This window comes from Tetranychus urticae, chromosome 2, assembly GCF_039701765.1.
Source record: "Tetranychus urticae isolate SD_2017Ah chromosome 2, NJAU_TeUrti_SD_1.0, whole genome shotgun sequence".
NCBI classification, from domain to species: Eukaryota; Metazoa; Arthropoda; class Arachnida; order Trombidiformes; family Tetranychidae; genus Tetranychus; species Tetranychus urticae.
This window is the reverse complement of record NC_142959.1, coordinates 678222-738189: the sequence shown is the minus strand read 5'-3', so window position 1 is coordinate 738189 and position 59968 is coordinate 678222. Positions and strand designations below refer to the sequence as shown.

General features: G+C 32.0%; 5 protein-coding genes across 6 annotated transcripts; 4 read left to right on the top strand and 1 right to left on the bottom strand.

Moving 5' to 3' along the window:
• Positions 1 to 5039: 5039 nt before the first annotated feature.
• Positions 5040 to 12222, bottom strand: l(2)k09022 (HEAT repeat containing 1 homolog l(2)k09022). Its single transcript, XM_015936712.3, has 9 exons — positions 7757 to 12222; positions 7555 to 7692; positions 7126 to 7463; positions 6753 to 6864; positions 6553 to 6690; positions 6232 to 6474; positions 5798 to 6145; positions 5464 to 5622; positions 5040 to 5379 (listed from the first exon to the last, which is right to left on the bottom strand). The coding sequence occupies exons 1-9, from the start codon at positions 12086 to 12088 to the stop codon at positions 5182 to 5184; spliced, it is 6006 nt and encodes a 2001-aa protein (XP_015792198.2). The 5' UTR covers positions 12089 to 12222; the 3' UTR covers positions 5040 to 5181.
• Positions 12223 to 12823: 601 nt separating this feature from the next.
• On the top strand, positions 12824 to 34693 carry kat80 (katanin p80). 2 transcript variants are annotated; one of them, XM_015936659.2, is made up of 10 exons: positions 12824 to 13149; positions 18067 to 18099; positions 18575 to 19551; positions 20033 to 20092; positions 22899 to 23023; positions 23240 to 23293; positions 23440 to 24694; positions 25055 to 25129; positions 30887 to 31003; positions 34108 to 34693. In XM_015936659.2, the coding sequence occupies exons 3-10, from the start codon at positions 18587 to 18589 to the stop codon at positions 34238 to 34240; spliced, it is 2784 nt and encodes a 927-aa protein (XP_015792145.2). In that variant the 5' UTR covers positions 12824 to 13149; positions 18067 to 18099; positions 18575 to 18586; the 3' UTR covers positions 34241 to 34693. The 2 variants fall into 2 exon arrangements, with proteins under 2 accessions (XP_015792145.2, XP_089124542.1); XM_089268416.1 differs by lacking the exon at positions 12824 to 13149 and having other exon boundaries at positions 17881 to 18099.
• Positions 34694 to 35285: 592 nt separating this feature from the next.
• LOC107368653 (protein big brother-like) lies at positions 35286 to 36538 on the top strand. The gene is made up of 2 exons (XM_089268417.1): positions 35286 to 35627; positions 35699 to 36538. Exons 1-2 carry the CDS (start codon positions 35400 to 35402, stop codon positions 36026 to 36028), a joined length of 558 nt encoding a protein of 185 aa, XP_089124543.1. The 5' UTR covers positions 35286 to 35399; the 3' UTR covers positions 36029 to 36538.
• LOC149093668 (beta-1,3-galactosyltransferase 6-like) lies at positions 36232 to 36788 on the top strand (the record flags this gene model as incomplete). Its single annotated transcript, XM_089268367.1, has 1 exon — positions 36232 to 36788. A coding segment is annotated over one exon (531 nt), but the record flags the coding sequence as incomplete, so codon positions are not given.
• A 1736-nt stretch (positions 36789 to 38524) lies between these two features.
• LOC107368857 (protein big brother) lies at positions 38525 to 52789 on the top strand. The gene is made up of 3 exons (XM_015936747.3): positions 38525 to 38841; positions 38964 to 39224; positions 52112 to 52789. Exons 1-3 carry the CDS (start codon positions 38614 to 38616, stop codon positions 52172 to 52174), a joined length of 552 nt encoding a protein of 183 aa, XP_015792233.1. The 5' UTR covers positions 38525 to 38613; the 3' UTR covers positions 52175 to 52789.
• Positions 52790 to 59968: the final 7179 nt, after the last annotated feature.

Here is a 59968-nt window from a genome sequence, read left to right as displayed (position 1 = left end):
CATCTTTTGTCTAACAATCATCGAAAAGTCAAATTAAATGTTTTCCCGTTTAGCTGTTTACTAAACTTCAATTGAAACAATGCAAGATTAAGGTTGAGCAGGTGTATGAGTACTATATTATTAAACTGAAATTGTTCATTAAGTACTGATTGGTATCTTTTGTAACGTTCAAGACAATCTAAACAATTCGGTACAGGTTTACGTCCAACAATACACGAAGATATATTTTTGTAACATATTGTATAAATTCAATTGTCAATACTGTAGTTTTCCTGGTCCTTTTCTTTGTCTTTATATTGGAATGAAATAGTTTTAAATATTTCTCTTGCGTTGATCTTCACATATTATTATGTGTTATAGCTGGTCGATTCGATTAACTAGTGAACGAGTATTTAAATTTTTCGAACCTTGATAGCAAAATGAATTAAAATATTGTCTGATATTGAAAACATCATGTTCTTGGTGTTTATTTTTCCTCTACTGATCAAACATCAACTTACGATAAGATGTTTTGTTTTTGTCACTGGTTACCTTCGGTTTAAATTGATTAATCAGGCTTCCACTTTGTTTGCTTAAAAAATATATTCTGAATAGATTTTTTTCTTTAAATGAATTTTTCAAAAATGATAATATTGAGATACGATAAATAGAGGGCCAGATCGGGTAAAATGTGTTAATGATCGAGCAGTTAGACTCCAAAGTAGAAAATTTAGTTCAGAGTTGTTCTTGAAATGTAAGAAAAGCTGGTTAGCTTAGGTTAGGTAAAATTTTTGGCGATTTTTCTGCCTTTTTCAGATCAATGAAAAGGCCGTAACTTTGTGAATATTTGACCAAATTTAAATTTTTATTATTATGAAAGCTAGTTAAGGCAAAACAATGTCTAATCGAAAGCGATCACAATTAATTCTCTTAGCAAACTGCAAAATATGCATGATACCCTAATATGATATTGAATAAATTTATTTACGAGTAACATTTAAATAAGATGAAAATTTTGTCGAATAACAATTCTTTAATAATGAAACAAATAATAATCCTTGAGAAAAGGTAAAACATGTTTATATTAGTTATTATTAATAACTTATTAATATTTGGTAGCTTAATCGTTACACTGACGATACCCGAATACACACTTGTACACAAATACGAACAAAATCACAATATCAGATAGAATAAAATAGAGAATAAAATCAACGCAAGATTAGCAAAAAGTGAATGAGATGCACCATTCAGAGCAACAGTTGATTCACTGTAAGTCGGCTTATTATCCGATGAAATTTCCAGGTTATATTTAGCATCGCGTGTATCCAATGATCCACTCGACTCTGCGAGAACCACGGGTTGAGACCAAAAACAACGGAAATCAGGAAAAGGTGCGTCTCTCTTAACAATCTCATAATAACGGAGGTCTCTTATAGGTTCCCATTGCGAGTCAACCTTAACCGAAGCATTAAATGTATTGGACGAATTACAAGTGACACTGAATTCGCCTCCATTCGGATTAGTAAGAGTAACTGTCATCGATTTTGGAACAGGAGGAAAAGCTTGAAGATAGAAATTGGTATTTTGAGATGTTTGGTTGGATAAAAACAGATAATCTGAGCCACCATGAGGTTTGTAGCAACAACGGAGGAAATTCATTCGATAGATGGGTAGTTTGGACAGATCCCAGGCCACAGTTTTGGTAACATCATCCGATACGAGTGAAATCTGGTAATCAAGGTTATTCAACAGATTGATCTTCGAATAATTGGCGTGTGTTGGCCATATGTAGTCATCTTTACCAAAAGTCCAATGGCAAACCAAAGCATTGCTTATGTTTTGTGCATTACCTTCTAGGAAGGTGGAGTTGGATCCTTGGACAACTTTGGCTTGAGGCTTTCCATTTCTGGGCGATTGGCACCAATACTCGATTCGCTCATTTGAATTGTGAAGAGCAAATGCTACTGAACGATCAGTATCGGTATTTATTCCATAGGCAATCACTGTTAGATTAATAGCTTCATCGAAAGCACCACGTTGAATGACACGAAATGTTGCCTTGACCAAACAGTCAGCCCTTGAAGTACATTCACTTTTGGCTGCATTATTTGATAAACTGTAGACAGAGGCAAAACAATTGGGCGAACATGATTTACTTGATGTACAAACATCCAAATTAACAATTAAAAGAAGTATCACTGAAATAAAATACAAAATCATGGTTAATTTACAAAGAAACAACAATAAACTAAAACAACGCAGTAAAAACCAGACAGAAAAATGGCAACAAGAAAAGTTGAACTATGTTGTCACAATGTAAGCTTTTGTTCCACTTGAACTGTGAATGTGTAATAATGAAAACTGAGAACAGTTCTGAGTTTGCAAAACCAATGATCAAAATTTTCTTTGTTAGTTGCAAGTAAATGATTTGACTAGTTTCATGTAAATGCTCAATAAAAGTAAAAATTATCCCCTTCAAGTAAAACCAAATATCGGATTGCCAAAGGTTTAACATTTGGTGTTACAAGCATACATGATGGTGTTGATTTAGTGAATAACTTTGACGTTTAAAATCCTTGAAGTAACTGAATCAATAAGTAACTCATAATATAATAGATGTTTTCACTGTATAATAAGGTAAATCAAAATAATATCGAGTAATTTTTAAACTATAAAATTCAGCCAACTCTATTGATGAAATATTGAAGCATTTCGAACACTAATTGACAAGTAAATCATATTTTAAAACTGTAAAGCCAATTATAATTATATTAACTGATATAGCGATCGGAAATATGGTAATTTTGATTCAAAGATTGTGCTTTTATGTAAAATTGATGCATTTAAAAAGGAACATGTAAATTATATTTGATCATCAACTGGTTACCATCTTTTTAGCATCTGACAATCAGTTATTTCATAGTCTCAATCGATGATGAATCAAGGAAACATTAAACTGATCAAATAGCCTCAGTTGGACAAAAAATTAACCAACTGGGTTAAGAGCTGATTCTGGAGGTTTCAATGGCAATATTTCGTGATACAAAAAGCTATCAAGTAGACAACTTTGCGAAATCAAAAGTAATCATGACTTGTCAACATTTGATTTATGCAATTATTCTAATTATTGAGTTCAATTAAATACAATTCATACATTTATGCAGTTCATAATATAACTTCAGATTAGTTGTTTGCTAGTTTCTTAGTAAAGTCAAACTTATCAAATGGTTTGAACGTTTTCTTTCAATCACTATCTGCGAAAAAAGAGTCAAAGCACGAATTGTTTAATAGTATGATTGTGATCTTGTAGTTTATGCCAAAAGCAACTTAATACACTGCAACTAAAACCTGGTTGTTGCTTAAAAGACTTATTTTAACACAATTGTTTCATTTAAGCACAAATTGAAACAAAGTTGACAAAAATGGACTAAAACGAGCGAGAATTGTTTGCATTCACATTTAGACGATGTAAGTATGTTTGCACATAAAAACTGAATCAATTAATGCAATTTAAAAGTTTCTCTGATCGATAGTTATCACAAAAATCGAGTCCAAAGTTGGAACTTCGATCGCTTGTTGTACGTTTATGGAGACAGAGTTTTTCGTGAAACTCATTTTGCCGAGGTAACTTTTGATGCTGATCCAGAAAATGGACTTACTTTGAGAAATAAAATCTTCTTTTTTTCGTAAAACAATTAAGTTCGATTTTCATTCAAATCGACTTTTCTGGAGAACCAAATAAGTTAGAAAGCTGAAACTTCGTATTCGTCGATAAAAATGATTTGTTCATATCATACTTTGAATAATTTTTTCCCTTCATCAATAGTTCGCTTAATTTTGGTCATTGACCTAAAAACTTTGAAACTCAATAGTTCGAGAATGGTAGAACTTGAAACTATCATTATTTGACCAAACAACAGATTTCATTATGGTCTATAATATATTCAAATTTTAAATCATTGAAGAAACTATAAAAAAAGTTATAACATTGCATTATTTATGCTACCAGATTTTACCAGATTTATAAAGTTGAATGTTTACTCAAACTTAAATCATTGATAAATGAATTAGCTGGAATTTCCTCCGGTATTCAGTTATATAATGTTATAGTCCATGATAAAATCTATGGTTGCGCTTAAGAATGATAATTCCAGGTGATGTCATTCTCGGACTATTGAGGTTCAAAGTTTTCAGGTCAATGACCAAAATTAAGCGAACTATTGATGAAGGGAAAAAATTATTCAAAGTATGATATGAACAAATCATTTTTATCGACGAATACGAAGTTTCAGCTTTCTAACTGATTTGGTTCTCCAGAAAAGTCGATTTAAATGAAAATCGAACTTAGTTGTTTTACGAAAAAAAGAAGATTCTATTTCTCAAAATAAGTCCATTTTCTGGTTCAGCATCAAAAGTTACTTTAGTAAAATGAGTTTGCACGAAAAACTCTGCTACCATAAACGTACAACAAGCGATCGAAGTTTCAACTTTGGACTCGATTCTTGTGATAACTATCGATCCGAGAAACTTTTAAATCATACAAATGGATGCAATTTATAGTAAAATTTATGCTTATTATGCATCAAAATATCAAGAAGATAGCAATAAAGTATAAAATATTTATTATTAATGAAAATGAAGGCGTCAAGTGAAATTGTAATAGAAAGGTGATTGATCGGTTCAACGGTTGTTCTGATTCACAATAGAATGATATTTCATCTAAAGATGTTAGTCATTCGTCAACAACAATGTTTTGATCCAGCTGCAATTTAGGATCATTTATTAATTGAGTCCAATTAAATTTTAATTGTAAACTCCAGATTGTAAAGTACAAATTTTAGGCTGATTAAAATAGCCAATGATAACTTTTACTTTCACCCGTGAATATGCTATTGACAGGCTAATCAAGATGATTTAAATCGACATTTTGGTTCGTAATTTAACTCAACTCATTTATATTTATTCAAACATGTATTTACTATCACTTCCATGAAAGCGTGAAAATAGAGACGAGATACAATTAAAGATACAAAAATTACAAAAATGGGAAATCCAGGTTCAAGCTTCATGAAATAGTTTAATATTTTTTGGTTTACCCTGGTCATTTTATTATACAAATTTTACAAAAGGACGTAAAACTTAAATTATATGCAATATATGTCCATCATTATTGCAGCATTTATAAAATTCTGATTTTTCTCAGAAATATGAACTAATTGGTTCTCCGAAAATTTTCTCAATATCACTGAACACAGTGAGTAATAATTTTTGTATAATCTCAGAATCGTCTTCATGGAGTTCAGCCAAGAAAGGAATAGCTTCTGGAATATATGGTGTGTACTCTTCGGTCATTGACAATATGAGTTGATGGAGCACATGTAGAGATTGATAACGAACCTAGAAGAAGATGATAAAAAAATTAATTAGAAAAATATAAGCTTGAAGGATTGATATCGAAATATTTCAAATAAAAAAACTAACCTTGACTGAGTTTTCTCTAGTCTTTAATAATATTTGATAGTTAACATCTTTGACGATATTGTGATCATTAACAGCCCTAACCAGATGTTGAACACACGGAATTAAACCATTGTCAATTCGTTCGATAAATTTATCTTCTGGTCCGAAATCATTTGTTATCTGTGAAACATAAAAAAGAGGATAGATCAGTAACTTTGCTTGAAATAGTGAGTAAGATTTTGTTGTAATGAAGCAATCAGTTAATGAAGTCCACATGATAAATATTTTCAGGTGACGAAAAATAAGTCTACATCATTTTAAATTGAAAAATTACAAAAAAAATAAAGTAACTTACTTGATCCAATATTAAAGGATACAATTTTTTAGTTCTATCGGTGGTGGCAAACGTAGAGTTATTATCATGTTGAAAGCTTTTAGATAATGTAGTCAAAATATTGATGATAATAAGATGTCCAATTTCTTCCAAAAATGCTTTTTGATTTTTGGAATTCTTGGATTTAAAAACACTATCTTCAGAATCGATATGGAATGCTTTCAGTTGCTTAACACAATCGATAACAATGTAAGGGGCTGCAAATGCACTGAATAACTCTTTCAATTTATCTGATAACTTGTTAGTCAACCGATAGAAAGTGATTACTCGATTGAAATCTTCCCTGGTAACTTTGAGCCAATCGTAAACCTGATTGCAAGAAAAAGAAATAAATTATAAATAAATATTAGCGAAAATAATGAGAAGAATATAAAGATTGGAAAAAATTTATTTACCTTATAGAAAAATGCACGGAAACTAGCCTCTGAGAGTTTAAGAACAAAAGTCGAAATAGCTGCGATACTTGTATCCTCGATTTTGACTATAGCTTCAGCTTCCAATTTGCCATCATGAATTGAGCGATGATCTAATAATTTCAGAGCAAACTTTTGAATGTTTGGCAAGTTTAGCTCAACTTCAGTTTTATCACAATTCACTAATCCACCTTTCAAGATGGCTAAACACACATAAAGAGGCTCCTGTAATAAAAGAATTTGTAATTGAAATTAATTGTCGTATTACCAAACAAAATTCAAATAAAGGTAACAAATTCATACCGATTCTTCAAGTTGATCGTATACTTGTTCCAAGCTTTCCATGAGAATTCTGAATGGAACCAAAGTAGCCAAACTTGTCACAACCTTATCGAATTTTTGTGCCATACCAGTAATATGCTTTGATTTGAGGGAACAAATCTGAAAAATAGATTGTAAATTAATTTAGTAAACTGTTTTTGTAATGCAACGTTTAAACTTACCGTTAACAATAGCTCGACAAGATTTGAACTTAAAAATTTACCAAAACATTTAATAATTTTATTGAGACCAGTTAGAGAGCTGAGTAGTAAAGTGTGTTGTGTATCATCCGATCTGAAAGGAAAAAGAGAGTTTAGTTAGAAAATAGTTGAACGTTAACAAACACACAGAATTATGATTAATGAGGATGACACCATTGATCAGTTGAATTAATTCCACATATATAATGTTTCAGGTGACGAAAAATATTCATCGGTCATCATTTCAATGGTATGAAATGTTTTCAAGAGGCATAATTAATTAGCAAACACGAACAGAGAAGATGTAAAATAATAGAGAGGAAACAAATTCACTAATGAATTGAGTATAACTTACTTTTCTTTTAAAGCTGCCAAAGTGATTGACATAACAGATGGGAACAAAGGCAAACAATTATCTTGTAAACAGGTAACTAACTGAGAAATGCAGAGAATAATTGATGCCAGTAAATTAGGTTTCTCAATATCTGAAATTTCTTCAGAAACTGAAAGTATTGATTTTAAAGCTGCATTAAGCAATTGGGTGCTATCCTGATCACCGTCCAATAATTTAGAAATGAGGATTATGCTCTCTAAACCAGTTTGTGATGTGACAATTTGATAATCGGTTTTATTTTCCTTGATATCAGCTATGATATTCACAATAGGCTGAATAAAGTCACGAAGCATTGAAATCTGTAAAGGAAAATTGAAAAGAAAATACATGAAATTAAGAAATTGAAAAAAGACAGTTAACATCACGAAAAAATAGCAAAACAAAACTCACCTCTGATTTTTTAAGATTGTTTGTCATCAATCGAGCATTGAGCAGGCTAAGTGCTTTTCGTCTGACAGTTAGAGTAGATGAATCGAGTAGACGATGCATAACAGAAATAAATTCTGGCCCAGGCAACAAAGAGTTGATCTAATTCAATAATAATTAAAAATAAAATTAGTAAAGAATAAAAGCAATAATAAACAAATTTTACCTTTTCCAAGACTCTTAGAAGCTGTTTAGTAAGTCGATTGCTATAACGGCCAGGTTTGCTAATAGTCTTGTTACTTTGATCGATCAATAATAAATTAGTTTCAAATAGTTCATTAAACAGGTGAACAACATCAGACCATTTGGATTTGGCAATGGCTGAAACATAATTGTCCGAGGAAACCACTAGATAAATGGTTTCGATTACTTCACGAACAAACTCGCTTTTGCTGATGTCATTTAGTCGGAAATTTTCCCATAGTGCTGGAATGAACTTGGAAGTCAGGATTTTTAAGCTGATTTCCATAAGTTGCTTAATCGTATTCATTTGAATAGATGCATCAAAGCTACAAACAAGAGCAGAAGCAAACTCTTGTATTTCCTTCTTTGTATCTTCAATATCTTGAGACCGGCGAACTAATTTAGCAACAATAATCCAGAGATAGTTTTCCTCTCCTAAAAGGTTAGCGAGTTTCTGGAATAGATATAGTCTACGATGAACAGGTATACCATCGAATGCGTCGATAAATGTCTCAATAATTTTTTTAGGAGACTCGTTATTGCAATGAGCCAAACTTGGAATTAATGTTTCCATTGTATCATCTAGAATTTTGAGAGTGTATTGATCATCATACTTGATCAAGTCATCACCCATGAAGCCGAAAATTCCAAAGATATCTTCCAAAATACCGTCTTTTCTTTGACTTGAGATTCGATTGATGATGGATAGAGCTTGCATTCGAGTTTCTCTAAGCCTTGCAAGTCGTAAGCTTTCAACAATATGACTTAAATTACAACTACTCATGTCGATGTCATTTTGGTCAAGACAACTCGAAAGAATGACTAAGAGAAGAGATCGGAAATATTCTGACTGAGAAGATTGTTCGTCTGGTATTAGATTATCTTTAAGAAGCTTGAAGACTATTTCTATCAACTTATCAGCTCCATCAAATTTCTCCTTAGAAGCGAATATTTCAAGTAAAATAACGATTTTCTTCCATTCGTTTGTTCCAGGTTCAACAATTTTCTTGTCTTTCTTTGATGCTTGCTCAGCAGAGGCTTTGTCAACTTTCCTTTTTTTGGCTTGTACCGAAGTATCTGGATCTTCTTTATCAGAATCAAGAATTTCTTCAATAATTTTAGCAACCAATTCACCATCAGTTAAAAACTTTTTCAATTTTCTTCTGGTAGCGCTTTCATTTTTAAAATCGATCAAATTCAGTAAAGATTTGATGACAAAAATTTTAGCACCTTCCGATAATTCTCGAACATAAGTTTTGTCGAATAATTCTAGAAGTAGAAGGCGATAATCATCATGGGTCAGGATTTTTTTGAATAGATCGAACATCTTTCGTTGAGTAGATTCCGCCATTTCTTCCAGATCTGGTAGTTTTTCAATTATTTTGCGACCACCAAAGAAACACATTTGCTTTTCGATTAAACTTGGACTAGATGTGCAAAGAGATGTATTGCAAAGCTCCAAGAATAACTCAACACATTCATTTGTCTGATAGTCTCTCAACATGCTTGAAATTTCTACTCGAATAGAAGAAGGAGTAGAACGGTTTTTAAGATGTTTTTCAAGACATTTAAAAGTCAAAGAACTGCCTTTGAAAGGATTTTCGGATAAGAATTTGCTCATGGCTATGCTCATTTCTCGGTTGTCACCCACAATTAATTCTTTAAATGATTTAAAGAAGTTAAAGAAAGCACGAGGTTTGCATTCAAGATCCAAGACCTTAACGGCTTCACTTCGAACATGTGCATATGGCGATTGTAAGGCAATACAAAGTGATAGCAAGTCAATCTCGTCGAAAGTGATCTTTTTGAGAGCAAAAGATGCAATTTGAAGGGCTCTGGCTTGTAACAGGGGATCGTTCGATTTAACCCATAAACCAATCAGAAACTTTGGACAGAAAGTTATCATCTCTTCAACGAAATGTTTAAGCATCCTTTGAAAGATATTTAAAGATTGTACCTTTCCATGATGACTGTGATGACAAAGAAAATTGAAGAGACCATGGATGTAATTGTTTTCAATAGTTTGAGAATGCCAAAACCATGTATTCGTATCAGGCAACTGCTTGGTAGAAATTATCCTGAAAACAAAAAGCTCAATCATTTCAGGAGTTACCACCATACTCTTGACAAGCCATTTTTTAGAATAATTGATAAAGTCTTTGATATTTTCAAAACTTCCAGACTCGGTTTCAAATGTTTTTTGCCTGAATTTGACATGCTTGGAATCAACGAGTTTAGATAATATCGAGATACAAGTCAAGGAAAGCTTGTTATACACCTCGAAATTGTTAGCTTGTAGTGGTAAAAGATGATAAAGAACACAAAGTCCAAGTATATGTTTCCGATAATTGTCTTTACCAGGTTGATTGAGCACATCGAGTAACGGAGAGTTTGGTTGTTTGTTCAGGTATTGAGCAATATGTAAAGTCACCATATCTATAGAGGAACCATAGTCTTCATCTGCAATGAATGCTTTGAGCTCTTCCGTATAGATTGACTTGATCCAATTGAATAACTTCTTGTTACTTTTTTCAATGTTAGTTTCAAAAATAACTGAAAACAAAGATAGTCCAGTAGCATCTAGCGGCAGAAAATAGTCAACAAATAGGTCCCAAAATTGTGATTCATCTGTATGATCTAAATTGGAGACGAGTTTGAAACAATTTCGCCTTACAGTAATCCAGTTGTTTTGAACTTCATCATCATCATTATTCTTCTGGCCAATCATTTCGATACACCGTGGAAGAAGCTTTTTACCATATTCAATGAGATCATTTAGTGGGACCATTTTAGTGAATAAATCTTTGCATGAAAGAAGCTCTATGAGAACTTGAGGATTACTTTCATGTAGAGTGTTAGTCAACGCATCGGCTATACACTTTTTAGTCGATTCATCAGTACACTTCAAAATTTCTTTCTGGTGGGTTGCAATATGGCGCGCTGAAATAACTCGTATTCCTTCATTGGCACTTGTTAAACCAACGAAAACGTTGAGGTTTTTATCGCTTAAACTAGTGTAAAATGGCGAAACAATCAAATCTTTCAAGCCTTGCATATCAACAGTACTAGTCGCTTCATCGAATTCTGTAGGGAAGCGTCTTTCCAAAAGCTGTAAAACATTACAAAGTTTAGAGTTATCAGCTGATCCATCCGACTTCTTTTCAATAATTGCTTCCAAAACTTTAGATAAAGTTCGAGTCCTGAGTTGAAGATTATCGATCAATTTAATGCAATTCATATATTCACCATCATCTTCACATCTACTGATGTAAAAAGTTAATAAAGATGTCAAAAGATAGTTGGAATTTATCTGACTAGTCATCTCCACAAATCTGTCTAGATTTAGTACACCAGCCAACCGCTCAGGAATTTTTTCCAGTTCTTGATATTCAAAAACAATTAAGAGAGTTAGTAGAAAATTTTCTTCATTAGCTTGGCCAGACGATGCAAAATATTTAGCCATTTTGCACAAAAGCTTTTCCAATACAGATGCTTTGATGGTAGTCCTTGTAACAAGTTGAGATAAAACTATGTACCCTGACTGTACCAATGATGCTTCTTGGCTTTTTGAACTTTTGGAGATGAAGTCGAGAATCATAGTGATGAATACAAATTTGAAAGAATCTTCTAAAATGAAATGATCATCTTCCAAAATGGCGACAAGTGTGGATGTGAAGAAAGATAGCACCACGGGTATCTTATTTTGATTTGAAATAGTCTCCAAAATGTGATTTATCAATAATTTGATAGTTGACGAGTTGCTTTTAAGATGGTTCAGGAGAGAGTCTTTGGGCAAGGGGACACCATGTTTACCCACGTTGTGTAACCAATGCCATTTGTGACTTGAATCTCTAATTTTTAAATTCAATTGGACTACACGAGGGAAGAGCTTAGTTTCATGATACGGCAGTACAGCGATGATGAGGTCATCAAGATTAAATTCATGAATGGAGTATCTGTAGATTAACCATTCTAACATATATTGGGTGTCTTTCAACAAGAAGTAAGGTGATACAACCTGGTAAAGAAAATTTTTGATCATCTTATTCAAATTTTCATTTTCCTCCTTAGAAAGCATGGCTCGATCCAAATCTTTTTGCGTTACATTGAACAGACTTTCAAAAATAGTCAGAGATTGGTCTATTTTACAAATGTTAATGAAACCAGACCAACCGAAAATGAAATGAGTATCTCTATCGATAGAAATGGCTTTCTTTCTATCATACAGGAACGAAGCCCTTGATTTGACTTGAACACTTGTTTGAGGAGTCTCAAGATTCCTCAATTGAGAGGCTAAAGAAGTTGTCTTCGACATGATACTGCACAATAAATTACGAACAATAACAAAATAATTTAACTAATTTAAACAATTAACTACGAAAACAAGGTAGAGATGAAAAAAGAGCGTGTAAAATCACGTGTAAACTTTATTTTCGCAAAACCAATGCTGGTTTAGGGGTCGTTTTAAAAGTGCAAAAAAGGTAAGAAGCATACAAAAAATTGGCGGTTTTTTTCAAATTTCATCATTCGCAAATTCAAATACAATTCAACTTTATGATTACAATTGTAATTGTAAGCATTGAACAAAAAATCTTAAACAAACTCAATTAAATTATGAGAGACAAAGATTTTCTTTTCTCCACAAAATTAGAACTCAGATATTAAACTCAGAACAAGCTACATTTATTCGACCGTACTCCAGAGGCTATTTAAACAGAATGTTTATTACAAAAACTTCAATTTTCTCCAGTCTTGCGACATCATGGGCTAATATTTTTTTACAATTTTTATATTATAATATATCGATTGCAAATTTATCATTGATCAAATCACAATTTGATCTTTTTAGTGACCCCCATCTTTTTTCATTGTAATTTCGTCTTATTCTGAAGTTGGACATAAAGCTCATTGAAAAATGCGCTGAGAGAGCTACAGGGGAAACCATGTAATTTTAAAATTAAAACAATTAGCCAACTTCAATGATTCCGCCAGTAGGTAACCTAGAGGGCAGCATTCAAAAACAAAGGCTCCTCTTTGGTCAAAAAGCATAAGATAAGCCGTAGATCTTATACCTTAATAAAGTAGCCTTATTAATGCTGTAACATGTTTTTAATATCGAATACAAGATCCGATTATATTTCTGGTTTAGGTTTCACCAGATGACTCTAGTATTATTTCAACAACGAGTAAAAACTTGACTTTTCAATTTTTATGTGATGAGAGGGATTCACCAATTCAACATGAGATACGAATCTTTTTGCTATTAATCAAATCGAGATAATGACTGAATATTTACCAACTCATATCGATCCAAATTCAGCTCATTTAATAATTCAACAGCAAGGAAAATACTGACTCAATCTAAACTGTTAACCGGTAAGTCTTTTCTATTCACAAATATTCTCAATAACCCGTTAACTCTTAACTCGTTAATAATATTAACAAAGATAAGCACCAATCATGTATCACCATATCAACATCCAAATATGATTTGAATAATTACAAAGATACAAAAGAGTAGGAATAAACCTTGAAAAGTTAAACCCTAACCCAATAGTTGACACCAAACAACCCAAACCAGATAAAACCTCAGTAACTGTCAGTTAACCATTCCTTTACAAATGGGTGTTTAAATCACTCGATTGTAACTGCAACCTTTAAGGTCCAATCATTACTAAATTGCATGTCTAGTTGAAACAAAACGAGGACGAAAATGTTAAAATAGTTGAATCAACTTTACAAGGTAAAGTTGATTGACCCAAACAATTTGATTGTCAAGTTACCTTTCCATATTAACCGTAACTCACCGTTTCATTTTCTAGATGATAATTTCATCTTCAAATCTTCTACATTTGAGCATGTTAACTATTCAATCCCAAATCATCATAATCATTGTATTGAATGAAACGAGACAACCAAAGGTTAACAAACTCAGATATTGAATTTTTAATTTCATTCATCATCAAATCTAATCAATCAAATACACCATTTGAAGACTTGAAACCATTAAAAGGTTAACTTTTGACAATTAAATAAACGGTAATCCATTAAAGGAACATATTGATTGAGATTTTCAGTTGAAACTCTTGATAACCTTAAGCATTACCAAAAAAACATTTCAACTGTTTTCCCATTTGAACCAATTGTTGTTCAGATGTCAGCTTAACAGTGCGATTAACTTTATTATCTGAGGTTGATTATGATGATAATGGACAAGATTAACGAGTCAAAATTGTTAGTCACGAGAATTAAGTCAATTTGAATGGACCAAAAAAATGAAGCTTCAAGAATGAATGGGAAAAGTGATATTATTTCCGGATCAGGGGGTGAACTCTGGTTTCAATTAAGGAACCCAAAAATGATAAAATTCACAGGAAACTCGTGATGAACTTAATTTTGAGAAAGCAATGTCATCAATTGATTGTTAACAATGGCTAACGACAATCAAGTTGCGTGCTTAAAAAATGTAGGAAAAGGTTTTCAAAGGTTAAGGTCGATATAATTTGATGTAATTTACTATTCATTTTAAATCCATTTTATATCCATTTACATTGAAAACAAGAAAAATTATCCAATAATAAACAAAATATTCATTTCAATTTCAATCAATAACAAACCTTTAAAATGCAACAAAACTCTGACAGACTTGAGAAGCTTCTTGTCTGAATATTATAATAAGATTGACAATTTGATTGACTAAAATTAATTGATCGTGTAAATATTCATTAATCACTGAAAATGACTAGCAATGAAAATGGGTAAAAATCTGGTTGTCAATCTGGTTGTCTCCTTGACAACGACAAAGTCTTTTCTCATTTTGTTTTCTTTTTCTGGTCAATCTTTTGATAACTCAATCATCATCAATTTTAATACAAAAATCTTCATAATTGTTCTGTAGTCAACCAGGTGTGACTGTAACAATAAAAGATTGAACTTCTCATGAAATTCTGTCTGTTTCAGGTTCAGAAAAGGAAAAGAGTAAAACATTTGCATTCCTTACAAAATGCAAGTGATTATTAAATTAGAGTTAATCAAGAATAAATGATCTATTATTAGCTGTCGATTTCCGTCTTTCTGAACAGTCGATTACATGAAAAACCGAAAGTGTCTAATGATTGTAACTTGTCCGTTAAATGATCAGGTTTGAATGTAAACCGATTTGAGTGAAACAAGGTTTTGGCAAAGTGACTGAAACGCCTCTCATTAATTGATTAATTAATGATATTAAGGATACTTGAATCCAGATTGGTACAATCAACTCACATGAATGACATCAAACAGCTAAAACAAACTGAAAGGCCTAAGTGAATAACACAATTAATTGCCAAAAATAGCACAATTACTAGAAACTAAATCACTTTACTATCCAAATATCAAATCTAAGTTAAGATACAATGTGTTCAAATAGACCTTTTAATAGACATCTTCAGTCAATAGACTTAATTAGATTTTCTTGCACTTTTAAGAGTTCCATTCATGGTCAATTTTGAAGCATGATCTGAATTATCAGATCGTGAAGCTTTATGTAAATTGAAAGATAATGAAAATAAGTTGTTTGTTCAACTTTCATCATGAAATTATTAATAGAATGATTTGGAAACTCGAAACATCATCTCAATTTGCTCAATAGCTAAATGTAACTCACTGTAAATTGTTGACTGAAAAGCTTCAGGTTTACCCGAATTATTTGATGAAAATAAAACAATAAAATGAACAACAAAACGGTTCACCAAAGAAGTTGTTCAATTATTGCTCATTAATTATCCTAAATTGTCAAGGTAACAATTAAAGATTACACAAGTATCTTTATGGCTCCAATAAAGAGGGTTAACCAAGAAAAAATTTGTATTGTTGTTGGTTATTGTGAGTGAAATTTAGATGAAAAATGATTAAATCATGATTGAACTAACCTTGACTAACAATATGGTTCCTGATTAGTGGATAAAATAAAGCAAAATGAAAATATCTTTGAATATGAGAAAAAAAGATGAAAAGAAAAGGGTTGATTGAACAGATTAATTGTCTAATAACGGACTTTTGGGATTCACCTTGTTATTCAAGTGACTTAATTTCACGATTAACTGTTGAATGGAAACAGGTTAACCTGTTAATGAGTTATCCAACTGAGAGTCTGTTTATTGAATCAACTCAGGATATTATTAATAACATGGGAAACCGGTTGTTGTATAATGATAACACTTTTTTCCAGGTAACCTCAGATGGTAAACCAGTGAATGGTAAAGGAAACATGATCAAAATTAAGGTAATTATTTTGATAACAATTGAAGGTTAACAATGTAAGTCATAGAAGCATCTGGCCAAAGCAGAGTCCAGTTCCGGTCATTGCCCAGAACTTATCTCAATCATTATTACCATCTTGATAAGGAAGTTGAATTTTGATGCTTCTAAATTTACCTCAATTATACTTAGGAAACGGTTGATTATGAGTTTAAAATAAATCTGTCACCAAAACATTTACAATCCTTTAAATGATCAATCTGGTGATTCCTTAATTCGCGATTAAACAATTTTTTGCTTCTAATTAAGGTTAATTATTAATAATCTTAATTACTGTCCATTCAAAAATTGTAACTTCAAGGCATTCGATGTTAGTAAAGTACAGTTTATGTTTAGCTAATTGTTTTCCTTCCTTGAACACTTTCCTTTCAATTTGTAATTTAATTTTATAATCGTATCAATAATAATTGAAATTGAAAGCAAAATTATATAAATTGTTACAATTTATCTTTGATTCTTTGTTAATTTTTACTCATGTTTGCTTCTTTTGTTGGTAAACCTTGACATGAAATGTAACAATCAAACCTTTTGCTTTCATTGAAATTAACAAGAATTAAATTTAGGCGAATCCAATGTTACAATTGTAATTTCAATTGATTCCATTGTAATGGTTATTAACATTAACCAGACTATTTATTTCCTTGATGTGACAAATAGTCTTGTCTGCAATCAATAACAATCAGGTTACTCTGAATACTGAACTCATCAGTTATTGTATTATTGTATTGATATCGAAACATGGGAAATGTGTTTGAGGAATCATCAAAAACTGAATTTGAATAAAAGAGCAAAGTAAATAAGGGATTCTGTAAAATTGGTAAAATTGGTAAAAATCTGGTTGTCAGTCTGGTTGTTTCCTTGACAATAGGATTGTTTTTTCATCTTGTTTGGGTTTTGTTTGAATGCCAATTTATGTACTTACTTTGTATCGCAACTCAACTATCAACTGTAATACAAATTTTAATAATCTTAATTAACCAGTAGTTAATCACTTGTGACTAGAACAATTGAAGTAAGCAACAATTTCAAGTGAATATCAATTAACCGTTCAAAATTGTTTTCAATTTTTTGCACAATTTTGGTAAAAATTGGTTGAGCTCATCGAATATTATTTCAAGCAATACATTGGGTTAGCGAAAGCCCTTAATTTTCATTATAAATGCTCTAAGATCTTCGGTTAACTTAAAGTCGATTATTTTAATAATTTTTTCTTAATTTTCCTGTTAGTTTCAAAAATAACTCGAATTAAAATGTAAATCAAAGATAATCCAGAAGCATCCAGCGATAGCAAAGAGATTTTAAGATTATAATCCAAATGTTCCTTACTGTGAGCGTCTTTCATTATGAAATACGGCGATATAAATTCATAAAGAAAGTGATAATCTATTCTAAGTTTTCATTTTCTCCTTGGAAAGCATAGCTCGATCCAAATTCATTCAAGATACACCGAATAAACGTAAAAATAAAAAAAATCGATCAGTTAATGTTTTACAAATGCTCCTAAAACAGATGAACCAAAATGAGATTTTTTCATCGATAGGAATGAAGCCTTTGACTCACTGTCATGAAGAGACATTTCAAACTCACTGAACTTGTTAAACATACAATTCTTAAACTATGAGAGCAAAGTGAAATAATTGAAACTATCAGTAACAAGAAATTCTGATGAAAATAACTGTTCAATATCAGGTGAAGAAACCAGTGGTTGCATTTTAGTTCACCGATAGGTGGCTCTGATCCAAAGAGGAGCTCAGTCTAGCTTTGGCTGTTGAATAGGTGTCGCTATAGTTCAGGTATAGTGTGGATGATTGTAACAGTCATATTATTCATTTCAGAACAACTATTATTCATTCAGCTTACAAAATAAATGTTTACCTTGTTGGTGGTTACAAAACAGGATTTTTTATCATGAAATAGTGAACATGAGTTAATGCTTAACTGATTCAAGAAATTAATATCAACGAAAATCTTTTTGATGTTCTATTAAAAAACTAGGAAAACATTGGCTCAGTCTAAACTTCATCACAGGTAAGCTATTTTTTCATTCTCTAAATGGAGATAACTCTCGCTCTAATAACTTTTAATCTTTGCATTGATTGCTTACACCCTACCAAAAGTTAGACTTAACGTTACATTGAGCCCACACAATAATTAGACACAGTGCAACAGTCAAATATTGGCTAAACCGATAACTTGAAAAATTGCAAAATATAATCACAGTTAACCCCTAATAATGTAAAGTTAAGCCTTAGTCAACAATGAACAACCCAAACCAGACCTGGCGTTTACCTTAGAAAAACCATATGTTGTCAATTCTGTTTCATAATCACTCGATTGTAACTGTAATTTTTTCTAATCAAACTGACCAACTCAGAAAGTTACTGCAAAGATTATTCGTGAACTATTTCGACTATTCTAAACAAGCCATTGCATGTCATTGTAAAATTGTTAAATAATTATGATATTTTCTCTTATTTTTTTATATTAATATTCATTAAATTAGTGTTGGTAAATTATGAGATTTGTTGCCCACAATGGACCCTGTACATGTCTTGCTCTTGGCCAGAAGTCTGGACGAGTTCTTGCTACCGGGGGCGATGATAAAAAAGTTAATTTGTGGGCTATTGGTAAGCCAACCATCTTGATGAGTCTTTCAGGTCACACGACTGCCATTGAATGTGTTAAATTTGGTCACAATGAGGATCTTGTTTGTGCGGGATCAGCAGCTGGTGCTCTTAAAATTTGGGATCTTGAATCCGTGAAATTGGTACGCACCTTGACTGGACATAGATCTGCGGTTAAAAGTATTGACTTCCATCCTTACGGTGACTTTTTAGCTTCAGGTTCAGTGGATAGTAACATCAAGTTATGGGACATTCGCAAGAAAGGCTGTATGTACACTTATAAGGGTCATGTAAAAGATGTTTATTGCTTAAAATTTAGTCCTGATGGTCGCTGGTTGGCCTCTGGAGGTGACGAAGGTTCCGTTAAACTATGGGATCTTCCCGCTGGTAAATTATTGGCCGAATTAAAGGAACACTCAGCTCCAGTTACAGATGTTTGTTTCCATCCAAATGAATTTCTCCTTTCAAGTGCCAGTCTTGACGGAACAGTCAAATTTTGGGATTTAGAGACGTTTCAACAAGTCTCGACAACCACAAACGATGCCGGTCCAATTCGTAAAATACTCTACCATCCAGATGGAAAAGCTATTTTTAGTGCCGCTCGAGATGTACTCAAAGTTTATGGTTGGGAACCTACTCGAACCTATGACACTGTTGTAATGGGCTGGGGAAAAGTGAATGACATAGCGATCTCAGACAACTCACTCGTTTCGGGTACCTTTTCACTTACAAACGTTTCAGTTTACATAGTTGATCTCAATAAGGTACAACCTTTTGGTACATCATCCATCTCATCTATTATAAATTCACCATCATCGCTTTCAAAGCCAAATTACTGCAGAGAATCAGTTTCAAGGTAAAAGAACTTTACTCAAGAAAGCAAAACATACACAAAAGCATAAACCACACAATATTATTAATATTTCTCTTCAGTGCAAAAAAAAATTTTAAAAACAAAAATCATCCACCAATATAACAACAGTAAACATCAACAACCCATGCAAACTCAAACAAAAAGAGACTCTTACCCGATCAATGATCCGACACAATATTGACTCTTAGTTTGCAGTTTTTGCTGCTACCATATTGAATAAATTGGCTTTTCATTGTGTGTTTTATGCCATTGCTAATGTTTGTTTTGGTGTTTTAAAACAATTTCAACTAACTCTCATTTTCTTTCCTTTTTTGCTTTATCCATAAACACATTCACTTATCATTGGTTCCAATGGTTGAACACCAATTTTTCCTGCATTCGCATCTTCATTGAAAAACATTTTTCATCTTCATTTGCCCATTCCTCTTCGGATTCCTTATTGCGGGGGTTTATTTGATTCAAGGCAAAGTACGAGGAAAAATTTCTTCCATGGTAACTGCAGCACAACTCATTCACAATTAGAGTAAGTTGAGGGCCAGAAATTGCTTTTTAATGCTTGAGTTTCAAGTCTCTCCCACATTCACAAAACGTAACCACACACAGACAGACCCGATGAAGACTTGAAATTCACCTTATTGTTGATAGTTGTTAACCAATTTCTTTTCCTCTCTCTTCTTCTCTTTCTTCATCAAACTTGAAAATGAAAACTTCAACTAAAAGGTTTAATTGAAGAGGAGGTTTCGGAAGGTTAACTTTAATCTTCATCTTGCTTCTCTTGCTATTACCTTTTTTTGATTTCCTTTTCATATTTTTTTCCTATTACCATCATTTGAAGGCTTAATTTTCTCATTTTTTTCCATCAAATTTCTTTTTCTCAATTTTTTACTTCCATCATTTTCCCTGTCAGAAAAGGGCATAAATTGCAGCTAAATCATGGTGTAATCTCAAGATGGTTCAACTTTTTCAACATGAATCCAGAATGTGACATCCAATGATAGGTTACTGAGTTAAGATGCCATATTTTTGGGCACTTTTGTTAAGATTCTTCACAATAATTTTACCATCGTAATGTTAATTATCTGTACCATTATCATGAGTGCCATTATCATTACTGATTTTTACTTACTATTTAGGCAGTTGATTATTTCCACCCTTTCTACTGTTTTTTATTACCTCCAACTGAATCAACTAAATTATCAACATCATCAACATTATCATTATTGCCATCCTTTGTTGTACACTCAATCATTCAGATGCGATAATTTTCTCCTTAACAAATCATATTCTAATTCATTAGTTTTGAACAACTAACAATTGAAAAGGTTAACATTTCACAAATTTCTCATATTCAAGATTCACTGTTATTAATAACATTGATGATCTGTCGTTCATGATGTTGATTCTTATGGTGCTTTAGCAGTTCCATTGTTGTTAGCTTTTATTAACGTAAATTATTTTTGTTTATAATTTTAATATATTTAGATTGTCATGTTTCTGTTGTGAGTAGGAAAAGGTGATTGTCATTTTGTAATTGGCTGGTCTACATGAATTGTTATGCTTTGTGTTGCGTGTTATCAACACTTGTTGATTGATCATCAAATCAACCCTTACCTTTCTTGTCGTTCCTCTATCAGTATCCATATCACCCTTTCCACCACAATTAACATTATACTTACGTTAGTTTTGTCTTCCTTCCCGAGTCCGAGTCCAACTTTATTTTTGCATGTCACGTTTGCTCCCAATTTACGATGACGATGTTGATTGCTATTATCAATTTGATCATCATTAGAATCATTTAATTGCCCGATAAATTGTTTTTGTCAATCTTTCTCATCCATTTTTCCTTGTGATAATACAATTTGTCTTTCATCAGTTTCATTAATGTTTCTCTCATTATAATGATGAATTAATCGCTCGCTGAATCTTCAGAGCAAAAAAGTACATTCTATTATCACCATTATCATCATCATTATCATCATTTTTTTCATTCTAATTGAAACATTTCATCAGTTTCAATGTTTTAATCAAATTATTGTCTTCGTCTTGTCTGATTATAAAGACATCGATAAACCTTTTAACCCTTATGTTAACCGAAAACATAAAGTATTGTTCATAACCATCATTAGAAGTCACTATTAGCTTATTATTATGATATCGATAAATTAATTCCTTAATAAGTATGTTAACTTATTGTTTACCAAATGATTAGGTGAAACTAATGTTAACCTGTTTTAACCCTGAAACACACAAACTGTAAACCAAATTTTCGGCTGTTTTATGCTTCATTTTCATTGTTATTACCTTTGATTCCAACACTATTGGTCGCTTAAGAGTAGAGTACATTATAATCAACTGTTTACCCTGAAATTCAACTTATTTCAGTTGATATACATGAACATCTCCCAAATACACTTGAACCAGCGAGACAATTATTGTTCACTAATTGAGTGATTTACAAGCAAACCATTTGTTGATTTTTTACTTTTTTTCATTTTCTGTTCTCAAATTTATCCGTATATTCTGAATATTCACAGCTAATTACGATAATTTAATCTAATCATTAAGGCTCACACCATTCATCCTGAACTTATTCTTACCATCTTTAAAGTGCTTTAATTCATTTTGACATTTCTTATCGAAGCTTATTAGCATTAACTATCGGTATTAATAGTAATTTATTACTAATTTATTACCAACTCTTGTATTCTGATTAGATTAATTGCATTGTTTGATCTAATTTTCCCCGTTCTGGAATTTTTCATGTTGAATAACATTTAGATTTGACTAAAAACGTTGATATTGTATCAAAATTGAAATTTCAATTTCAAGGTAATCGGTTGAAAATTCAAATTACTTAACTGCCAAGTTTAGAGAGTTTAATAAATTTGAAAACTCTATTTTGTATTTCAATTGATTAATTGGAAATATTTGCTTGTTAAAACTAACTAATTGAATTGGTTTCAAATGCTATTGCCTATTAACTGCTTTAATTCAGTTTGAATGGCCTATTAACCATGAAATGATAAGATGGACATTTAAACTCACTGCATTAACCAACTTGACAAGCCTTGTCTGGCCTTGGATTCACCATAAATATCATATTAGTTACACAAAATTTGTTATTTACTCCTTTGCATGTTTTCAGGTTTCTTTTTCTAGTAAATTTTATCATAAAATTCATTCATTTATACGCTTCTCATCCATTCAGTTGCCAACTCAACCCTTTCCATAGACTTGAATTTACTCAACATTGTACAATTTTACACGTAATGTAAAATGTTTTCATTAATTTGTAATCTAATCGTATTTTTCTTTACTCTTTTATTCAGATCATTGGAATCCAATCGAAGTGAAGAAACTGAAACGGGATCTGATGAACAAGGAGAGGAATTGTCATCCATTGATATTAATCAAATATACGATACTAAGGAAATATTTGCTCCTAGTCGAGAACGTATGCATCTTTTACGCCCTTTTTGGTCACTTTTTGACCTATTTCCACCCGCAGTTTCATGCATCAACTTGCTTCTAAATCATTTTCATCATTTCCATTATTCCTTACTATTTTTGTTAAATCATTATTATTTACACTTATTTTTTTTGCATCTTTTATTTTTTTACCCAATCTTTCATTATTCCTGCCTTCTTTTCATGTTCTGGTTGGATTCAGTTTGTCGTACTCCTCCGCCAGTCACTCCAATAGCACAATCTCCTTTAAGCATGGGTATGCACCTTATATGGCTAACCAAACCTTGAATCAAAAATATATTATTTTAATATTGAAATGAAGGAGCACACAAAAATAACAACTTTTTTTTTCTTGTTTTCTTTTCCTTTTCATTTTTGTCAATATCCACTTGAAACGTACAGATTCAACCCAGAAGCTAAACGAACTTAATTTATCTTCCTATTCTTCATCCTCTCCATCGTCCTCACTCAATGGAAATCGAATAGCCAGTGGAATGTGTTCCATAGAATCATTAACATCAACAATTGGAGCTTTATCAACTCTTGATCTGGGTAACAACAGTCCGTCCGCTTCTCCAATGAAAATACCTTCGTCTTTATCTTCTTCCTCTTCCTCATCGTCTTCAGCCTCAATGCTTCTCAACTCATCGACGACCCCTGCTACTGCTCAATGTCGACCCAATCCTCGATCTACCATTTTACCGTTGCCAATAGTTTCACCTTACTCTAATGTCACCTCACCAGCTTCCCTGTCATCACCACATCTCAACTCTTCCTATCATCATAATCATCAAACTCATTCTCTGCAATCTCACCATGATTCCATTTTTATTAAACAACCCGTTTCTACGACAACCCTTAATGATGCCTCATTAGGTTATACTGCCAAAATATCAACCACCATAATTCCGCCTGTGACAAAAGCCTCAACCCCAACCTCATCGTTATCTTCATCCATAACAAACCTTTTATCATCCAAAACACCTCCAACATCCAACAATTTGAACAACACTGCTCTTCATTCAACTCGCTCAATGAGCAATTTAAGCCAAAAAACTACCAAATCAACCAATCTGGTTCATCCTCGTCAACCTGAAGTAATCTCAATCGTCCGGCCTGTTATCAATGACAGTAAAACAAAAAATAACCTTAATGGACAATCACTGATTAACGCCAATGAAAACCATAAAAATTCACACTTAGATCACCCACAAAAGTCAACAATTGCCAATAATCACGCCATCAATACTAACAAACCTCGAGCAGCAGTTGTCTTCCCTGAACAACAGCAGGTTCAACCTCAACCAATGAAACCGCCACAGTCATTAGATCCAATTGAGTCTCCTGTTGATTTAATTCCAGAAGCTCGTGATCGACCAGCTGGCCTTGACTTGGATGACTTTTTACCCAAACATCTACAGGATACAGTACGCTTGGGTTATCATCCTCAACCAGAAATGTCAGAGTCTGAAGCTATGCAAGCAATTATTAGAGGACACAAATCAGTTCTAACCGCTCTAGCCCATCGTCGTAAAAATCTTCAAATTATTTTAGCCATGTGGAGTACCAAGGATGCTCGTAGCGCACTTGAACAAGCGATCAACATGGAAGATCAATCTGTGATAGTTGACATACTCAATGTCATTACTTTGAAGCCGTACGTATTACCAGTAAACCAATTATGGCCATCTTCACCATCGATTTGCTGTTTGATTGTTACAAAACACAGATGATAAGATAATAAGATTGATTCAAACAAAACAATATTACATCATTGTTTGTTTGCACATTAAATTGTTAGATTTATGATTCAACGATTTTCACCATTTCATTATTTACTTTCTTTTCATTCTTTTATCTTATCAATCTGCTGCCAATCAATGTAATGTTAAAACTATGTCATTGTTATTCTGTTTAAATTGTTCAATCAATAAGCAACTTGATTACCTTGAGAGTGAAGAATAATTGAAGATGAAATTCAATTAATTGATTAATTTTTTTCTTTTTTCTATTTCAGTGTCAGTTGGACCTTAGATATTTGCCAGATTCTTATCCAGCCAATATACGATTTACTACAAAGTCGATATGAAAGGTATGTCCATTGGTATTGATTAACAAAGCAAAGGGTCAATGATATCTCAGTTTCCATGGTTTCACAATTATTCAACACCAGTTTCCCCATGAATATCAGATGATATTTCCATAGAATGATGCAGTTCCAGTAGACTTGATTCACTCAGTAATCATTATTTTGCAGTGATATTGATTTTTTCAAGAGTCAACAGCTTGACCCAAAAAAGGAGAGAAGGCTAGGCATTCAAGGTTAAACCATAAAACAATCAATGATTACCATTGATTTATAAATACCTCCACATAAATACCTTAATATCTTTCAATTAATTACCCAACAAATGTTCACTTTGTCTTTTTTATCGCCAAAATCTATCCTTGATTCAGTTTCTCATCAAAAACCAGAAACAATTCCATAATTGTTTTCACCTTTTCCTTCGCCTAGTCTCTAATGTTAGGTTGACTCTTTAAACCCAACAAGGTCTCTTCATTAACCACAACAACAATTACAACCACATTAGCTACCATCAACATGATCAGTATTTTAACATGGTATCATTTTTAATTGTGTATACGTAACTTAATAACTAATTGTGAACAATCCATTACCTAATATTAATGCAACAGAAAAAAGCCAAACTCAAAGGTAGAGAAGCATGTTGATATTAGTTGTTTGCTTTTAATTGTGGGTAGATTGTTTTCAACAATCAAATTTATGAACAGTTTAACTCTATGCATTAGCGAGGCCATTACATGCATTCAACCCACAATCTTCTGTCATGATAATTTATTCAGCCATTAATTTTACTCAACTCAAGGATCTTTTTTGTTGTTGTTTGTTAATCAATCTGTTATTTTATTTTCTCGCAGTTTTATTTAATCAAAAATATCATCATTTTCAATCATCTTTTTGATCCATTTATTCAGACTTTAATTTGATTCAGTCTAACAATAAGTTATTCTTGTTTTGTGTTATTTTTTCTCACTTGAAAGTTCATTCACCAGACTTTATGAGAAACCAACTCTTCTTCATCATTCATAACATTGACAAATTACCCTGATATTGATGTTACTAATGATGGAAATGTTGATCAACATGATATTGATGATGTCATGTCAATAGATTAATTTACAATATTGTTACTTCCTGAATTACCTTTGCGTTTATTGTCACCATAAATCATGGTATTTCCAATCATTTGAATATTACTAATTAACCAATTTAATCATTTAATTTCCTTAAAATTAATTCATCTCTTGATTAACTCAAGGCTGATAGACAATTGAATTCACTTTATTTAACTTTCATTTGTCAATCAATCAAACAATGAACTCAACGTTTCATGAAAGTACAAAATTGTAACAAATCGATATTTCGCTGCCTTCAACATCTTGATATAAACAACTTGAAGACTAAATTTAGCTTCGCCATTCAAAACCAAATTGAGTCTTAATTTAGCTATAAATTGTGAACACGACTTATTGACATCTTTTTTTACAGTGAATAATTTGTTGCAAGTTGAAATTTTGATGACAATTTTAAAAAGTAAACGCAAATTGATTCCAAATTTTCATTGCTTACACATTGCTTTGCCATTTAAAATTGCTTCAAGTTTGCATAAAAGCAATCAAACTGTTTTTATCATCTATTTTTATATCTTTATGAAAGTTCATATTAATTTGCACAAGTTATTGCATTTTAGCTTCATTTTATTGGCTCATTTGTTCACGTCCAACTGAATCGTTTCATTTCTATGTGTCTACATAAATCAGTCGATAATTGGAATCACTTTTGAAGACAAGATTTATCGATATTTTTCCTTTTCCTTTCTCATCTTCTCTGTCCAAACTGACCTTTAAACAACTTCCTTACCTCATCTCTGTCCCTTGCCACGAGACCATTTAATTAACAGTCAATCTTGAGTTAACCTAATTTTTAGTTTACATTATTAGTGCCTCAATGGTTGCCTTTTCATTGTCAATTAAGGACTACTTAATGAGCTTTTCTTGTTTAAACTTCTGTTATAAACGGAAACATTCACTTAACCTGAGAACGAGTAAATCTGTTTTCAATTTGAACCTTTTTTTATCAAGTGTTTGCTCTTGTTGCATTTACCCTTAATATTAAACTGTGTTCAAGTATCACTTTTGTTACTTCAAGTTACATAAGTTGTTGATAATCATCACCATAATTAACATGATAATCGTCATCATATGGTTTAACCTGAAAATATTCACAAGCAAGGATTTATTTTAATAGTCATTATTCAACAAGATTATTCATTAATATACTTTTTTTGCTCATTTTTACTCTCAACAATTACTGAAATTGAAATGAGTTAAAGATTTATTTCTCGCCATTTCTTTTCTTTATTTGATACAAACATTGCCATTCACCAAAGTCAAATTGTTTGTTAAATATGATTATATTTCATTGAATCAACTTTTATTCCTCTTACGAACCATTAGTCCAAACATCTTGGTGCCGATTGACTCTCAGCTTTAAGATGACAATCATCAATAACATTATAGCCTTTTGCTCGGATTTCCGATAAGCTTTTTACGCTCCTTTACCAACCTCATATACTTACCAAGTTGAAAAGTGAGCAGCAGTTACTAGTCGAAGCCATTTTTACATAAATCTTAAGATTATACAGTTATGTTTCGATTTATAAAGGTGAGATTGATAAAGAGAGGAAAATGGCGATAAAAGTACTGTCAGTAAAACGAGCAGCCCATTATTACGTTAAAGGGCAACTTTATTCAAAAGTGATCGCTTTAAAATGTTTAAAAATGATCTTTATTCCGTCAAGATGCATTTAAGATGATGATATTGATTGCTTTGTATTTTGGGACTCACTCATGTCTCACGACCTTAGTATGAAAACGATGATGACGATGGTGATGATGAAGATGAAGAAGTAAAAAGGTGAAAGGTGAAACTAATAAAAAAGCATAATAGCAAAGAAAAGGTCGATTATAACAAGACAACCATTGAATGAGATATGAAAAGTAAAGGAAAGAAAAAAAAATAGTAAAACGAGAAAAAGGCTGGACTTGGTACAATCGCCTTTCATGAGTTGCTCTTTTGTTAACTTTACTCTCCTCACCTTTACTCTCACACACACACACTCATTCACATTATTTGCATATAAAAACATTAGCCAAATGTAAAGGGCATCACCTCGATTTAACCTGGCATAATATTTACTATAATTTGTGACTTGGCTTCTTCTTTTCTTTCCTTTCCTTTTCTCTCTCTCCTTCCCCTTCATTTATATTATTTATACATTTATATTCATCTCCTTTCCCTAATCATATTCAATGAGATATTTATGTGTACTTTTACAGATACAAAGTTGCTACTGCTCTTAAACCTGATTCCTATTATTACCTTTATAACCCCGCCACGAACCTTATTGGTTTGTGTGTGTGTTTGCGTTGTGTGATTTATGTAGGTATAAGCTTTTGCTTTGTCTGTGTTCATGTTATGTGTTTATTTCAATCTTACGATGCATCATTTAACCAATTTTGTTGTTCAAATAATCGGCTCAACCCCGCCCAATTTACTCCCATTTTCATGTAAATATCTTGATTATCACAATACCTTAGTTTACATTATTTGATAAACTTTGTTATATATTTGATAACATTTCACTTTATTTGATAAACTTTCCTCTTCTTCTTTCCCTTCATTGCATTTACAGTTGAACATTTAACTTTTCATAATTTTACATTTTCTTGCTTTAACCATATTGATTTATGATTAACACATAATGTTATCCACAGATTGTATGTGTTTTTTTCATCCCATAAAACATCAACTCTCAACCTTTGACCTTCCATCCTTTACTGATAAAGCCAATTCAGTTTTCATCAGTGGACAAAATTGAATAACATAAATCTCAATAGTCATGAATAGTCATAAATGATTGCCTTTATTATATCACACCATTAACAGCTTATTGCCATCATCAGGTTAATATTTACATTTCAATATAATCTAATTAGTAAACATCTGAATCATTTCACTTTTTTTAATGTAACCTTTTTTTATGGACACATTTTGGCTTTGCTGTGGTCATCCACAATGCCTTTCATCTTTGTCATCCTTTTCCTCTTCTTCCTTTGCCTTTTCATCTCACCTTCTCTATGATGAGAAAGAAAGAGGCAAAAAAACTTGTAATCAAACTGTGATTCTTCATCACTTGCTGTTAACCTTTATCTTGAGTTTCTCACAGTCTTCCTGTTGATAGCCATTCATTTGACAAAAAAATAAAACCTTTTGCAAGTGAAAACCCAACAACCCAAGAAAGGTCATGTTAACGATCCACAGGATAATATGCATTTCCCTCCTCCTCCTCCTCATCGACCCAGGAGACGGCCAAACTCCCCTTTTATCATGAGATTAACTTTCATTTATTAACAAGATGATCTATATGTTTGTCATCCAATGATGAATCAAGTCAATGTTTTCACAGTCAATATCCAATAACTTGCCTAATCAAATTATTGGCTTTATTTTTCACCTTTTTCACTTTTTGCTCCAAAAACAATTTACTATTTACTATTCACCTTGCACGTACCAATAGTCTGTTGATGCATTTTTAATATTGATTTGAATATTGACGTTATTTACTTATGATTGTAAATCTAGTTACTGTGTCCACTTGGATTTGATTATTTCAATTGTTTAACTTACACTTGATATTAATGTCAACTTTTATTGTGATTGCCGTATTATCATCACTTGAACTGCTATTATGATCTTGACTGTCCTGGTTCATGTTTATTATAATAATTGAATGTTTACTTTGGGTGAAAAAATGAACCATTGAAAGAATCAATTTTATTACTATGTTTGTGTACATTTTATAACACAATAAGTATCAATATCACAAATAACATTGACAAACAATTGAGAGATGGAGTAAAAATTGCTAGTTAATTTCACTACTTAACCCTGACCGGTGACGAGTCATCTCACCAAAAATAAGCCTTTAAGTAAACTGCGTTATAAGCTATGAGAGTTCACGGGAAAGTGTTCATTTTTGTTGGCATGAATAGACTCAATTCAATTCATTAATAAATTTTTCAAGAGAAACTTATGATAAATTCAATAGGACTCAATTCCATAGCTACACCTAATCAAAGACATTAAATTGTCAAAGAGAGTTGACCGTTAAAGGTAAAAAATAAATAAAACTGCATCGCTGAAAGCTCCGATATTTAAAGCTGAATGATGATTATCAATTTTATACAAATACGTATCTAAATGGTGAAATTTATTTGAATTAATATCTTTCTCTATTCACAAGAAACATTTAACAATTAAGTAAAATTTGCAAAGATAAGCTGTCTTTGGGTTGAAAACCAAAGTTTGTAAACTAAAATTGTTGTTTTAAAGGCTTATTTTTGGTGAGATGACATGGAACCACCCTGACCATACAAAACCAACAATATTATGTCATTTGGACGATTAATGTGTTGATTTTTGTTGCCTCAATATTCAAATTAACAAATATTGTCATTTGATATCAACCTTATTCCCTTGAAGATTAAACCTCGTCGACCTCTGTGTGTTTGCGTGCGTTTCTCTGTGTAACTCGTGTTTGAGTAAACAGTTCTTGCGTTTGATTGATGATTGAATCAAATTACCTGAAAGCTAAAGGTATAAGCAAACATTTGCCCAACAATTTTTGAAACCGAATGAACTGACTAGTTAATGATTACCAGTCTTAATTGATTGTTTACTAATTTTTCCCTCTTCTATTCACAGTTACATGACTGTTGGTTGTTCAGCACTCAAATTGATTTTGAAAAACTTTGGATCAACCATAAAGTCCAACATAACCGCACCTCCAGGAATCGGTGTTGATATTTCAAGAGAGGAAAGGTTTGTATTTCGCACTTTTCCGACTCCAATATTGGGAGTGAAAAAAAGCAAATGAAAAAAAAACGAAAGTCAGAAAGAAATGGAAAGTCAACAATTTGAATGATTAATTATTTAATCAAAATTGGTTTTCTCAGTTTAACTGCAATTTAACTGCAACTTACCTTTTACCAATTTACAAACCCAACAATTAGATATTTTCCAATGGCAATAATTATGGTAATACTAATGATTAACTATAAACAATTGATATACAATGTTAATGATTATAGCGAATTGTTTTCCCATTATAAACCCAATCATTATTGCCTTGGTTAAATCAATTAAATTGCTAGGAATGAGTAAACTCAATCAACTTAAACTAATAATCAAACTAATGACCTTTATTTCCTTGACCAGTTAATGGTTAAATGGGTAAAAATGCATTTCGTCTTTTCTCGTCTTCCTTGTCTTCCTTTCTTGTTCACCCTTTTTTATGTTTATATTATCATTGTTGCTATATTTTAACATACAATTAAACTATGGCGATTCAGTGATAGATTGCTTTTTGTTGCCTTGTAAACCACATCATTTGAAAAACCTTGATTAGTGGACCATTGTTTAACCCTTGAAATGCTGCAACCTCGCCTTGACTTACCTCTTTATGTAGTTGACCTTTATTAGCCAGTTAGTTGATTGTCCCTCCTCTTTGCTTACCTTGACAAAACCATATAATGATTGATTTTTCAGCCTTTTGTTTACCTGTCATTTTGCCCTTTTTTTTATTTGACAAGATAACTCGCATAAGTTGCTTTATGCAGGCCGAAAGTGTCTTTAATATTGCTAATGAAATTAATCTGGTTTTATTGAAAAAAAACTGCATCTAATTATTGACTCTTGCGACTTTATTAAAGTTGCTCTTTTGCCAGTCAATAAGCTTTATCCTAATAGCCATTAAAATGGTCAATTTTGTTCCGGTTACTTTGATGATACCTGCTTACTCGTTATGCTATGTTATGTTCAACTTGATTAGCTTTTGTTATGACAGTTTTCACTTTAGTCTTTTCTTTATTCTACTTTTTTTTACTGCAATTTTCATCAAAATATTTGCCTTTTTGTTTGCTGCTTTTGTCCATTGATCAACTAACTGAAATAACTGTTTATTTGATTTGTTGTAACATTTAGACACATTGATTGACCAATTCATGCGCTTTCATTATCTTCTTTGCGCTTCATTTGTCACCATTTTTTACGCTTTCATTTAATTTCTCCTTTTTTTCTGCCCTTTCAAGAAGTAATTCAATCAATTTTCACTCTTTTAATGGCTCACAATCCTTAATGGATCAAAAACAGGACCAATATCTTTATAATAATAATGATAATGATAATGGTAATAATAAGTCAAGAAAGACAGGAAAGAGTGAAAAACGGATGACTGATTGTAAGCCTCTTTCTGCTTCTTTCAGACCTTTTCCTCTCCTCATCGACCTGCAAAAAAAAGAAGAAGATGATGAAGAAGAAGATGCTATTTGAAATGGATATTCTTTTCGTTTTCCTCTTTTCTTTATCATCATTCTTTAGATATAACTTCAAAGGTCTCCCTCTCTTATTGCACCCAAAGGTCTTCCAAGTGAGAAGGAGAGAGAAGGAGAGAAATGAGGAGAGTGAGTAGAAACACTGAGCCTTCCCTGGTTCCCTCTGCTTAACCAATTTTTGGCCAAAATGACGGGAGTAAAACGATAAAATAACCGATCTATCCTGCTCATCAATTGACTTTTAAGAGAAACTTTTTTTTCTTCTTCTTTTCCCTCCTTTACATATGCATAAACATGAACATGTAAAGAAGCAGCTTCTTCGCTTTTCTTCTTATCTTCCCTTCTCTCTCTCTCTTTGTGATGACAAAAGCTTGAAATGGAAGGGAAAAATGAGCATGTTGGGCCCGAGCCTTCAATCCATGTATAACGGCCACACGAATTGCGTTAAGCAAAGTGTGTATTTGGTGACTCTACTTAGCCATTGTAACATTGGGCTACCACGATTTTACCCAAAATGCGTAAAATAAGTTGTTAAAGCACACCAAAAGTCCACCCCAAATGTCTCTTTTCCTCCTCCTCATCGTTATTTTTTTGCTGCTCTTTCCTTTATATTTTTTACTCACTTTTTTTCATTTACTTTCAACTATAAGATGCTATCACTTGATACATCAACATCTTCATTTTTTGTCCCTTTCCATTCATTCATCATTCGCCATCTTTTACATGTGAATACCTTTTTTTATGCTCAATACTTTACTGTTTGAGGCCAAGTTTGTCAAGTTGATTTAAAACTCTGATATGATTGTTAATTTTGAGCTCGTGAGTGTTTTATATTACTTTTAATCTGTCCATTATGTTGAATGCCTATTCCATTATTGTGAATGAAGTTGTTTTGACAAACAACAAGTTAACTTGTTATGGATCTGCCTATCGTTTTGATGAAATAAAATAGCAAATAAAAGACGAGAACAATCATGATAATAATAACAATGATGATGATGATGAAGATAATGAATTTAGAAGGGAAGGCAAAACAGGAAAAACATAAAAGTCTCGAGATTTTAGTTCAAATTTTTCTTCTCTCGATCAAACCATTAAAAATTTACCTCTGATCTCAATCATGATCCTTGTCTCAACATCTCACTCTTTTAACAGTTTTTATCCCTTTCTCTTGTTACCATCTCTGACCCCTGACCTCTCCTTAAATTATCCTCATTCATTGAGAAACATTTGTCTAACCTTTTCCAGTCCATTCATCATTGAACCATCGATGAACTAAAAATCAATTTTCCGCAACTTTTATCATCTCTTGCCATCTCAACTCTCACTAATTGTTGACAATTGCTGATCATTTTCACGTTTCAATTTGTCAATCTTCCATTTCCTAGTAAATATCGAGTTACCGTAATGTACACTCAACTTTTCAGCAACAATCTTATTCAAGTTCATTCATCATTACACAATACGTTGATGAACAATTTTACCTCAAATTGTCATCACATTGATTCGTTTGGTCACTTTCATTTGCTTTGAAAATCACTTGATTAGTTCATTGATGCCAATATTAACTTATGTTTTGCTTTCTATCAACAGATACCACAAATGTATGGGCGTTTACAATCACCTGTTAAATGTTCGAGCATTCATATTGAAACGTCAAACTCTTCAGGGTAAACTTGGCCGTACCTTTCGAGAATTGTCGATATTGTTTCAAAATTTGGAATAATCAATAATATATTGAAACTCATCATTCCGTCTCGTTTTTTATTACCAATCATTTCCATCACTTTTTGCCTTCTGCCAAAACAGCCTGATAAAGGAAACATTCACTATCATTCCCGTTGACATGATACTTTGCCATCTCAATAATTATTCACTTTTCCTCACAATTATTTTTAATTTGCATTTGTAAATTTTTGTAGCTAAATTCACAGCAAAATTACATTGAAAATTTATCATTTTTTTACTCAGGAGAAGCAAAAGTAAAAGAAACAATCAACATTAATAAGTAATCAAGTGCCATTATCTTTTCAAATATTAGCGACACTTGATATTTAACAAGATTACTCAGCAATGAAATTTTCCCTGAAAGTTAATCCAACCCATATGTATATTGATACCTAATTGAAAAGAAGCCGCAATGGATTGACTAATTAAAGTTAATGAATTCAAATACAAATTTGTTGCAAAATTCTTAGAAAAACGTTGATCTTGATCGACCGACTTTTCTGGTGAAAGTTCTTAGCCATTCGGCAAACACCCAAAAGAGCTAAAACTTAAATGGCTAAACTCAAGTAAAATCACTATTCTCAGAATTTCATTTCAAAGTCAAAATAGCTAAAACCTTTATGGACCAACTCTTTTAGCTAAAGCCAAAACAGATAGAAATTGAAAATCACATTGTTCGAGTCTCTGGGCTCAAGCTGGACGGATGAAATCATGAAATGAATTATTCATCATATCGCATTTTTCAATCGAAAATTCAAATTTTTTCATTTATTCAAAACTTTTCATTTATTTTTCGTTCAAAAATAACCAATTCCATTGTATAATCAAATAGAATAAAAAATAGAAAAAAATCAAGCAAATGAAAGGGTTCGATCTGCTTTTTTAAGCTCATCATAGTTTTCCGCCTAATACCACTTGTCCGTCTTTGCATTTGTCTATCTGTTTTCAATTAGCTATTTTGACCCTTACCATCCATTAGACTCCACCTTAGCATCTCTCTTAAACATCATCTTCTACACTCGCCTATACGCTTCAGAGACAGTGATACTTGATTCACTTGCAGACAAGCGTTCTCTCTGTTCAGTTCATTTGTTTGGTCTCATCGCACATCAACATTTTTCATCACTCATCATTCATCTTCATCATCATAAACACTCATGAGCATGCTTCCATTTGAAACACCAACGATTTTCGAACAATTACCCAAATACTTTTTTTCAGTGCCCAAAGTTGTTTCAAATCAAAAGGAAAAATTTGAAAGTGATGAACTGTTGAAAAGGTTAAGTCGTGAAAGTGAAATACGTTTTGTTGGATATAAGGATCGTGACATAGTGGAGCGTCGAGTACGTTTTATCAATGGATTAAAAGAAGCAACAACGGAAATTGTATGTATAGCTAATATTGAATTTTCTTATTAATTTTTCTCATTGCCTTTCATTTTCTGATTCGTCTACAGGTATTTACACCTACAGGAACCAACCTGCAATTGGTATTTAACTCTTGTGCAAACGGATTCAGCGATTATTGTGACTTTGAAAAGGAGCGAGGAAAAGTTCACTTTAAATCAAGTTTCATTATGAACGGTGTTTGTGTCAATTGTAAGGGTTGGATAGACCTTGAAAAGTTGGAAGGAATCGGTTGTCTCGAGTATGACCAGGAAAGAGGTGCAATTGAAGATGCTCTTGTGAAAGAGAACATCGAAAGATTTGATAATTTATTTGCAAAGGCAAATGGTTATTCAAACACAAATCTTATGAATCGTCCTGTGCAAAGTTCAAATCAATAGACGACGAAGCTGATCGAGAGATTAATCAATTATCATTTTGTTATTGTTACTCACGCTGGGAGTAAATTAGTGCTCGAACATTCAAAAAACGAAAAAAAAACAAGACTTGAAAGATATCAAAATTTGTCCTCATATTGATGATTCTTATTCAACTCTTAATCAAAAATTACTGGAATCCCTTAAATGACGTATTCTCGGTTTGATTACAAATTGATGATGATTCATTTGTGAGAGTTGATGCACTATATGATGAGCTCAAAACTAAAAAGTCAGATCATCGAACCCTTTACTGGGGCTATTTTGATGGGGATGCACCAGTTAAAAGACAAGGAAAATGGACAGAAGACAACTGGTTTCTTTGTGACAAATATTTGCCTTATGCTCTTGGCGGTGGTTATGTTATCTCTTCTTCATTGGTTAAATATATTGTTACGAATTCTCACCTTCTATCTCTTTATCATAATGAAGATGTCAACATGGGAGTCTGGTTAGCTTCATTGAACATTACACGTCAACATGATCCTCGCTTCGATACAGAGTATAAATCAAGAGGTTGTTCCAATAATTTTCTCGTTTCTCATAGACAGAATATCAATGATATGAGAGAAAAATATGATAATCTGAAACAATTTGGTGTCCTTTGTAAATCACAAGTGATGCTGAGAAAAGCTTATTTTTATAACTGGAAGGTTGCTCCAAGCTCTTGTTGTTATCGAAATATAAGTCTATTGTGATATTCTTAAAACTGTCTGAAAAACTATTTAGTCATTATATTTTTCTTTGTTTTTTCGCAATCAACCAATTTAAGAGAAGATGAATTTTGTCCAATCTACTCAAAAGGATGGATTTTCCTCAAGATAAATCAACAGCTCATTCTTATCAAGCATCAACCTGGTTGATATATTCGTCCATGATTGATGGACTTCTATTGAGAAGGAAAAATTAACTACCAATATACACCATCAGCTCATACACTGTGATTACCATAATAAACAAAACAATTTTTTCGTGTCATAAACAAAATATCAATAAATTTTTGTAAAAAAATACACTTATTTTTGTGTAAATACAATTTTTCATCTTTATTTCGAAAATTTAAGGAATATTTTGTACGAATAAAATCAATTTTCAAATGAACAAAACCAACGAGTGTCTTTATTAAGGGAGTTGATTATTTTGTTAATTGTTAATTTTTATCTGATGCATCATGGAATATAAGTTAACTTTTCTAAGAATGATGACTTATAAAATTCATTGGAAAAATTAGTGATAATCCTCTTTACATACTCTGAGTAGAGTAACTCTTTAACTCGAGGGTTTTTGTTTCATGAAAGTGGGTTTTGGTCATTTGAACGGTGCTTTGATATGAAAAATCTGTGTCTGTAACAACACATGTACTGTTGGTTTTGTTCATTTAAATTTGGTTCTATTCAACAGAGAATAATTGTAACTAACAAGATTACTCAGCAATGAAATTTTCCCTGAAAGTTAATCCAATCCATATGTATATTGATACCTAATTGAAAAGAAGCCGCAATGGATTGACTAATTAAAGTTAATTAATTCTAATACAAATTTTTTTCAAAATTCTTGGAAAAGCGATCATTTTGCTCGACCGACTTTTCTGGTGAAAGTTCTTAACCATTCGGTGAACACCCAAAAGAGCTCAAACTTAAATGGCTTAACTCAAGTAAAATCACTATTCTCAGAATTTTAGATTAGCCTTTTCCTATTTACGCAGAATTTTAGTTTGCTTACTAGGTTAGGTACTCAAAATCGAGAAGGACAAACTAGCTAATTCTTGAACTTAATCAGTTCGTAATTATTGATGATCGAGAAAAAATTTGATTGATATAGATTTGAATGAAAGAAACAAAAAAATTGCAAACTAAATGAAATAGTTGAGCCAATTCAATTTATAACAGTGAAAGCATTGTGGTTAATTTTCAGAAAATACTTTAATCGGTTTCATCATTAAGCCATTCTCTATTTAGACCTTCTCTGTTTTCGCTTTCGCTATTTCGACCCTTTACCTTTTACTAATTTTGTCGCAGTTAATAATTCAATTAACCGCTTTGATAATTAAAGTTCATAGGAATAAGACTAATCCCACAAAGTGACATTCTAAGAAAAACGAGTGCAAGAAGTAAATTAAAGTATAAAAACGATTTCTTCAGTATTTGAATGAATGTAAAAAATGATGAAATAACGATACAGCAAACTTTTGGCCTAGAAAATAACCAAGAATTGCAACGGTTTTTGTCGAATATTTATCGATTTATCGTACGGTATATGAAAACATATCGAGACCCAAATATCGATTTTTATCGAGTTTACTGATGTATCGGAACACCTCCATTCCTCGCACAGGTTACTTGGCAAGAAGCAAGTAAACTCCCACTTATCCATTAGACTCCACCTCAGCATCTCTCTTGATCATCATCTTCTACATTCGCCTATACACTGCAAATCAAGTGATACTCTTCACTTGCAGACAAGCACTCTCTCTGTTCAGTTCATTTGTTCGGTTTCATCGCACATTTGTCATCATTCATCATTCATCTTCATCATCATACTCTTGTTTCATGAAAATGCTTCCATTTGAAACACCAACGATTTTTGAACAACTACCAAAATACTTTTTTTCAGTGCCCAAAGTGGTTTCAAATCAAAAGGACAAATTTGAAAGTGATGAGTTATTCAGACGGTTAAGTCGTGAAAGTGAGATCCGTTTTGTTGGATATAAGGATCGACCTATAGTTGAACGTCGTGTACGTTTTGCCACCGGATTACGTGAAGCAACAACGGACATAGTAAGTAGACGTTTAGCTAACACTTTACTACGTTTCTTCAAGTAGAATCGAAAGAATCGGAAAAAGATTGATTTGTGTTATTAACTGTTCTCATTGTTTCCCATTTTGTCACAAATCTACAGGTATTTATACCTACAGGAACCAACCTGCAATTGGTATTTAACTCTTGTGTAAACGGATTCAGCGATTATTGTGACTTTGAAAAGGAGCGAGGAAAAGTTCACTTTAAATCAAGTTTCATCATGAACGGTGTTTGTGTCCATTGTAAGGGTTGGATAGACCTTGAAAAGTTGGAAGGAATCGGTTGTCTCGAGTATGACCAGGAAAGAGGTGCAATTGAAGATGCTCTGTTGAGAGAGCACATCGAAAGATGGAAAGCAAAGGTAACACACAACCTTGAATATGATAATGAATATAATTGAATTTCTGGAAATGATAATAATGTGAAAATGTTAGTCGCTTGGTTAATTCCGTAATAAGATTTGTTTTATTGAATAAAGACAAGAAACGTCTGATTGTTGGTGCATAAAAGGATCTACTTTTGTTGTGTTAAATGTGACAATTGTCAACATCAATGAAGATACAAAATAGGATGCAATTGTCAGGTAAAACGTTGACTAGATTCAACAAATTAATCAGATTTAATTGTTCTTTCTTACGTTGTTTCTCCTCTAATTTAGTTAAATGATTTCAATTGTTTACAATCATTCTCGTTTGAATAGAACCAGCATAAAACAAAACCGCGTTCAAATGACCAAAACTCACTTTCATGTGTTAAAGAAGTTTCTTTATTCAGGGTGTAGATTATTTCGATTTCCAAGAATGATGACTTAAGAAATTCATTGGAAAAATTAGGGATAATCCTCTTTACATACTCTGAATGAAGTAACTCTATAACTCGAGAGTTTTTGTCTCATGATAGTGTGCTTTGGTCATTTGACTGGTTTTCTTGTTATGAAAACTCTGTGTCTTTACAGTCAGCTTGCTTTACTCGTTTGAATGCTGGTTTTGTTCATTTGAGATTTGGTTGTATTCAAGCGAGAATGACTGTACTTGTGCTTTGCTTTTGTTTCACCATCATCATGATAATCAAATACCACAACAAGTAAACACAATTGGTGTTCAATCATGTAGAGTGGCAAATGAAGGAGGAAAAATGCCTCAAAATTTAGCCAAAATAGGGTTCAATTCAGTAATGTTATCTTGTATTCAGAATGGATTAGTCAAGAAAACCAGATTCTAGTATTGGCACGTAACACCGGGGATAATTGTAGTCAAATGAAACGAAACATTCGGGTTGTCTGTTCAGTATTTACCTTTATTGAATTATCAGTATTTTGGGTTAAAAAAGAGTTGACCTGAGATGGAAAACAGGAGATTATCTTCATCTTTTGCACTTTAAAAAGATGATTCAGGTTTGAGTTGATGGTGATCATCTTGATGATGGTTATTAGATTTGTTATTCATTATGAAGCGGGAAAAGTTTCACTTGTGATTCAGTGCATGTAAAGTACAAGCTTTAACCTGTAGAATTGAGTGCAATTAAAACTAATCAAATAACCCAAATTAATGTTGATAATTAAAAGTTTACCCACAAAATAAAACAATCAACAATACATATCAATGCTATAGAGAAGCAAGTATAGAAAAAGAAAAATATTTAGTTTTCAATTTAATTATCAATTGTCAATTAGTCTATTTCAGTTTCAATTGTTGACTCTATTTCCAATCAAATGATTTAGCTCAAGGTTTAATCAGTTCACTATTATTATCCGTGACAGTTTATCAATCCATTTTTAATCAGTAGACAGGAAAATGATTAAGGAAACGACAACTAGAAATGAACAAATTTTTGCTCAAAATAATTAAAACAATAGTTTACCAAAAATGAAGATTTACAAATGAACGATTAAACTGGAAAAAAAGACTCGTAAAGAGGCTGAGCTTGTGTTGAAGTTGATGCAACAAGAGTTGCTTGTTAGGTTGAAGGTTCATCACTTGCAGCCTGACCAAGTGATGATGATTGTAGTCTTTAACTTGATGAACTTGACGAAACTTAAGTTGCAATATTTATCACTGTTAACCTGAGTTGATAATGAATGGGAAGCTGAACAACCATTTGTCTTGTAAGGTTTAATGAGATGTTTTTTTGTCACTAATTATAACCAGTTTAAGTTAGTCAAAATATGAGTTTTATTGTCGTATTAAATAGCTGGAAAATTGTTAAATTACAGATTTTATCCAACATTATTTAACAGTGTTGTTTTATCAGCTCATTATCATTCCTTGTTTGTTTTGCCTTTACATTATTCAGAGATTTAATCAGATATTTCCAGTTGCGAGACTGAACTGTTGAGTGAAGAGGAAAACATTAGATAAGCATTAATACCTTCCTCTTTTGTGCTGTCATTAAACGATATTATTAGTTATCCTTAATCTCCATTAACCCCCTTCAAACTCCTCTCTTCCTCCTCCTCCTCCACCTCCTCCTATGGCTCTATATGCTTCTTATCAGTACAAGTGTGTGTATGTGTGTGATTGCACTGAATAAGTCTGTCTTTTCCCAAAGGGAAATGTTATGAAAAATGTTACATGAAACAAAATAAAAAGTGTATTAATACTTATCAATGGACACACTTTTTCTTATGAGAATTTCCTTTTCAACTTTTATCTTTTTTCTTTCTGAAAAGCAAAATATTTTCTTCCTTTGTAATGCAACTATTATGATGATGGATATAAAATTTATATTTACTTGTAGTTACAGTCTAAGTATCTTCACTCTGTGAGATTCATCATGAATGATGAAAAAAGCAAAGGAAAGATAATAAATTTAGCAACAATTTAATAGTTGACAAAAGTAAATTCATTTTGTACATTGAAAGAGACATGAAAAGTTATTCAATAATAATTGACTTCTTGTTTGATATTTACTTTTGCCTTTATTCCGACACACATTCACATCTTACGCCCAGATCATTTGCAACTCATCATCATTATCATCCTTATTACTATCATCATCACAATAATATACCTTTTAGTATTTTTGTAAATAAAATCTTCTTCTTCTTCCTCTTGGTAAATACAACAGCATAAGGTTAGTCTCATCTTCAACTGTGATATATTATGTACACTTGGGTGTTGAGGGGAGTCATTGTTATCTGTAGTGATAATAATGAGGATGATACTGAAGATAAATAAATTCATTATTTAAATTGACACTATTGTATTGTTCAATGGGATGGGAGTGAAGAGGAGGATGCAAAATGGGGAAGTAAGGAAGAAGAAGATGAAACAAGATTATAAAGACAAGATTCATTGATATTGAATATAAGAAGATGATGATGAAAGAAAAGTACAAGTCAATAAATTTGAAAGGTGAGATCAAGAAAGATTAGACAAAGTGGATCATCATTTTATTTTATTTTTAAGTCTAGAAGAAGAAGAAGAAGAAAAAGATGAATCGAGTATGAAAAAAGGTCAATTGGGGTTGTACAGTATGATCCATAAACATCTGTTGATGGTTCCTACCGTAGAGATGCGAGTGTTTAGTTACACCTAAATGTTTATGTTAATGTATACAAATAGATACATGAAGAGACGAGACAGGGTTAGAAGGTTATTGTTGTCCTTGTCACCCTTGTTGTTGCCGTTGTCAGTACAGAGGTGCCCATCATTCCCTGTGGGACAAAGAGGCTCATCCTTATTGACACAAGTTGACGGTAACAAGGTTTACTGCTTGGACTGACTTTCCTTGTCAACCCGTGTTCAATGTTTATCAGTCAAACACTGTATTTACATATTTGCATCTATATTGGCCAGACTTAGTTGAAGAGTATCAATAATGTGACAAAAAAAAGTTACATTTTTTGCATCTTTTGTCACAATCGACACTTTTTTTATAACTTTTAGCCTCAATTGGGCAACAATTTTCAATCCATTTCAAACCAATTTGCAATCAATTTTATTTCAATGTTTTTTTGACTTGGACAAAGCAAAAGGTTAAAGGTTGGTTAAACTGATGAATATAAACAAAACTGTGCCAAAATTGAAAAGCTCACTTTGGCTACTTTCTTGGCTATTATTATCATTGTCATTTAAGGTCAATTCACGCCTCCCGTTGAGGTAACGAACGGAATGTTATTTTGACTATTGAAAAGGCTGTTCTAGATGAAGGTTAAGGTGTTCACCTTTACCTTATGAAACAAAAATTTGGACAAATAATATGTAAAGTTGAACGATTACTTTAAATAATAATGCTAATTTATTCAACCTTTTTATCACCCTTTTGACTTTAAATGAAAACCTTAATTTGGTAACACGTTTGCTTATATAAATCGTGTGAATTAAACCAGAATAACAGGGTAATCTGTCTTCCCTGTTTACATCTGAACTTTCTTAGCTTCTTTCAGAATTTGATTTTTTTGCTTTTCTCTCTTTTTGTGTCTCTTATTATTTGACTGTTTGTTTAACCTTTTCAGCCTTTGCTTTTCATGGCTCATCGCTATTTACATTCACCTTTCACGATTATTTACATTTTTAGGTAAGGTTTACTCATCAATCGATTAGCCTATTGTTACCCATTGACATGGCCTTTTTTATCCCATCTATTTAACTTCTTTATTTGGCAACTGACCACAAGAAGATTTGCATCCTTGGCTTGTTTGGACTTTACATGTAAAGGAAAAGTTGAAAAGAATGAAAATGTTTGCTTCTTCTCTGCTTTTTGGTCCTAAGAAAGTGACAGTGAAGCTCCGTGAATAGAAGAGTAAGAAACTTGAAGGAAAAAGGATTAAGTTTTGGCTTTTTGTACTAAACTGACCCAACGACTTGGACACACACAACAGTTACAGCTTATGAAAGAGCTTAAAGCTTTTTCTTCTTTTCCTTTTTTTCTATCATTTTCATTTACCTTTGGTAATGTTATTAGGAAAATTGAATTGGAATTAGAAAATTATTCTTTGATACTTTTCTTGCACTGAAAAGTACATTTCAATGAATTATTATTAGAGGACAATAATAATACCGCAGGATTGTTTCATAGGGTTTACCAGGAAAGAGACCAAAAGGTATCCAGAATTTTGGTCAAAAATGAATATAAAATGGTCAACAATAGGAATCAGGTTAAAGGTACAAATAACGTTTTCCTTAACATGTTTGACGTTTTGACTTTATTCATTATTCCCATTATTTGTCACCTTTTTTTGTATACAATTTTTGGCAATCCTCATCAGTGGTCATTTGTATTGTACCATTAATGGGATCAAGATAAATTTCTTTTTCATAATGTTGTTTACGTGAAATGAAATGTTTATTGGGATTAAATCAATGTCAATCATGAAAATGTTTCATTTTTTCAACTATTTTCTTTTCTTCACATCAACTGAATGTTAAATATAGTTTAACCGGGCAATGCATATTCAGTCAATCAGCTTCAGTTGAATGAATAATCAGTTTCAATCGTTTTCTCTTACAATACAATCATTCTCGTTTGAATAGAACCAATATTCATATAAAAAAACCAGCTTTCAAAAAATCGACTGACTGTAAAGACACAAACCTTTCAAAACCAAAATGTCCAAAACTCACTTTCATGAGACAAAAACTCTCGAGCTAAAGAGTTACTCTGTTTTGCTTCTTTTCTGACGAATCACGGAATGTAAGTGATTTACAAACTTCTGTAGAAATTCATTGGAAGAATTAGTGTTAATCCTCTTTACGCCCTCTGAATATAGCAACGCTTTCACTCGAGAGTTTTTGTCTCATGAATGTGAGTTTTGTTCATTCAAAAGTTGTTTCTATTCAAACGAGAATGGTTGTAATTAAGCAAAAAAAGCTGATGTCAACTCGATGACTATGCCGCAATTAAAAAATTGATAAATTAAATTTCTTTGATTGGTTGAGAATGTGTTTTGAATTTCGATTTTTCGGTTCAAAAAAATGTATTTTCATATATTACCTTGAGTCTCGACTGATGAGAAACAACGTTGTAGGTTAATTTGAGATTAATGGAAATAAGAGGCTCATTTTTTGTCGTCTTGTTGAGCACTTTCAATTGATGCTGAATTAACTTTAGCACACATTCATCACTTGCAAAGTGATAATGGACTTGAATAATGTTTGGCCAAAAACGCCTTTTCCCTATTATCATCATTATCGTTGTCACAATCATAATCATTAACATTATGAAAGTTGGCCAAAATTGTTTTTCCTTTTTTTCCAAGTCAAGTATTTTCTGAAAAAAAATGTTGAATCTTTTCAACTGCTTTTCGTCATTTTGCGCAGTTGTCAGACTAGTTAACCTTTAACCCCATTAACCACCACTATTTTGTGCAATAAATGCACTGTACCTTACCTTTACCTTTTCATTCAATAAACTCATAAACTGAGAAATCAAAGTGAGTTGACAAGTGAATGAGAGAAAAAAGTAAAAGGTGAATAACTATGGTGAGTTTACTGCTCAGGTAAGGGTAAAAGGTAAATGAAAGTTGACTAAGGTTTTGTATCAAAAATGGCCACCTTGAGGTTTTACCTTTTATTCACAACTGAAGGGGGTCCAATAATGGTTATCGTTGAAAGGGTAATTTTTAAGGGAAAAAGATGCTCAGTTTAAACACAATTTAGTCATAATGGATTGTGATGATGATGATGATGAAGATAAAAGGTAAAAGGTAAAGGAAGAGAGGGGAAGAAAAGAGTAGCCAAAAGATGTTGATGAAAGTGATAAAAGTGATTGTATTGAGCCAATTGATTTTCGCTGTTCTTTTCAGTTTCAACATTTTCTTCTCAACATACTTTGACTTCAATTATAAGTTATAAAAACAGTAACCAAGTGATATTTTAACTGGCATTTTGTCAGAACCTTTTCACTCAAAGATCAACTTTTCATTGACGTATATATTTTGGCTTGTTTGCCCGCAATGTGAAAACTTGCCGAAGCTAAATGAGTGAAGATGGCCAAAAGTAAAAAAGGTTGAAGGGAAACACACAAAATTACCAAATTAGTGGACAAATAGGCGGTCATTTTTTGTCTCTTCAACCCAGTCATAGCAGGTAACCGTCAACTTTTGAACGTACTTTAAATGAGCTTCAGTAAGATGAAGCCTAACCTAACCTAATCTAACCTACCTATTGGGTGCTTATGCAGCAAAGACTGCAACAAGAGCAGGCAAAAGAAATGCGTAAAATGTTTGATGATAAAGAGAGTGAAAAGACAAGTTTAAATGAGCTGCCAAAGTGACAAAAAAAGGAGAAGATGAAGTGAATTGAAAGATGATTTGTCAACAAAATGATCCTTTATTACGTATATTTGCGTCTATAGTTGAAGTATGAAAAAAAAGGTTCAATTTTAGTCTCAAATTACAAGTGTGCAAAAAGCAAAGCCAGTTTATTCGATAACGATAATAATGTGTATTTTGAAATGGTACAACAAAAGGACAAACAATTATCGATAAAATATTTACAACAAAAAGCAGAGAAAAAAAAAGTTTCTCGAGTGGATAATATGAGTAAAAGTACATCTTTATCCAAGTGTCTATCAGCACTCCTCAGTTTCACTTTATTCCAATTCATTTACCTTGTAATATTTTTGTCCCTCATTCACTGTTCATTGAATTGCTCTTTTGCGTTAAGCTCTTTCTTTATCCGCACTTTTTCAACTCTCATCAGTATGCACTTGGACTTGGATGTGCTTAAAGACGCAAAAATCAATATCAAAATTATCATTATTACTTGTAAGTAAATGAAGTTTACTTGAGTTGCTAAACAAATCTAATCTAACCCAATCTAACCTAATTCAACCTAATCCAACTTGACTGAGGCTTTGTTACCGATGAAAATACCTCGATAAACACTGATTAATATGGTAATCTTGAGATGCATAATTGGCTGAAGGAAACAGTTTAATCTCTAATCCAGTGAGCAAACATTAATTAAATGTTGTTTAAAATGTTCAACCCTTTACCCTTCAGATTATACAATTGTAAATTCAATTGAAAGCCACTTTTTTAAATTTAATGCAAATTAGTTTTTTTTTCAAATCCGAGGAAATGAACATGAAAATTGTCAACAAAATGATTTCAAGTTTTCGGGTTTGCAGATTGTTTGAGCTAATAAATATTATCCTTCATTCTGTATCATGTTTTAATTGCTTTCTAAATTTAGTGTTAAGCTTTTGTCAATGTTATCTAAATGTTCAGTTTTAGAAATTTGAAAATGAGAACAAAAATGTGAGAAAATTGGGGAAATTTTTTTCGCTTTACAAAGTTTAATTTGTTTACATTAATCAATGTTGAATGGTCATTTAATTGCGTTTTATTAGTACAAGATTATCCAAGTGTGCCTTTTCATGGTCAAACAATCTTACGACTGTTTATTACTTGAAACAGAATGAAAAGTGTCAACAATTTTTTATCAACTGAAATGAAAAGTTAATAGCGCACTGAGTTGAACCCAAAGCAAATAATGAGCAAAAGTGCATGTAGTCTAGTGTTTCACTGATTATCATTAATAGCAGGGTAACAAGTTGAACCGTTTGCACACATTTGATTGGTTTACTTTTCAGATTAAATGATGGATTAACTGGCAATCTCTTGTTTGCAAACAGAGTCAGGTTAGGTTAGGTTAGAACCCTGTTGAGACTAAAACTCGGAAACTCAAAGTTGCCGAAGTGTTTATTAAAATGATCAATAGTCTTTAAGGAAGAAGAAAAAAATTTCACTCCAGAAGATTCATGTTACTCGAGGAGGAAGATGAAGGAAACGGTTAAAATGATTAAAATCAAGATGAAAAGCATTGAACTCGCAAAAGCCTTGACTAAAGATAAAGTTGATGCTGAGAGTGAGGCTGTTAGGTTGAGAGGTTCAACACTATCAGCTTAACATTGCAAGTTTGGTGATGATGATGACTAACATTTTGTAAGTTTGCCATGAATTTTTGAAGAATACAAATGAGAATGAAAATTTCACTTCAGAAGATTCATGTTACTCAAGATGATTAGAATTTTCAAGATGAAAATGGTTGAAACGCAAAAGTCTTGAATAATGACAAAGTTGATCCTAAGAGAGTAAGGCTGTTAGGTTGAGAGGTTCATCTCGATCAGCCTTACATTGCGAGTTTTGCTGGAAATGATGACTAAGTTTGTAATGAATTTTGGAAGAATACAAATGAGAATGAAAATTGAAAGCTTCAGGAGGTTCCGGTGTGTCAAAAGTGAATTTAGAGGTTAAATTTGTGGCCAATGTTGAAGTCTCGTGTCAACATTTGGGTCGATATTTTTCATCTTTTTTTTGTATTCAGCAACATTAGCATGATTGTCTGTTAGGTTAAAGGTTGAATTATTTAAAAGAAATCACTTGAACATAATGAAAGCGAAACTTTGGCACAATTAATACATTTGGCTGTGCATTGCAATTTGCATAATAATTGTTAATTGTGGGTCGGCGAAAGAGAGGCAAAGAAGGAAAGTGACAAAATTTACTTTCCTTGGCACCCAAAGAAGAAGCCTGTTCTTCGGGTGAAACAAGGTTAAGGTGACCCAATAAGCCATGCTGTTGTCCATAGCATTGTTACTCGAAAACATAACAGAAAAGGTCAACCTCTTAACCTATATATTATTAACATTATTATTAATATCATCATCATTATTATCATCATTATTACAATGATTATTGTTATTTTTCTGTTGATATTCATTTTTACCTTCAAATTTTCCAACATTTTCCTTCTTCTCAATTGGCAATCTCATTTTTGGCCTTAAAAGTCATTATTATGGTTATTATATTTAACATCTTTTCTTGTTCCATCCTCATCATCATCATTTGTTTTCTTTCCTTTTCTCTTTGCTCTTCCTCATCCTCATCACTTTACATAACAGAAGAAGGTCAATTTGATGTTACAATTTTTTCTCTTCTCAACTTTTCTTCTTCCTTCTCACAATGAACACAATAGTCTGTTTGGATAAGTATTAAGATGTGATGAAAGGAAGAGGGAAAAGCATAGTGATGATGAGCAAGGAAAAGTGAGACTTTTCATCTTCATCTTTCCTCTTTCCTTTCTTTCTCCATGAAACATCAATAATGATGACATTTCATTGAAAAAGAGAGAAGAAGAAGAAGAGAAAATGAAAAGACTTTTCTTCTTGTTGTCAAAATATTACAATATGATGATTACAAGTCTCTACCTTTTCATTCACTTTCCCTTTACATTTTCATCTTCATCATCTTCTTATCATCAAAACATCTTATTTGTTTCTCTCTCAACTCTTTATTTCATCAACATTGTAATCAAAATTTGTTAACCATTTTGTCAGCATTCGAGTCTCTTGAGCATCTCAAGGTGATTCAAGTTTGGTGTTGAAAATGAAACTTGAGTTTGTACTTTTTCAACACTTGAAAGTTGTTAAGAAAACACTTACAGAACATGAATAGAAACAAAACAAAAAAAAAGACTGAATCGAATCGAAAGTTCTTAAAGTTGGAAACACAAAAAAAGAGAGAAAATTCGAGTTACCTTCTTGTTGTTATTGTACTTGAACGTTGAAAGTGGACACTCGAAGGTACTTTATAACTTTCATTATCATCTTGATTATTTATAATAATGTTAACTATTGATATGAATATTTAGTAACAATCAACTTGAATGATTACAATAAAAAAACCTTCCCATTTCTCGAGTCCATTCAAGCTGACCAATGTTTAATTGGTTTCAATGGCGTCAGTTTTAAATTGTTTTTCATTGCAAATTTCAAGGATTCAAAAGTCATCCAAATTTGGCGGTTCAATTTTGACAATTTCAAGTGACATTCATTGTTATCAGCATAAACATTTTTTCACCTTTTCTCAACCAATCCAAAAAGTTTAGTTTTAATCAACAAAAATCATATTATTGAGCTTCTTCTATAACAGTCAAGTCATCAAATGCAAAAAAAGGCAAAACTTGTTTCAATTGCTGCCCAAAATGAAAGCCAATAGGAAATTAGATATTTGATAATCTTGGTTCAAACAAGATTTCAGTGCTTTTCTGAAATTCACTCAAAACTTTATTACGTAAAGCTAGGAAAGACCCTCTTAGATCGTTTTTTATTGAAAACGTTGTTTGTTGACATGACCGCCGAAAAGAATCGAGCAATCAAGGTGGAAAATTCATTCGAAATCGATTCAAGATACAGTAATGGAAATTGCGCAGTTCATGAATGCAAAATGGCAGTTGTCAACTACTTATCCATAAATTATGATATTTAGAGTAAAACGAACAGAATAGAAGATCTTTTTCTTATTATTATTCATAGATTGGTTTTCGGCACGATTCGGTTGTTAGTGTAAAGGTACTGGAAATGCAACGAGTATTATACTGATTGAGTTTGGATTTATATGATGGATTAGGTTCGATTTTGGAATGAATTGTTGTCTGTTTTTGAATCGAAGTCGGTTTTAATCTTTCATATTGTATTGTGGAATCAAAATCAAAATTTAACTTTTAATGGTAGATTTAATAGCATAACCTTAATTATGCACACTTGACCATTAATCGAAACTTTGAATGAAAAGTAATCTTTCGGTTGAAACCTCAATTGTTTTTTTATTATTTTTGTTGACCTTTTTTATGGTTTAATTTAAATATAACGCGATTGACGCTAGTTGCGTCAATTGAAACAAATTGAAATCCAAATGACAACTTGCAAAGTGGATTAACTTGAAAATTAATCGATGAGGCGTTACTCGACCGATTAACTTGAAACACACTTTGATACCTGATAATATGAATAATGACTGCAGATGAAGCTTTACTTTTGATAAATGTTAAATGGTAAATTTGAAGGCAAAAATGGTGCGCAAGAAGTAAAAGATGAAAAATGAATAAGAATCGCAATTTGAACAAAAGCAATATTAAACTAAATCACCGTGAATCAATCTCTTTTCATAATAAAGCAAATAACATTGTCCATGATATTACAAGCTAATATACACTGAAAAGCCAAATAACTTTCCCTGAATACATTGGAGCAAGAAATGCGTCGAGAGAGAAGAAGAAATTTTTTTTTCTTCTTTTTGTTGTTATAACTTTAATCCATAAGCTTGATATTTATAAATACATGTAGATATAAATTGATATTGGATAAGACATTTTTGGACCCAAAATGAATGTATAACAACGCCAAGGCAAACAAGAGCCAAAAAATGGATGAAAGTAAAGGGCAAAAGGCATTAAGTAGGAACAAAAAGGACAGAGTTGATGTGATTCTCATAAGGCGATTAATTTCATTTGTATGAAGATTAAACAGAGCAGGCAATATGTAATTTTACATTGAGGCACAAGGTGATGAGAGGATGAATGTTGAGACAAGAATGATGATGATGATGAGAAGACTTGCCGGATGATAAAGCTACTTGCAACGGAAATAATATCAATATATCCTATAACAATATTTGAAAAGATTTATCTTCTTCTTCTTCTTCTTTCAGCCATTTTTTGCTCTCGCCATTCAACCTCTTTCAATGTATCATCAAGACTAACAGAAAACTTGATCTTCATATTTTTTTCAACTTCTCATCTTCCTCATTATTCTCTATCAAATTACTCTCATTTTGTTTTCTTATTCATAAATTTTCCAATTCTATTCTTTGCCTTTGCATTATCCGATTATCTGACGACCTTTCAACTTAAACTTATAGTTTATAGGTTTATTTGTTCAATTTTAACATTCATTGAAAATTGAAGCCCAAGACTTGAACACTCAAGAGCTGTGTTTGTCAACACTTTACAATCAATACAATTGTTTTCATTGACTGGAAACACTTTTCAATTTAATGAATAAACCTTAATTTAATAACCATTATTTGCAAATATAACATCAACATTCAAGGTTGAAATTTTCAGAGATTTTGAGCTTGAATTAGAAATTCTGAGATTTTTTATTGGTTTAAATGAACTTGTAAGTTATGCAAAAGCTGAAAATATCGATGATAATCTTAACCAAGAAAATTGTCTTTAAAAGCATTCTGGACTGCCCAACTTTGAAAAGTTGGGAATTTTTGAAAACAAAATTTTCGATGTTTTCTGTTATCTGTTTTCTAGACGTTTTTTGATCCTTTTTGAACCAACCTTCAGATGTCGTCTATTGATTTCGAGCAATTTTAAATGAAGTTACAAATTCGAAATGTAAAAGTTCTTTTGATGGATGCTTTGATGAAATCCTTTGACCCGATTTCTCATTGATTTTCAGTTCTTTATTCATTTTTACTAACAATTGTACTTTTGTCTCTTCCCTTTACAGCCTAATAAAATTGATAAACGTATTTGTGGAATCAACCAACTTGGCCGATCATTGATGGTTTAATCAAACTATGTTAGGTGTTGTTTTTTGTGTTTTTAAATATCGAACCCGACTTGATTCATCTTCACTCATTTGGTCATTTGTTCAACGTTATTTCAACGCTTCAATCCAAAGTGTTGACACTATTTTACCGACTTTTGTGTTTGTCTATATCATTATTATTATTATTACTATTGAGCAAATTAAACCTGGAACAAGGAAACAAGCGGAATGAAAAAGCCCCCGAAAAAGATCACCATTTGGATGAAGATGAAGACGATTTGAACAGTTTTTTAAATAAATATATTAACATGGACAAAAATTGCAGCAAAAATGGATTGAAAAATAGAGTAAAAATATTTTATTTCCAGGCAAAGCAACAAAACAAATGATAATTGCAAATATCAACTTAAAATTATAAAAAATTGATCGATAATAAGAAAAAAAATAAAAACTAAAAAAATGATAAAATCAATGAAATGTCCCAAAAAAATTCAATTAGAGAGACAAAAGTGAAGCAATGCTGATCATCGGCAATAAATTAATGATAATATTAATAAATGAAACTTGACAATTAACAATTGTGCTTACTTTATTCATCAATTCCAATAAAGTTGTCAATCAAATTGAAAGTGAAAAGAGTTGAGAAAATTGAATTTTTTATTCAACAGTCCAAGTTGACTGGGAGTGAAGATGGTTGAGATGAAAAGAAGGTGAAAGAGTTGAAGCTGCAAATGGATGAAAAGTAAAGGATAAACTGATGAGGATGATGAGGAAGTGATAAAAGTGGGTGAGGGTGAAGGATGGGAGTTGAGGGATGAAAATAATAACAATGATTGGTGTCAAAGTGAACGATAAATGGCTCTCTATTTACTGTGTTTACAGTCATTTGATGGAAATGCTTTTGATACTTGAATGTATCAATGGGTGTCTGTTTTGAATCCCGTCATTTACTGTGTATTTAGATGATACAAAAACTCGGAATGGAAGCGAACAGCGAAAAGTGGATAACAAAAGGTTAAATGGGCAAACATTTGTACAAAGAGATGAGAGGAAAGGATGAAAATGATGAGGCCAAATTAGGAGTTGAGAGTGAGAGGAGAGAGTAAAGTCAAGAGAGTAAAGGTCAATAATGATATTTTATTAACTGTTTTGTCAATGGTCAATCTGATTGGGGAATAAAGGGAAAACAGAAAATGGCAGAAAAAAAAGAAATGCTTTTTGCTCATTTTCGGCCTTTTCCCTTTTCTCTTCCTTTTTACTTTACTCTTTTTTCCTAAACATTGATATCAATGGTCATTTAATAATGGATAATATTTGAGAGAAGAAGAAAAAAGTCAAAGTAAATTGGACTCATTAATGGTCATCAATCATCATCAAAGGTAAAAACCATTTACACCACAAAATGATTGAATTAATAATTAACCAGAAATAATTGGGAACAAAAGAGGTCAATGAGGATAGTTGAAGGATAAGAGTTGAGTTTGAACAAAAAAGGTATAAATTGACCATTGGTCAAGGTAGAGAAAAAAAAGTTTGAGCAGAAAAAAATTGTACATCAATAATGAGGCTTTTACGGTGTTCAACTGTTGGTCAGTGCAATAATATGGTTGAGATGCGCACATACCTTTTACTACAAAATAGACAATAAAAATGAGAGTTTGCTGGAAGCGGAAGAAGGTCAAAAAGAGTTGCGAGAAAGTGACAAGTGAATGACGAAAAATTTAAATTGGATTGACCATTCAATTGACCAAAAGTTGGAAGCAAAAAAGTTAAAGGTTGCAGCAGCAACCAAAGAGCAATAACATTTACACTGAGAAACGTTTGTTTCCCAATTGCATTTGTCAATTGCCGGCGACAATTTATTGCTTTAAGTGAGGCCAAAATATTTAGACTCGCTTTGTTCAGGTCAACAAACAAAATGAATTTACCTTTTGTTTTCCTCTTTTTTTTCCAGGTATATTAGTGTCTTCAACTGGGCAAAATGTTCATTATAACTTTTACTCATTTCTGTTGGAGAAAAGCTTTTTTTTCCCTCAAAAAAAAACTAACCTTCAGTACAATTAGCAAGAACCGCACCTCTTGATCGATTCGCGTCTCTTGAGCTTCTCTTAATGATGATAAGATGGTTAATCAAAGGCTGTAATTTGTCGATGGTCAAAGATGATTGAACAATGTTCATTTTAATATTTAAAACTAATTATATGCTCAAGACAATTTGTTGGAACCCGCAAGGCTGAACCAGTATTGTTATTCAACAATTAATAACATGTAATGTTCATGGGAAAACTTTTCTCCATTTTTCATCTTCTTTTTTTTCGCTATTTTATCGGCCATCTTCAACAGAAATTGATAATGATACAGATGATGACAAATGACGATAATTTGACAAACAAGATCAATCAGTGATAATGATAGTAGTTTAATGGCAATGACAAAAGTAAACCTTTTGATGGTTTTATCATGAAGGCAAATATTAATAACAGGTTTGATGAAAAGTCGTGTGTTGAAGCTTAAAACAAATTGGACAGTTTTTTGACACTTGTAACTGTGTTTTGCATTCACCTTTCATCAGATGCTGCGTTCATTAGCTCATCATCTTTTTCCTTCTGTCAACACTTGAACACTTTGACATCAATTGACACGCGTTCGTAGTTGAACTTTTTATCCAAGAACTTTTTCCATTGTAAACTTTTCTCATAAATTTGAACACTTTCACCTTTCTTTGCACTCCCACTTCAACTAATATACTTGCGCCCGCCCAGCACTGTCAGTAGAAAAGTCCATTTTATTTTGTCTTTTCTTCCTTTTTTTCGTTCTCTTTTCTTCTTCATTTTTCCCTCTTTTATGGATCAACTTTTCTCTTCTTTTCCACCCAAAATCCTATTTATTTACATCACCTCAAACCTCCCATTTTTCGTGTTTCTTTCGTTCTCTTTTTTTTGTTTCTTCATCACTTCATCTTCATTTTCATCATCACCTCCTCCTTCACCATCTTTAATCTTCTCTCCCACTGAGAGATTTGTGTGTCTAAATAGTGGTCTAATCAATGGTGAATTGGTTTTAACTTGTTCATGTTAATGATGTTAACTCATGATAATTTCAAGTTGCAATTCAACTGTCAATTGTAATCAATCCTATGAGAACCTTTTTCAACTTTTTGACCACAAAAAGTTTGACGCCATTTAGAATGGTGATGATGAAGGAAAAGCAAAAAGTAGAAAGGAAAAGAGGCAAAAAAAGTGAAATTTTTTTGCTTCTTTTGCACACTTTTAAGCAAAAAAATTATTTACCCAAATAAATGGCTTAAATTGTCACTCAATTTGTTACCGCTTTGGCTTTTCTTGGTGGGAAAACAGATTAACAGATCTTTAACAATTGTATCAATTGTGTTTCACATAATTGCAATAATTACAAGTTTGACAACTGCTCAATATCAAGTTACACAGTTACATATTGAATAACATGTTCAAACACCTAAGTTAAGTTTCCACTCATTTTGCCCATTCAATGTTTATCAAACAATCAGTCATGGATAATGCATATCAAAATATTGAATTATCTCAAAAAGTGTCAAACAAACTTAAAAGCGATTCCAGTAACATTGACATTATCTTGTTATCTAATGGGCTTCAATGGAAAATGTGAGAATAACAAAATTTTAAGAAAAAGTTCGAACTTCGAAATTAAAATTTTTACTTTTAAATTTAACTCGAAACCAGCGAAGTGACCAGAAATTCTTGTTCGATGAAAACCGACAATTAAGTTGAAATGACAGTCGATTGACCCTCACTTTATCTTACTTTGGTAACACCTTGAATCGATCAAAATTATTATGAGAAAAGTCGAAAGGCATTTTGAAGCGAGTCTTGAGAAAGACGGAGACTGTGGCGTTGAATCCTTTGGATAACAGGGTTGAGAAACGAGAGAAACTCATTAATCATTTGGAAACAATTGAAACAATGTTAATTGTTTATTGGTTTTCTTGTTTCTCTGCTCATTCAATTACCATTTAGATTGAATTTAACACTTTAATAGACTCACAATAATCATAATGATAATAAAGTCAAATGAGTTAATAACAATAATAAAATGAAATAGATATAATAATAATAGTTTAAATGGTCAATTTGTTCATTTGGCTTTTGTTTTGTTTTGTCAGTTATAATTGCCATTCTTGGTGTCGTTCCTTGTATACCAATTGATTGATGAACTGAACATTATCATCATTGTAGGTTTAATAATAAATATGATAATGATGCTAATGATTAGGAATGGTCAGGAAAGTGGCCAAGTTACTGGTTCTGTGAAACAAAATGATTAACAGGAAAAGTTTCAATCGTTTGTTTCGTTCCTTTTTTTTTTGGGTTTCTTGTCAAGTTTGGGAAAATAAATAGGCTTAAAATTGCGGTATCAGGATGGATAATTTCAAATATGAAATATCTGAAAAGTGAAGAGAAGAACAAAATTTTACTCATTTTACAGAACTATCATCATCTAGTATGTAATTTAGTAACTTGATAGCCCAAGGAAAGTCAAGGAAGAAGAGAAAATTTTCTCTGATTTTTTCTTCTTTTCCTTGTTTTTTTGCTTCTTCTTGTTGCCTGTTTATCATCCGACAACAACACAGACAAACTTGAAGGTAAGAAAAAGTTTGTTGAAATAAATTTTTTGTTAAAAAGCAAAGTTAATGTTTATATTGTTATAATTATATGCTCGGTTTCAACCAAACCCTCCAGCAAGTTTCCAACTATCAATGAACATTACCTTTTCTTGAATTTACTTGTCTTTCCAGTTTCAATCTTCTCAATGGAATCACTTTAAAATGTTAACGTCTTCACACGATGACAGAAGCCCTCGACTTTTGACGATTTTCCAAGCTTCGATATTTCGCTTTCGATTAATAGTGAAGAGTAAATTTTATTGCTGCAATAAAAAATTGCAAAATTAGTTAGGTTAATATTCAAGTTAATTTTTGATTCGATTCTTGACAAAATCAAAGTGACCTGTGGCGCAACACCAGAAAATGTTATTCCTCAAAGTGAGAGCATTTTCTTGTTGTTCATTAAAAGTTATATCAGAAAAATGAGTTTCATGAAAAAATCTGCTCCATAATTTAATAAAAAGTGCTCGAAGTGTGAACATTAAAACTTTCGAACAGGGAAATTATTCGATTGCTTTTAAACTTGTAAAAACTGAGACACACAAAGAAGCGTAAAAGCCGCTTCAAAATTTTACTTTTCGATATTTGCTCAATTTAATTGAATTAAAAAAGTGTAAATAAAACTGAATTTCTGAAAGAACGGGATTTTCAAAAATTTTAATCCCGTTAAGTCTTTTGCACGAACTTTTCCGATTTCCAACTTCGTTCCAAGTCTAAATCTTAATATAACTTGAAAAACTCCGACTCTTTGATTCCCCGTGATCTTTATCCTTACAAGGCACGTTTCACCAAGACAGCACCAAATTAACCGAAGGATCAAAATACAAACTTAAACAACTGAAACCGATATTTTACCATGAAATGAAAGAGGAGGAACAAAATGAAATGTAATAATAAATTTTGAACCGAAAACGATACCTTCACGGAATCATCAACCCCAAATAGAGCAAATAAGGTTGCTGTTCAGTCGATTGATTTTGAGAGAAGCAAAAATGAGTTGTAAAACAGTAAAAAATGAAAAAATGTTTTCAACGAAAAAACAAATTAACCATTTTCTTGTAAAGTGTTTATAACAGGTTGTAAGGATGAAATGATACTCAAGTGATGCAGGTAAACACGCGTTACGTGATACCTTTTTTATTACATCATTAACTGTCATTATTATTATGATTATTGTTATATCTATGCTATCCTGGATTTGGGCAGATAAATAATGATGAGAAGTTGGATGTTATTCAGAAGAGCAAAAACATTGAGAAAATAAACAAATGATTGGGATTTTTTTTTAATTAGTAGTTAACTATATTTTTGTGCATCTTATAATTACTACAATTGTACTTGTGCATGTTTACAAACGATGCTTTATTTGTTTTTTTTTGAGTTTTTCTTTTCATCATTTCGTTCTAAACTTTATGCATTTCTCACCATGCAAATGATGTTGATAATAATGATTATAATGAATGTTGTTGGGTTAATGTCGCTGGTAATGCCGTTGTCTAGCAATGTGAATAAAGTTAATGCCTTTTGCCTTGAAAAGGTGAAATGAAGGTGAAGAAACAGATGATGATGAAGATGAAGATCAGTGCAAAAACACTATCAATGTCAGTGTTGTTGGTAAATGCAAGTAGCTTCTTCATCTGAATCTTTTTTGTTACCTGTTTGGCGTTACACTTGATTTCTTAACCATATGGTTAATGACTAGTAACTATCTACCTGTTGTTGTTCTTGCTGTTCATTGCAGTCAGGTAAGTTTTTTCATCTTTTCGCTGCTCTTTTTTTCGCTAATTAAATGTTCAACAGCCAAGCAAATCTCAACTTGTTTCCCTTTTTAATTTTAATTGATGTTTTCATTGATACCTTGCTAAGTTGCTCAATCGTTTGATTGTAATTCAATTGTGACGAGTTTAACCTCAAACTTGATTGTTCAACTGAAATGAGGGAAAGTAAAAGTTACTTTGCAAATGATTTACTGCAAAATTTTGACATGCGATATTTTATGGCAAATTCAATCGGAATCGAATTTCGAATCTGAATTTTAAAGAGTCGATTTTTGCTATTGAACTTTGCAAAGTTCTGTTCTCGTTTTCATTTAAAAAGTTCCGTTTTTGACTTTCGTTTACTTTTTTTGTTCATTTCCAAAACTTAGATCGTTGTTAGCGAAATTTTGAATCTGAAACCCGAATCAGAACTTTTTGCAGGGCTGATTTCCGTACCTCAAGTTTCAGTGCCAGAGGAGATAAAATATTTGTAGAATTTTCGCGATTTATTGGATTTGGGTTTTTGAACTTTGCATTGAGTGATCAGTTTTTGCAAAAGTCTGAAAATTCAACAGTTCTTTCTGTTTTGTTAGATTCGTTTTGCGCATTTTAATTTGAAAACAACAGAAATGTTTCATTTTGTTATCAATTTAAGCAAGGTTTTGGTTTTCATGGTTGAATGTTAATCGTGTAAAAATTATAAAATAAACACCGCACAATGTGTCAACACAGGTCGGTAAACTTACCTGTTTCTTGAAGGGTCAAGGTGTGTGAGTTTTACTACTATTTATAATTGATTGTCTGATCAAACTGCATAACCAATTTTGCACTTGCCTTTCTCATTCCACAGATGCAACTGATCAATTTCAATTTGCTGTATTCCATGCTCAAACAATCAACCTTTCGTGACTTTCGGACAATCAAAGCCAAGAAGCAAAAATAAAATCTCACCAAAACCATTTTCAATCAAAACCAAATGGAGTTACATTAAATCTGAAATCAATTGATAAAAGCACAAACTCTTTACTCAACATCAATGATATTGAGGAACTGAATTATAAATTTTCCACCCAATAATCGAGAAATCAATCAATTGATAATGAATCCAATAAACTGTCCAATTGACTTTATATTTGCTTTTAATGATTATTTCGACTATTATATTAATTTTTTGTATTTACTAACAACATTTTGATGATGTTTAAAGTAAACATTTTGTAACAATTAACAGTAATAAAGATTATTTTGTTCACCGAATCATATAGCTCAAGGGTTCTTTGTTGATGTGAACACGCAACACGCACAATGATGAAAGCATATTAGACTGATAAGCAAACAGTTGACATTATTATGAATTAATGAAGATCCAGAGACACACTGGCACACAATCAATGTGAA

Coding starts and splice junctions, on each gene's coding strand:
- kat80 (XM_015936659.2), top strand. CDS start 18,587: ATGAGATTTGTTGCCCACAATGGACCCTGTACATGTCTTGCTCTTGGC. Junction 19,552..20,032: donor TGCAGAGAATCAGTTTCAAG/GTAAAAGAACTT, acceptor ATTTGATTCAAG/GCAAAGTACGAGGAAAAATT. Junction 31,004..34,107: donor GATATTTCAAGAGAGGAAAG/GTTTGTATTTCG, acceptor TTCTATCAACAG/ATACCACAAATGTATGGGCG.
- LOC107368653 (XM_089268417.1), top strand. CDS start 35,400: ATGAGCATGCTTCCATTTGAAACACCAACGATTTTCGAACAATTACCC. Junction 35,628..35,698: donor AAGAAGCAACAACGGAAATT/GTATGTATAGCT, acceptor ATTCGTCTACAG/GTATTTACACCTACAGGAAC.
- LOC107368857 (XM_015936747.3), top strand. CDS start 38,614: ATGAAAATGCTTCCATTTGAAACACCAACGATTTTTGAACAACTACCA. Junction 38,842..38,963: donor GTGAAGCAACAACGGACATA/GTAAGTAGACGT, acceptor ACAAATCTACAG/GTATTTATACCTACAGGAAC. Junction 39,225..52,111: donor TCGAAAGATGGAAAGCAAAG/GTAACACACAAC, acceptor TTCCCTTTACAG/CCTAATAAAATTGATAAACG.